Raw genomic sequence first — 70,719 nt, 5'->3', positions numbered from 1 at the left:
CAAAGAAGAAGAAGAAGAAGATATTGGATTTATATCTTGCCCTCCACTCCGAAGAATCTCAGAGCGGCTCACAATCTCCTTTATCTCCCTCCCCCACAACAGACACCCTGTGAGGTAGATGAAAATATTGGATTTATATCCCGCCCTCCACTCCGAAGAGTCTCAGAGCGGCTCACAATCTCCTTTACCTTCCTCCCCCACAACAGACACCCTGTGAGGTGGGTGGGGCTGGAGAGGGCTCTCACAGCAGCTGTCCTTTCAAGGACAACCCCTGCCAGAGCTATGGCTGACCCAAGGCCATGCTAGCAGGTGCAAGTGGAGGAGTGGGGAATCAAACCCCGTTCTCCCAGATAAGAGTCTGCACACTTAACCACTACACCAAACTGGCTCTGGAAATGACAATCTCATTTATGGCCTCATGCAGGCCCCGCTCTGAATTCTCTTTCTACAGAGACTTATTTCTTCGCTTTAAAAGCCTCGCCTGTCACAATTCCAGGTTCCTAATGCTGGGTGAATCATCCATCCGTAGCAGAGTGCCGCTTTTCAGCTATCTGGAGCGTAAACCAGTCTTGAAACAGGTGGCTCTCGAGGAGGAGGGCGCAAAGTTCCTCGCAGCTGTGCCAGTCAGGAAGTCATAAATCTGAGCAAACAGTTTTGCCTTTGAAAAGAAAGAGGGGAGTGGGGGGGGCTTGGACAACGAAGGCAGGCCCTCCACACAAAGAAGCATTCACCGATGGGAACCCAGCAAGAAAATCCAACGGACGTCGCGTCTCAAAAACATATTGGAAGCAAACTGGGGACAAGCGCGGAGACCAAGGTTTTGCAAACGCTCTCGGATACACTTAACAATGGAGTTGTAGATAGGGTTGCCAACCTCCAGGTGGGGCCTGGAGATCTCCTGGAATCACTACTAATCTCCCTGGAGAAAATGGCTGCTTTGGAGGGCAGACTATGGCATTATGCTATGCAGAGGTCTCTCTCCTCTCCGAACCCCACCCTCCTCAGGCTTCACCACCAATTCAAGAAATATCTGGGGACATTAAGGGTGGAGCCAGGAGACTTTGGGGGTGGAGCCAGGAGACATTGGGGGTGGAGCCAGGAGCAAGGGTGTGACAAGCATAACTGAACTCCAAAGGGAGTTCTGGCTGTCACATTTAAAGGGACCGCACATCTTTTAAATGCCTTCTCTCCGTTTCATGAAGGAAAGGGGCACCTTCTTTGATAGCATTGCAGGCTCATTTGAAACCGGGAGGGTTTTTGAGGAGAGGCATCGGATGTTCTGCTGCAAATTTGGCGCCTCTACCTCAAAAAAACAGCTCCCCCAGAATCCCAAATACCCATGGATCAATTCTCCATTATGGGCATCTCCTATGGGAATCAGTCTCTATAGGGAATCATGGAATGCCCAACAGATATTTCTCTCCCCCACCACTTTTGATGAACCTGAAACAAGGGGGGGAGGGCTTCCAAATCAGGGGATCCCCTGTCCCCACATTGGGATTTATGCAAACAACAAAAACATTATCATACCCGCCTGAACAGAGAAGCTATTGAGATTTACAAACACCAGCACAATTTTAACAGAAAGGAAGAAGGCATTTCCATCCACCAATCTTGGTACCCAGCTCTGCAAAACACCCTGCAGACTATAAATTGCAGAAAGTCTCAGAACAACCAGCACATTCCACAGAACAATCAGCACAGTCAACAACCATCTTGCTTATCTTCACACCCCTTCCAACCCTCCCAGCAATTAACACAGAACAATGGTCACATTCAACAGCCAGTTTCCTTATCACTACCCTTCCAGGAAGCCCCACCAAACAATGGGCACATCCACAAACCAATTGCCCTTTCACCACACCCCCTCCAGCCTAGAAATAGCAGCTCTCCAGCAGCCCTGGCCCCACTCAATGCACAGCAGCCAAGAAGGTCAGAGCGCCTGCTCCGGCTGCAACGCCACTGAGGATGTTCTCCGCAGCCGAGAACGAAACGTCTGGAAGGAAAACTTTCTCCAGTAGAAAACGGCACTTGAGCCAGAAAGATTCTACAAACCCTAATGATGTTACCAGCCGTGAAAACCTGAAATCTTTGATAACAAAAACAATCTCTGTGATATGAATAAACTACCACACTTTTTAATACGTTTATCTACTTTTTAAATACAAAACTGCTCCATACTTAATACGTTTAACACAAAAGTTCACATTGACGACCATAAGAAACAATTCAATCCTTATAAACGGAGCCCTTGCTGGGTGGGTCTTCAGAAGCAAGACCCCCGGCGAGAAGCATTTTGTCCTATTTATGCGCCGCTGAATCTAGACCCAGTGGGCGAGTGACACAAAAGTGAGATGACAGAACAGGATGTTTCTTTTCAATAATCTTCTTTTGGATGCCGGGGCCTCTCATAAAACAAAATTAGTTTTCCAAGAGATCTGAACGCTGACCTAATTGCTTGTTTACTGAAGCCAGAGAGTCTTCGAACTGCCATGAATATCAATGGAAAGAGAGCCGGGTCAACAGAGAGCGCTTTGGAAAATTCCAGAGAGCTCGCCCAGATGTTCTCGGTGGGCCTGTTAATATCTGAATTACCCAAGAAACATGAGCACTGCAGCTGCTCGACCATAAACTGAGAAAGCTCTGAAGATCCAGGCCCCGTCTGGGACTGACCCATCTCAAAGAGATGAGACGTCCCACCCAAAGCATTTGCAGATGCTAATTTGGACATATAACAGGCAAGCCTAAAGAGAAAGCGTTGATTAAACACTGGCCATTATATTTGCAATTGGAGTCTTACTCCTAGAATGCCCAAAGTAGAACCAGATACCACCAGAGGGTTTATGGGTGCTGGTCTTCTAGCAGACTGCGGCATAGAAGAAGAAGAAGAAGAAGAAGAAGAAGAAGAAGAAGAAGAAGAAGAAGAAGAAGAAGAAGAAGAAGAAGATGATGATGATGATGATGATGATGATGATGATGATGATGATGATGATGATGATGATGATGATGATGATGATATTGGATTTATATCCCGCCCTCCACTCCGAAGAGTCTCAGAGCAGCTCACAATCTCCTTTACCTTCCTCCCCCACAACAGACACCCTGTGAGGTGGGTGGGGCTGGAGAGGGCTCTCACAGCAGCTGCCCTTTCAAGGACAACCTCTGCCAGAGCTATGGCTGACCCAAGGCCATGCTAGCAGGTGCAAGTGGAGGAGTTGGGAATCAAACCCGGTTCTCCCAGATAAGAGTCCGCACACTTAACCACTACACCAAACCGGCTCTCCTAGGTCTCCTTTAAGAGATCCTAGGGTACAGATTTTCCACATTTTCTGAGAGCTCTTGTACTCCAATCTTTTAATGGAAGCCAGTTTTAAAATTGCCTTTTCCCCTCTGTTTTTGTCATTTCATCTCAGTTTCTGTTATAGTTTCTATCAGTTTTCTTTGTCCCACCCACTCCCACCGATCTCCATTCCCCTTTTCCATGAGTGGACTGTGGTGGTGAAACCACTCGCTCTCCACCCCACTATCTTGAAGATAAGTGATTTCATTTGTTTAAAGGAACTAAAATATCAATATATCACTAGAGCACCGTAACAATTGCCTTAGCAGTTTCTCTGAATTCCGAATTTTATTTTTTTAAATGTAAGTCTCAAGCCCATTCCCTCATAGAGAGCTGCCTTCCCCCCCACCTCATTTTCCTAGCTCCCTTTAGAAGGGTGGGGAAATGACAGATCATAACCAGGGGTGTCCTTCACCCCCACACTCCCTTTGGATATTAAAATTAGTCACCCACTTTTCGTATGGCTATAGCAGGCGTATTCACAAACAAATATGGCTGCCAGTGCCACCAGGCCCAGTTTGGCCCTGAGATATTTAAACGGTGGATCAAGCCATTATGGATTACATAAGGGAGCTTACAAAGTTAGCTGTGTTCTGTGAACCTGACATTTGATGGATGGCATCCTGAGAGTCCCTGAAAAATTCAACCCAGTTGGGCCGAACACACAAATGTCACAGCCAGATATGTGTCTCTCCTGCTGAAACAGAACCATGGATCTGAACACATGTAATGTAACATTTTAAAAGGGGGGATGAATAAAACCATTGCTAAATGAAACAGATTGATTCTGAATCCACTTTCTGTGGATACCCTGATTTTGTGAACGAGGACTGCAAACTAGAGATGCCAACTGTGGGTTTGAAGTTTCCTGGAGAGCTGGGTGGTGGGTAGGGTTTGCCAATCCCCAGGTGGGATATAGGCAACTTTTTTAAATATGTTTGTATACCTTTTAAATATAAAACTGCTTCATACTTAATATGTTTAACACAAAAGTTCACGTTGAAAACCATAAAAAACAATGTAATCCTTATAAACAGAGTCCATAGTGAGTAACTGTCTCTCTCGGCTTGGCTTCGCGAACGAAGATTCAAGAAGGGCGCAATAGTCCACGTCTGCTGCAGGCTCGCTGGTGGCTGACAAGACCAATGCGGGACAGCCACAGTGGCTGCAGGGAAAAGTCTGACCTAGGGACGGTGCTGTAGCAGTGCGATTCTTCCTCAATCTCTTTTTGTCCTCAAGACCAGCTATGCGTGCGTTCTCAAAAGAAGAGACAGCCTGGTGGATGGTGTGCCTCCATGCTTTGCGATCTGAGGCTAGGTCAGACCACTGGTGATGGTTGATGCGACAGGTGCCAAGGGATTTCTTCAAGGAGTCCTTGTACCTCTTCTTTGGTGCCCCTCTATTTCGATGGCCGGTGGAGAGTTCGCCATACAGGGCAATCTTGGGAAGGCGGTGGTTTTCCATCCTAGAAATATGCCCTGCCCAGCGCAGCTGCGTCTTCAACAGCAGTGCCTCGATGCTTGTAACCTCCGCCCTCTTGAGGACTTCAGTGTTGGTCACAAAGTCACTCCAGTGGATGTTGAGGATGGTGCGAAGGCAGCGCTGATGAAAGCGCTCGAGGAGTCGCAGGTGATGACGGTATAAAACCCACGATTCGGAGCTGTAGATGAGGGTTGTCATCACAACCGCTTTGTAAACATTGATCTTTGTGCCTTTTTTCAGATGCTTGTTGCTCCACACATAACTGACACAGCATACAAATAACTAGTTAATAACAGATGCGTTTCGGTTCCCCACTTCATCAGTATTATGATATCTTCCACTTGTGCTGTGTATTACAAGGGAGTAAGTCAGTCCCTTTCAATAGACGCAACTCCATTGCTGGCCCCGAACTCTTCATGCAGATTGCATACAAACACTGAGGCTTTGTAAAGTCACCACCTTGGAAATACAAGTAACAAAACTCTAATACAGGTTGTTTATGAACTAATATGATACATTTCAAAGACCCAGGGGTGAAACCAAAACTTGATCTCCAAACAATTTAGCTGTTACAGGGAGCGTGACACTCTTAACACTCACCCATTGTTGCAATATATTTATTTTCATTCGAAGCAAGCCACATACTGAATTTTTCGGTCCATACGACGCTCCGGACCATAGGACGCACCTTCCTCCTGGGGGGCGATTCGCTGCCTCCGCCTCCGATCCCGGCACTTCCCCCGCGCCTGCCTGCCTGGCTCCAGCTCTGCTTCCAGCAAGCGCTGGGAACGCTCCACGCTGCCCCCACCGCAAACCCCACCGCTTCGCGAGCGCCGGCTGCAGAGGGGGCAGTGTGCTTCCTCCGTGCCTGTCCGCCTGGCTCCAGCTCTGACGCTTACAGCAAGCGCCAGGATCACTCCCTCCGCCCTCCGATCCCGGCGCTTGCTTTAAGCATCAGAGCTGGAGCCAGGCAGGCAGGCGCAGGGGAAGCGCCGGGATCAGAGGCAGAGGCAGCGGATCACACACACACACACACACCCCCGGAGGAAGGTACGTCCTATCGTCCCTTCGCTCCATAAGACGCACACACTTTCCCCCCCACTTTTTCTTTGGGCGGGAAGTGCGTCTTATGGTCCAAAAATACGGTATATATGGTTCCAAACCTGTAAGGCAGAATGCTCTCCAAAAAATTAAGTTATGCAGCAATGACACCAAGTATGTATAAGGAGTAAGTTATTTTTCATTTAGAGCAGGACCAGTCTGTCTTTATTGCTGGCAAAAAGGCTCTAAAGATGCTGCCTACTGTTGGTCCTTTTCAAGTGAATGTACCCCATAATTGCCAACAGCTGGGTATGCAGTCTCCTGGCCCCAAAGGTCTCAGGGCCCCAAAGGTGCACAGATCTTAATCAGGGGTGCCAACAGTTATAACACTTTAATATGATTTCTTTAGTTCTTTAAGGCAACCTAATGTTTCCTACAAAACCAGCTGACATAAACAGTTTGTTTCACATTTGTGTCTCCTTTACAATTAAATTTATTATCTTATGTAGGAGTCAACCCATGGGTCAATATATATACTATAACTTTCCATATCAATCTATTACTTTTTAAATCATTTTTAATCCCCAAACTAGGCATAGTAAGAACAATGGGCTCCACCCAGTTTCCATTAGACACAAATCCCCAAACTAGGCATAGTAAGAACACCCCTGATGCAGCCAATCCTCCAAGAGCTTACAAAAAAAGAGCCTTGTAAGCTCTTGGAGGATTGGCTACATCGGGGGGGTGGCCTAATATGCAAAGGAGCTCCTGCTAGAATTCTAACCCTGCGAAGTAGTACAAAGTTAGAATCCAATGGCAAAACAGTGAAATTAACAAACTGAAAGCACATTCTGGATAAAACTTAGTTGGGTGCTACTGAACTCCGACTTTGTCCTGTTACTTCAGACCAACACGGCTGCCCACCTGAATCTAATTATTTAGTTGATATAGGGTTACCTTATTTTAAAAAGCAAAAAAGAGGACATGTTTCCCAACTTTAGTTACCACTATAACATCTTTTATAAATCCCTCCTATTTAAGCTGTGATAATTGCTACTAGCTAAGCATATGCCTATGTTCCAACCAAAAATGAGGACATCAATATTTTAAAAAGAGCCCAAAAGCAGACGGACACACACGTAAAAAGAAGACGTCTTCTAAAAAGAGGACATCTGAACAGAAGAGAAGCCATGTGGGATCATGCCAATGGCCCATCCAGTCCAACACTCTGTGTCACACAGTGGCCAAAACCCAGGTGCCATCAGGAGGTCCATCAGTGGGGCCAGGAAACTAGAAGCCCTCCCACTGTTGCCCCCCAAGCACCAAGAATACAGAGCATCACTGCCCCAGACAGAGAGCTCCAACAATACGCTGTGGCTAATAGCCCCTGATGAGCCTTTGGTTGTTAACCCTTCTTTAAAATAACTAATTAAACTGATGGACCTCTGGTGGTAACCCTAATTAAGCCCTAATTAATGACCTTAATTAATTAACCCTAATTAATTAATCTAGTGGTAATCCTAAGTAATGACAACTCCCAGTTCACAGAATGTGGTTTCCCTTTTTGCAAAATACAGATTTGTATTGGACCCAAACTCCAAGACCCCTGGTTGCAAGAAAGAACGCTATTATTTATCTCTATTATTAGTATACGCACCAGTGGCTGGAACTCCCCTCTGTAATGGAGTATTCTGGAAGTAGTTTGCTCGGGGATTCTAAGGCTAGATAAGGATGCTTTTAACAATAACAAAACTTTTAAAAATGGTTAAAATTTAATTTTTTTAAAAAAAATATTAGAAGCAGGAAACCAGCCAGGGAGGCAGTGGGGCCCTTGGATGACCAAGGGGTAAAAGGATTACTGAAGGAGGATAGGGAAATGGCTGAGAAGCTGAATGCATTTTTTGCCTCTGTCTTCACTATGGAAGAAGAGAAGTGTTTGCCCACTCCAGAACCACTAATTTTGGAAGGGGTGTTTGAACATCTGAGTCAGATTGAGGTGACAAGAGAGGAGGTCCTACAACTAATTGATGATTTAAAAACTAATGTCACCAGGTCCAGATGGCATACATCCAAGAGTTCTGAAAGAACTCAAAGTTGAACTTGTGGATCTCCTGACAAAAATATGTAATCTTTCATTGAAATCTGCCTCTGTTCCTGAGGACTGGAAGGTAGCAAATGTCACCCCCATCTTTAAAAAGGGTTCCATAGGAGATCTGGGAAATTATAGGCCAGTCAGTCTGACTTCAATACTGGGAAAGTTGGTAGAAACCATTATCAAGGACAGAATGAGTAGGCACATGGATGAACACAAGTTATTGAGGAAGACTCAGCATGAGTTCTGTAAGGGAAGATCTTGCCTCACTAACCTGTTACAGTTCTTTGAGGGGGTGAACAAGCATGTGGACAAAGGGGACCCTATGTTGTTTACCTTGACTTCCAGAAACCTTTTGATAAAGTTCCTCATCAAAGGCTCCTTAGTTAGCTCGAGTGTCATGGAGTAAAAGGATCCTCTTGTGGATCAAAAACTGGCTAACTAATAGGAAGCAGAGAGTGAGTAACTTGTTCATTAATGATTTGAAGTTGGGAGTAAGCAGTGAAGTGGCCAAGTTTGCAGATGACACTAAATTGTTCAGGGTGGTGAGAACCAGAGAGGATTGTGAGGAACTCCAAAGGGATCTGTTGAGGCTGGGTGAGTGGGTGTCAACGTGGCAGGTGAGGTTCAGTGTGGCCAAGTGCAAAGTAATGCACATTGGGGCCAAAAACCAAAAGCTACAAATACAAGTTGATGGGTTGTGAACTGGCAGAGACTGACCAAGAGAGAGATCTCGGGGTTGTGGTAGATAACTCACTGAAAATGTCAAGTGTGTGCGACTGCAATAAAAAAGACCAATGCCGTGCTGGGAATTATTAGGAAGGGAATTGAAAACAAATCAGCCAGTATCATAATGCCCCTGTATAAATCGATGCTGCGGTCTCATTTGGAATGCTGTGTACAATTCTGGTCACTGCACCTCAAAAAGGATATTATAGCATTGGAGAAAGTCCAGAAAAGGGCAACTAGAATGATTAAAGGTTTGGAACACTTTCCCTATGAAGAAAGGTTAAAACGCTTGGGGCTGTTTAGCTTGGAGAAACGTCGACTGCGGGGTGACACGATAGAGGTTTACAAGATTATGCATGGAAGGGAGACACAGAGTGTTGGACTGGATGGACCATTGGCCTGATCCAACATGGCTTCTCTTATGTGACACAGAGTGTTGGACTGGATGGGTCACTGGCCTGATCCAACATGGCTTCTCTTATGTTCTTATGTGACACAGAGTGTTGGACTGGATGGGCCACTGGCCTGATCCAACATGGCTTCTCTTATGTTCTTATGTGACACAGAGTGTTGGACTGGATGGCCTGATCCAACATGGCTTATCTTATGTGACACAGAGTGTTGGACTGGATGGGCCACTGGCCTGATCCAACAGGGCGTCTCTTATGTTCTTATGAGACACAGAGTGTTGGACTGGATGGGCCACTGGCCTGATCCAACAGGGCGTCTCTTATGTTCTTATGAGACACAGAGTGTTGGACTGGATGGGCCACTGGCCTGATCCAACAGGGCTTCTCTTGTGTTCTTATGTGACACAGAGTGTTGAACTGGAGGGGCCATTGGCCTGATCCAACAGGGCTTCTCTTGTGTTCTTATGTGACACAGAGTGTTGAACTGGAGGGGCCATTGGCCTGATCCAACAGGGCTTCTCTTATGTTCTTATGTAACGAGTGTAATTTTTTTTAAATGCCTCCTCTTTCTGGCAGCTGCGAAGGATTTGGTGTGAACATGAGCTCATATCTCTCCCATTCCTAGGAAATGATTTCTAAGATGGGGAAACATTTCCTTGGCCTTGCCCCTTTGACGAGCCTTTCGAGCAACATGCTAGAGAGGAAAGGATGGTCGTCGTGTCGGGTAAGTCAAAAGTAGCCCTTGAAACGCAAAACCTTTTTCCAATAGAGAATTTTGGGCTTTTTGGAGCACCATTTGTGTTGACGTGTTTATTTCAAAAGATTTACACTCTGCCTTTCTGCCCTCACAAGGCAGCTAGAAATTGAATCATATATAATAAAAGCACATTTTAAAACTATTAAAACCAGGGCTTTTTTTGAGCAGGAATGCACAGGAACGCAATTCCAACTGGCTTTCATCAGGGGGTGTGGCCTAATATGCAGATGCGCTCCTGCCAGACTTTTCCTACAAAAAAGCCCTGCGTGGAACAATGGTGATGTCAGGGGGTGTGGCCTAATGCAAACGAGTTCCTGCTCGGTTTTTTTTTCAACAAAAAAGGCCCTGATTAAAACCAACCAAAACACCATGTCTAGCTTGCTGGAATTAGGACCGTGCTATGGAATGTAGTGTAATGACTGGGGAAAGCAATGGTAAACCAGGCCATAACAAAAAATCTGCCAAGAAAACATTGTGATGTGCTAACATCGTGCTGAGAGGTGATAGGATCACCATCTTCAGGTTCCTGAAGGACTGTCATATAGAGGATGGTGTGGAATTGTTTTCTGTGGCCCCAGAAGAACAGAACCAGTGGGTTGAAATTAAATCAGAAGAGTTTCCGGCTCAACATTAGGAAGAACTTCCTGACAGAGCGGTTCCTCAATGGAGAAGGTTTCCTCAGGAGGTGGTGGGCTCTCCTTCCTTGGAGGTTTTCAAACTGAGGCTAATGGCCATCTGGCAGCAATGAAGATCCTGTGAATTTAGAGGGAGGTCTTTGTGAGTTTCCTGCATTGTGTAGGGGGTTGGATGAGATGACCTTGGAGGTCCCTTCCAACTCTATGATTCTATGATATTCCCATGGATCATAATGACTCGGTGCTTGCACAGGGGACTATCTTTTAAAAATTGTGAATATTTATGGCTTTAGTTCAGTCCCGTTCCTGGACTTCTGCATAATCCATCTTGAGTCCAAGTGAGGAAAGATGGGCGATAAATACTGCAAATCAAATAAATAACCTAAATAAATAAAGCCACTTAAGTATGCGGTGCTACCAAATTTTTCAGACTTCCTACCATTGTGGGTCGGGGAGCAGCTTCCCCTGTTGTCTTACATACTGTCCCTACATACAAAAAGATGTTCTCTGAGAACCGCAAAACAAACCTAAAAATAGACACCACCTATGGAGTTGAACACACTTTTGGATCCTAGCAGTGCCGCAGAAACCTTTGCGTGTCCTTCAGAGCTGTTTCCAGATATTGGCACTTACACACCCCAGTCTTCCTGCGAGCTCAGTTAGGAGAGCGAAAGATGCGTATGTCAAGCTTTTGGTCTGTTTTTCACGCCGTGTCACAGATTCCGGTAAACAGAGATTGTGGGTTCCCACACAGCCTGTCTCTAAATCGCAGCAGAAAGATCTTTGTTGTTCCCATACTTAACGATCCTTACACTTCTGGCGTCCTGCGTTGCCTTTGCGTGCAGAAGCCGGTCACGCCTGTATCTCTGGTGCTGGCTTCTGCAGTGATTCACCCCACGCAGTTCCTCTTCTCCTCTCCTGGGTTAACTGAAGAGTTGCCAGTTCCCCCGTCAGTGGAAAGGGCTGTTGAGTTCGAGCCAACTTACGGCGACTGTTGCGTCTTGCATTTCAGTCCTGAAATTACAACGCAGCAGGACGCTACGGAGGTGACCAGTGGAAGTCCACTGGTCCCCGGATGTAGCTCCTAAACACGCTGCGCCAATCAAGATCTGTGGCGGGAATTTAACTGGCCAGGATTGGACCTGGCCAGACTGAGGGCCATTCGATGAAATTGCTGAGCAGACAGGTTAAAACGGATAAAAGGAAGTACTTCTTCACCCAAAGGGTGATTAACATGTGGAATTCACTGCCACAGGAGGTGGTGGCGGCCACAAGCATAGCCACCTTCAAGAGGGGGTTAGATAAAAATATGGAGCAGAGGTCCATCGGTGGCTATTAGCCACAGTGTGTGTGTGTGTGTGTGTGTATTTATATATATATTTAGCCGCTGTGTGACACAGAATAATAATAATAATAATAATAAATTTTATTTGTACCCCGCCCTCCCCCGCCGAAGCAGGCTCAGGGCGGCTAACAATACGGTGACCAATGGTGCACCAACATGACCAATGGTGCACCAACAGAATGTTGAACTGGATGGGCCATTGGCCTGATCTAACATGGCTTCTCTTATGTTCTTATGAGGGTTGTTCCGGGGTATGTATATAAATCGGGACCCGGCCCGCGTTGCCTTGTTGTACTCGCTAATAAAGCATGTTGCCTTCAACATGTCTCGTCACTCAGTACATTACAGCGACCCTGTCGGTTTTCCCGAGTGAGAGACGTTCAGAGGTGGTTTTGCCGTTACTTGCCTCTGCACGACCACGCTGGGCTTCCGCGGTGGTCTCCCATCACACCTCCCGCCTAGGGTTGCCACGTCCAATTTAAGAAAGATCTGGGGACTTTGGGGGTGGAGCCGGGAGACATTAGGGGTGGAGCCAAGATCAAGGCTGTGACAAGCATCATTGAACTCCAAAGGGAGTTCTGGCCATCACATTTAAAGGGACAGAAATAATGAAGGATAGGGGCACCTTCTTTGGGGGCTCATAGAATTGGACCCCCTGGTCCAATCGTTTTGAAACTTGGGGGATATTTTGGGGAGAGGCACTAGATGCTGTACTGAAAATTGGGTGCCTCTACCTTAAAAAACAGCCCCCCCAGAGCCCCAGATACCCGTGGATCAATTCTCCATTATTTTCTATGGGAATAAATCTCTATAGGGAATAATAGAGTTCCCAGCAGACATTTCCCTCCCCTCCCCCCGCTTTCTGACGACCCTGAAGCAGGGGGGAGGGACCAAACCGGGGGATCCCCTGCCCCCACCTGGGGATTGGCAACTCTACTCCCTCCTGGTCTTTTTCACTGGAGATGCGTTCAGAGATTGAACCTGGGACCTTCTGCATGCCAAGCAGATGTTCTCATAATGAGCCATGGCCTCTCCCCTAATAATGAGCACACATGAAGCAGCCATATACTGAGCTCAAATACTGCTTGGACCTTCCTGCTGGAGATGCTGGGGGTTGAATCTGAGACCTTCTGCATGCCAAGCAGATGCCCTCCCACTGAGCCAGGGCCTTTCCCCTAATAATGAATAAATGTGAAGCTGCCTTATACTGCGTTACATCACATACTGCTTGGACCTTCCTGCTGGAGATGCCGGGGATTGAACCTGGGACATTCTGCATGCCAAGCGGATGCTCTCCCACTGAGCCACAGACCCATCCATCCCGCATTCTGTATTTTGTGACTTTCCAGCTTAAAGCTAACTCCTTCTTCCAGCAAGGATTTCCACTCCATCGTTTGCCTGTCTTCTAGCACAGGAGAACCAGCGCAGATTACGTTTGAAACATGAGAAACCCCAATGATTCGACAAAAGGAAATCATTTGCATATTAGGCCGCACCCTCTGACATCAAGCCAGACGGAACTGCGTTCCTGTGTGTTCTTGCTCAAAAAAGGCCCTGGATTCTACACTGGAAAGCTCAGGAGCTCCAAGCTCCACTCCTGGGGCCCAGACTCCTCCCACTGGGGGCTCCAGGCTCCCCCCTTGATTCCCCCAAGCTCCACTCTTTAAGCTCAAGGTCTGAGTTTCAGGAAACTTGAGAACCTTGATGCCGGTGCGAACTGGCTGTCCTGTTTCGACAAACGCACACTGAGAGTCCCTGCAATAAGGGCTGCCAACTTTGGGTTTGGGAATTCCTGGAGATTTGGGCGTGGAGCTTGAGGAGGGCAGAGTTGGGGGAGGGACCTCAGCAGAGTATAATACTATAGAACCCACCCTCTAAAGGAGAGATGTCAAACATGCAGCTCGAGAGCCAGATCGGGCCTCAGAGGGGTCCTATCATGTCCTTGAACAACTAGCTATCATCTGTTTCTTTCTCCCTCTCTCTTGCGTCCTTCTGCATCACAGCTTGCTTTGCCAGGCTTGCTCAATCGCACAGCAGGGCTACAGAGCAAAACCTCTATTTTCTCCATTGGCTGAAGAAATCCCCTTGTTGTCAGTCTTGGAACTTCAAAGTAAAACGGACCATCATTTGTAGCAGATCAATCCATTTATTCGAGAGCTAGTTGTCTAGGACAGGGACGAGTTGAGATTGATACAATTCAAAGCAAAGCATGCCATTTTAACCTCTGACATCAAAAGCTAAACAATAAAACCATTCTCACACTTTCGGGAGGCAATAGCCGGTTCTCAGGCCTCCTTATCTCTTTCTCAAGGAAGGAACCCTGCTGGTTACCTTGAGGCTCACTATCTTCAAAGCCCTGTTACATTTGTTAGTGCTATGCAAGGAATTCCCATGAGAGTTAGTAACTGTTGCAAAAGTGTTTGAAATGCAAACATTTCAAAATGTGTTTGAAATGCAGGGTTAGTAGAATCATTCAAAATGGAGTTAGTTAGGGCAAGGGGACATGAACAGTTTAAGGCACGTTTAAACAGGTAAGTTCCAATGTCCGACACTTGTAGAGCAAGGCGGGGAGGGAGAGCTTGCTTTGCCAGGCTCTCTCAATCGCACAGCAGAGCTACTGAGCCAAATCTCTCTTCTCTTGGCTGAGGCTCCTCAGAGCAAGAATGGTCAGATCAGAGACTGTTAAATAAACAAAATATTGCAAGGGTGCTAATGTTTCAGGCATGTTTTAAGTTTTAAAAAGATGTAATTGTGTTTGTGTCCTTTTGAAAGTTTACATCACTACCTGGCATTACATTTTAGACGCACATGGCCTGGCCTGACAAGATCTCAATGATGTCAGATCCAGCCCTCCGAGCAAATGAGTTTGACACCCCTGCTCTAAAGCTATGATTTTCTCTCGGGGAACTGATGTCTGTAGCCCAAATATCAGTTGTGATTCTGCTAGGGTTGCCAATCCCCAGGTGGGGGCAGGGGATCCCCCGGTTTGGAGACCCTCCCCCCGCTTCAGGGTCGTCAGAAAGCGGGGGGAGGGGAGGGAAATGTCTGCTGGGAACTCTGTTATTCCCTATGGAGATTTATTCCCATAGAAAATCATGGAGAATTGATCTGCAGGTATCTGGGGCTCTGGGGGGGGGGCTGTTTTTTGGGGTAGAGGCACCAAAGTTTCAGTATAGCATCTAGTGCCTCTCCCCAAAATATCCCCCAAGTTTCAAAAAGATTGGACTAGGGGGTCCAATTCTATGAGCCCCAAAAGAAGGTGCCCCTATCCTTCATTATTTCCTATGGAAGGAAGGAATTGAAAAGGCGTGTTGTCCCTTTAAATGTGATGGCCAGAACTCCCTTTGGAGTTCAATTATGCTTGTCACAACCTTGATCTTGGCTCCACCCCCAAAGTCTCCTGGCTCCACCCCCAAAGTCCCCAGATATTTCTTGAATTGGACTTGGCAACCCTAGATTCTGCATCCCACCTGCCCTTGTGATGCAATATCAGCCAGTGATTGGATAAATTCTCCCGCCATGTCTGCAAAGGATTCTGGGGGAGGCACACCCTCGTTGACGCCTTCCTGCCTGTTTGGTTTGCTTGCAAAGTCCGGCCACCCCTGCGGTTATGTCAGCTTTCGACTGTAACCTTCTGAGGAAATTATTGTGGAATTATTTCAATCTAACTGTGTTGCGTTGGCAGTGGAGAGGGATTTTTCCAGCGTGGGTTACCTCGCATCCTAGGGGACAAAAGAGTTATTATAACAAGAGCCTAATCTCAAAAACAGGACCAAATGGGGAAAATAAGCCCTGGAATTTCGAGGAAGAGGTTTAACATCTCACGGGCAAAGGGAAGGGGGGGGGGGGAATGTTGATTTTTTTTCTACCCACCCGTCATATTGCTTTCAGCCTGTCTTGGGGATTTCACACCGAGAACATCATGTTTTTTTTCGCTGGCGCATGGGCAGCGCTTGGAAAGGCAGTTTAAAAGGTTTTGGGCCCTTTTTACACTTGAATTCCTGTTTACGTTTCCAGCTTACCCAAGCGACTGCTAAAATAACTTCAGTAGTAATATTAGTTAATCCTCTGCCACTTGTATTTCCTTAGCAATGAAATGGCTGTTTATTGCAAACAGAGAGCTGGGTGTACAGTAGGGCTTGCTCCTGGTGTTTTATCAGACATTAAAAGCTATCTGCGGTCAGGTCCATCTGCGTCTCTCAACAAAAGGGAGAATGACAGCGAACTTCGTACCTGATGACATTTAAAGTTTCAGCTTAGGAACATTAGACTGTGTTTTGCTTTTAGAGACATTCAGAGACTGTTTAAAAGTATTGCGTGAGTAAAAGAGTGTTTGTGCACTTATACTACAACATATAGGTACACGGTGTTTTTCTTGTATTACTAGGGTTGCCAAGTACAATTCAAGAAATATCTGGGGACTTTGGGGGTGGAGTCAGGAGACTTTGGGGTGGAGCCAAGATCAAGGCTGTGACAAGCATAATTGAACTCCAAAGGGAGTTCTGGGCATCACATTGAAAGACACAGCGCGCCTTTTCAATTCCTTCCTTGCATAGGAAATAATGAAGGATAGGGACACCTTCTTTTGAGGCTCATAGAATTGGACCCCCTGGTCCAATCTTTTTGAAACTTGGGGGATATTTTGGGGAGCGGCACTAGATGCTATAGTGAAAATTTGGTGCCTCTATCCCAAAAAACAGCCCCCCCCCAGCCTCAGATACCCGCAGATCAATTCTCCGTGATTTTCTATGGGAATAAATCTCCATAGGGAATAATAGAGTTCCCAGCAGACATTTCCCTCCCCTCCCCCCCCGCTTTCTGACGACCCTGAAGCGGGGGGAGGGCCTCCCAACTGGGGGAACCGCTGCCCCCACCTGGGATTGGCAACCCTATGAAGAGTTCCATCTGTCTGTTTCATTTGGTTTGGTTATTTTTTGTGCTGGAAAAACAGAAGGTTTGTAAAATCTGAGTTCAGCAACACACTCTCCCAGAGGGGTTGAGCAATGGATCCCAGAAGCAAGTATTTGGGGAGGGGGGGGAGGAAAGAAAGAAAGAAAGAAAGAAAGAAAGAAAGAAAGAAAGAAAGAAAGAAAGAAAGAAAGAAAGAAAGAAAGAAAGAAAGAAAGAAAGAAAGAAAGAAAGAAAGAAAGAAAGAAAGAAAGAAAGAAAGAAAGAAAGAAAGAAAGAAAGAAAGAAAGAAAGAAAGAAATGGAGAGCTTCCAGGGCTCTGCTCCTGTTAGGGTTGCCAAGTCCAATTCAAGAAATATCTGGGGACTTTGGGGGTGGAGCCTGGAGACTTTGGGGTGGAGCCAGGAGACATTGGGGGCGGAGCCAGGAACAAGGCTGTGACAAGCATCATTGAACTCCAAAAGGCCTTCACATTTAAAGGGATGGCACACCTTTTCAATTCCTTCCTTCTATAGGAAATAATGAAGGATAGGGGCACCTTCTTTGGGGGCTCATAGAATTGGACCCCCTAGTCCAATCGTTTTGAAACTTAGGGGATATTTTTGGGAGAGGCACTAGATGCTGTACTGAAAATTTGGTGCCTCTACCTCAAAAAAACAGCCCCCCCAGAGCCCCAGATACCTGCGGATCAATTCTCCATTATTTTCTATGGGAATAAATCTCTATAAGGAATAATAGAGTTCCCAGCAGACATTTCCCTCCCCTCCCCCTGCTTTCTGACAACCCTGAAGTGGGGGGAGGGTTTCCAAACCGGGGGATCCTCTGCCTCCACCTGGGGATTGGCAACCTTACTCAAGGAAGGAAGGAAGGAAGGAAGGAAGGAAGGAAGGATTTAGAAGTTCTGAAACTCTGTTTCTGTGAACTCCTGCCCAAAATGAGGCACAGAACAATTCCAGGGCTTAACCCCAGTTCAGCTTTCCTTCCAGATTTCTCACTCCCCAAGAACATTTACTGCGGGTGCATTTCAAATAAAGCTGCGGCGGAAATCTTGGCTGGTTGCTGAGAGAGTTAAAAGCAAGCCTTCCCTGAGTTCCGCACGGTGCATCGCCTGCACTCGCCTGTGATCTGATAAAAATGGGTTTTTTTCCTGCTTTGCATTTTGAGCAAACCACTGAGCTAAGTAGAGGAGAAGGGGGTGGAGGAGGGAGTGTTACCGTTAGCAGCGACCTTGAGGCAGGCATTCTTGAGATGGCATCCCTCTCGCCTCCAAACAAAGTCCTGGAACAGTGCCACTAGCTGCCCAACTCACCTTTCGCATCTTGGGTACCAGAGCAGAGACACAGCGCTGAAGACGGCGGAAGGATTGAGCACCTGCTGAGAAGCCAAGTCCTCCCACGAGCATCCTTTTCCTGCAAAGGGCATGTGGAAACCAGGTACGGTAGGACGGAATCGTTTTGCTTATCTCTCCTTGCTTGGCTTCATTTTCTAGACAGACAGTGGCATGAGATGCATGCTGCTGGACTGGCTTCGACGTGAACACATAGGGGCAGAAGGGTGAACACGCACGAAGCTACCCTCTCCCGAATAAGAGCATGCTCCATCAAGTTCAGCATCGTCTACTCAGACCGGCAGCAGCTCTCCAAAGTCTCAGGTAGATCAGCTGTTCAAAGCAAACAGCTTGAGAGTTGCAATTTTTCGGTTTCCGTGTGGCAGGGGCGGGGGGGGGTGATAGTGGAAACCAGAGCAAATGTGGAACTGCTCATGGAATGGTTGCAAACTTGCGATCTCTTGCTCCTGTTGCATCTGAAGAAGTGAGTTGTGTCTCAGGAAACCTCAAACTGGAATATATATATATATATTACTGAATAGCCCTACTGGTCTGCAGTAGGACAGATTTGAGTCCCAAAGCACCTTAGAGACCAAGAAGGTTTTTTTGGCATAAATGACAAAGGGAGCTTGGACTCTCGAAAGCTTATCGCTCACATATGTTGTTGGGCTCTAAGGCGCTGCTGGAATTCAACTGGAATAAATCATAGAACAAAGGAGCACGAGTCAGCAGCGCTACATATAGCTGGTGAGCGGTGGTGAAGACTGCAAAGTGGTACAAAGTCAGCATCTAATGGCAAAATAGGGAAATTAACAAAGAACATTTGGTCTGGAAAGCATTTGCGTGGGAAAGTAAGAAAGCAGTGACTTGTCAGACATGGGAGAATGATGTAGAACAAAGCAGGAGTCAAGTGTCACCTTTAAGACGAAGCAATTTTTATTCCGAACGTAAGCTTTCGTGTGCTCTCTAAGCACACTTCATCAGACGAGGGGATCGGGTATTGTGAGTGAGAGCGGGTTTAGCATATGTAATGAGATTAAAAAAAAACAATATTCCAGTCATGGGGAGGTGATTGTTCCAAATTTCATAATAATTTGTAATTCAGCAATTTCTCTCTTCTGTTCTTGTTCCTTTGCAGTAAAACATCTACCTTGAGGTCATCCATTGAATGCTTTGGGTTAAAGTCTCCCACAGATTTCTCAGTTCTGCAATTCCTAATGTCAGATTTGTGTCCATTTGTCATAGGGTTTGTCCTGTTTGCCCTATGTAGAGAACTAAAGGGCGTTGTTGGCATTTAATGGCATGAACAAGTGAATGAGCCTGAGATCGCGTCGTTAATGCTGTTAGGCCCAGTGATTGTGTTGTCTGGGTGTATGTGGCAGCAAAGTTGGCTCTAGTACCGATGCCCATGCTCAGATGAGATGCTGTATTGTTGTGGGTGAGGAGTTGTTTGAGATTAGGGGACTGTGTGCAAGAAAAGGTTTACTCCCCCAGTACCTTTGAAAGAGAGTTGCCACTATCCAATAGAGGTTGTAAGTTGTTGATAGGGTTGCCAATCCCCAGGTGGGGGCAGCGGATCCCCCGGTTTGGAGGCCCTCCCCCCGCTTCAGGGTCGTCAGAAAGCGGGGGAGGGGAGGGAAATGTCTGCTGGGAACTCTGTTATTCCCTATGGAGATTTATTCCCATAGAAAATCATGGAGAATTGATCCATGGGTATCTGGGGCTCTGGGGGGGCTGTTGTTTGAGGTAGAGGCACCAGATTTTCAGTACAGCATCTAGTGCCTCTCCCCAAAATATCCCCCAAGTTTCAAAACGATTGGACCAGGGGGTCCAATTCTATGAGCCCCAAAAGAAGATGCCCCTATCCTTCATTATTTCCTATGGAAGAAAGGCATTGAAAAGGTGTGCCGTCGCTTTAAATGTGATAGCCAGAACTCCCTTTGGAGTTCAATTATGCTTGCCACAGCCTTGATCTTGGCTCCACCCCTGATGTCTCCTGGCTTCACCCCCCAAAGTCTCCTGGCTCCACCCCCCAAAGTCTCCTGGCTCCACCCTTAAAGTCCCCAGATATTTCTTAAATTGGACTTGACAACCCTAGTTGTTGATGATACATTGAACTGTTTTAAGGAGAGTTGTGGGTGACCACGTGGTGTTCTGTTGTGATCACTTTTGGGTCTGTAGTAACATGTTTTCTCTGGGTATCATTCTGGCTTTGTTAATCTGTGTCCTGACTTCATCAGGTGGGTACTTCCAAAAAGGTTTGTGGTAGATCCCTCAGGTCTCTTGTCAGCAGAATTGGAGCAAATACGGCTGTAGCCTAGAGCCTGGCTGGATACAATGGATGGGAGAATGAGGGTGAGATTGTCGTATTGCTTGCAAGTCTAGGTTAAGGTGAGACCATGCCTTTCCCAGAGGTGTTCCTGCCCACCTAATTTAGTTTTTAACATGCAACATACATTATAAACATCATTCTAGTTTGCCATTAGGAAAAAGAAAGAATATAGGGGAAGATGGGTTTAGTGTATGTAATTTGTTCTATTGCTTCAGACCAACACGGCTACCCGCCTGGATCCATCTTCATAGAACAAATCATGTTAGCCTTGAATGTGCTCCTGAACATATGAACATATGAAGCTGCCTTATACTGAATCAGACCTTTGGTCCATCAAAGTCAGTCTTGTCTTCTCAGACTGGCAGCGGCTCTCCAGGGTCTCAAGCTGAGGTTTTTCACACCTATTTGCCTGGACCCTTTTTTGGAGATGCCAGGGATTGAACCTGGGACCTTCTGCTTCCCAAGCAGATGCTCTACCACTGAGCCACCGTCCTTCCTGGGCTTCTGTTGTTTTGCAACCCTACAGATGCTTAGGAGAGGGTGGAAGCTACAGAAAAGGGTGGATTGACATGTTTAGGACTGCACGACGTATGTAATGTTGTTTTATGGATCTTGACTTGGTTATTGTATCAGATTGCTGGCTATTGCCCTGAATAAACATCTGTCTAGTGCTGGGGAGGCCAAACTGTGACTCGGGAGCCACATGTGGCTCTTTCACACATATTGTGTGGCCCTTGAAGCCCCCCCCCCCCCACCGTCCTGTCAGCCAGCTTGGAGGAGGCATTTCTCTCTTTAAATCACTTCTCCAAGCTAAGGCAGCTGGCAGCTTAGAGAATGCATTTAAAGTTGCTTTCTTTCCACATCTCCCTCCCTCCTTCCTTCCTGCTCCTCAAACATCTGAGAGTCACGTCTTGTGTCTCTCAGACATCTGATTTTTATTCTATGTGGTTCTCACGTTAAGCAAGCTTGGCCACCCCTGATAGTGCCAAGGGTGCTTGCCATTTTATTTTGCTGCCCGCTGCCTGCAAAAGAACGTATTGTGAGGAATCTGTAAGTGCTTTGGCAGGCTTTTAATTTTAACTTTGAGCATGCGATATAAGGGCTTGAGATAAGGTACATATTCCTGCTGTTCTCAGTTTCTGATGCCTCCCTTGGGGTCAGAGGGGAAGTGAAGAGCCCTAGTGTGCACTTTTAAACGTTTTATTCGTATTTACTTATTCCCTGCTTTCCTCCCCTGGGGGGACCCAAAACACCATCCATTATTTTCCTCTCTTCCATTTTATCGTCACAACAATCTTGTAAGGGAGATTAGGTTGCCTGTGTGTGGGAGAGAGAGAAACAGACAGACAGACAGACAGATCCAAGTTCATCCAGCAAGTTTCCATGGCAGAGGGGAGATTTGAACCCAGGTCTCCTGACTAATCATTACCTCACATCAGCTGCTACTGCAGAGCTCGCTTTTTTGAATTGGGGCACCTAACTTCATGATCTGCGTTGTATGCAAGAAGGATGTGTGTGCACGCCTGTGTGTTGTGTATGTGCGTACGCACACCCACACACACCTGCTGTACCCGTCTGTGGGTGGTTATGCAATGATGAAATCATTCCAAGCAGAAGGAAAGACAAAACCGGTGATATATTTTTGAAAGAAAGAAAGAACAAACCCTCAAACATACCCTTCGGTTTTTCAATTCTCCATTATTTTTTATGGAAATAAATCTCCCTAGGGAATATCAGAGTTCCCAGCAGATATTTCCCTCCCCTCTCCCCGCTTTCTGATGACCCTGAAGCGGGGGGAGGGCCTCCTAACCGGGGGTTCCCCTGCCCCCACCTGGGGATTTACAACCCTACCCCCCCACACTTAGATTCCAAGATTTCAAGGCAAAAGACATTCAGAATTGGGTGACCATTGCCTTCCTCTGCACAGAGACCTTGGGATTCCTTGGTACGGCCTCCGGCAGGGAGCAGGCTACTGGGGGATCCCTGCCCCCAAAGAACCCCACTGCTGCATGACGTGCCTGAGTCATGATGTCATCAACAAGAAGAAGATTTACGGATTTATACCCCGCCCTTCTCTCTGAATCAGAGACTCAGAGCGGCTTACAATCTCCTTTACCTCTCGCCCCCGCAAAAGACACCCTGTGAGGTGGGTGGGGCTGAGAGACCTCTTACAGCAGTCGCCCTTTCAAGGACAACTCCTGCAAGTGCTATGGCTGACCCAAGGCCATAAAAGCAGGTGCAAGTGGAGGAGTGGGGAATCAAACCCGGTTCTCCCAGATAAGAGAGCTATGGCTGACCCAAGGCCATTCCAGCAGCTGCAAGTGGAGGAGTGGGGAATCAAACCCGGTTCTCCCAGATAATCCACGCACTTAACCACTACACCAAACTGGCTCTCTAGTGACATCATCACGCCAGGCACGTCATGCCAGGATGCTCTAGAATTCACGATAAAGCTCTATGGTACCATAGAGTTTTATTGCGAATCCTAGAGCATCCTGGAGAAGAGTCTCCCACCGCAGCAGCGGAGGGACTTGGCAAGCCCACTGACCCTGTGTCAAGCATGGCTAATTATGATTGATAATTAATTGTTTTAGGATCCTGCCAGAGTCTGGTCTGGGAATTGTCATGGAGGACCAAATGTTATTAGTTTGTTATTCTTTCCTGGCTTTCATCCCCGCTTTATGGCTGGTAATTTAGAAGTAGTGAGAAGGGAACAAAGTAATCAGCACCTTCCCATGTATTCTTCTAAGGAGGATGAGACATCTGGGCATAGCAAGGACGAATGTCTGATAACGCCTTGGGAATGTAAACAGTTTTGATATTTTATGTGTGAACGCTCTCTCGCGTCCCCCCACCTTTGGAATCCTTTTGAAGTAAGCCTTGAAAGTTTTGTATCAATGTATCAGTTTCATTCTTCTCAAGAAATGGCTTCGGCCAAAGTATCGGCCTATCAATAAACGTAGTCTTTGTATCAACTTCGACTCGTCATTGAACCCGCATGCTTGACCCCCTGCTTTGCTTCCAAGATCTAACGAGAATGGGCTAGACGGGGACCCTCGAAAGATAGAAGTTGTTCAAGATGGTGCTTTGAACTATGTGTAACCCAGAAGCAATTCTTTAGGCCTCAGCCAAGACTGGTATTTGAACCACCACCAAAAAGCAGGATTTCCTTTTCTTAAAAAATAATATTTTCCCCCCCCCCTCCCCCAGGTAATGATTGAAGCAGAACCCCTGATGAATCCTCCGCACCGATGCAACGTCGTGGATGAGAACAGTTCAGTTTCTGCCTGCCCGAAGGCCTGGGTCGAACCGACGTTCACACTTGCCGCCAAGGTCCGGGTGGTCATCACCAGCTGCTTCTTCGTGTTTGCTACGTGCAGCAACGCCGTCGTCTTCGCCAGCGTCGCGAGGAAGCGGCGCAAATCCCACGTCCAGCTGCTCATTCTGAGCTTAACTGTGGCAGACTTGCTGGTCACGGTGGCCGTCATGCCCTTGGACGCCGTGTGGAACGTCACCGTGCAGTGGTATGCGGGAGACGGCCTGTGCAAAATCCTGAACTTCCTGAAGCTCTTTGCCATGTACTCGGCCGCGCTGGTGCTGGTGGTGATCAGCCTAGACCGTCATGCTGCCATCCTGCACCCCTTCTCCTTCGCTAATTCCAACCACCGGAACCGCATCATGCTCTGCATCGCGTGGGTTCTGAGCGTCTTGCTGGCTTCTCCCCAGGTAAAGGAGTAGGGTTGCCAAGTCCAATTTAAGAAATATCTGGGGACTTTGGGGGTGGAGCCAGGAGACTTTGGGGGTGGAGCCAGGAGACATTAGGGGTGGAGCCAGGAGACTTTGGGGGTGGGGCCAGGAGACTTTGGGTGTGAAGCCGGGAGACATTAGGGGTGGGGCCAGGAGACTTTGGGGGTGGAGCCAGGAGACTTTGGGGGTGGGGCCAGGAGACATTAGGGGCGGAGCCAGGAGACTTTGGGGGTGGGGCCAGGAGACATGAGGGGTGGAGCCAGGAGACATTAGGGGTGGAGCCAGGAGACTTTGGGGGTGGAGCCAGGAGACATGAGAGGTGGAGCCAAGATCGAGGCTGTAACAAGCATCATTGAACTCCAAAGGGAGTTCTGGCCATCACATTGAAAGGGACGGCACACCTTTTCAGTGCCTTCCTTCTACAGGAAATTATGAAGGATCGGGGCACCTTCTTTTGGGGCTCATAGAATTGGACGCCCTGGTCCAATCTTTTTGAAACTTGGGGGGTATTTTGGGGAGAGGCACTTGATGCTATGCTGAAAATTTGGTGTCTCTACCCCAAAAGACAGCCCCCCCCCAGAACCCCAGATACCCGCAGATCAATTCTCCATGATTTTCTATGGGAATAAATCTCCATAAGGAATAATAAGAGTTCCCAGCAGACATTTCCCTGATGACCCTGAAGTGGGGGGAGGGTCTCCAAACCGGGGGATCCCCTGGCCCCACCTGGGGATTGGCAACCCTATAAAGGAGGACAAATGGCAGGCCTGATTGTGGAGTGGTTAGAGCAGGGGTCCTCTGTCCTTTTGAGCTTGCTGGTCCCTTTGGAATACTTGCACAGAGTGGTGGGTGCAGCTTCAAAATGACTGCCACAAAATGGCTGCCACATGACTTACCTTCAGTCACACAGTGAAGAGCAGGGTTGCTAGGTCCCACTTGGGAAATATCTGAGAATTTTGGGGGTGGAGCCAGAGACTTTGGGGGTAAAGCCAGGAGATTTTCCCATTCCCTAAATTAAAAATATATATACAGCAGTGCAGTTCCCCAAATACAGTCTTCCTCCTCCTATTTTTTTTTTGCCTACCCTAGCAACTGCACTTCCACTAAATGAAAGTGAAATTTGTCACACCACCACAAGTCCCCTTGTCAGGCTTTGGAAGCATTTTCAAGCATGGCTTTCTAAAGGAACACACACGCACACTCACAAAGCAGACAAAATAGAGTTTGCAAGCCCAGACTGGTGATCTCACTGGGGCAATTTACTCATTGGAGTTGCTGAATGTAACCATCTGCTGTATTTCAACCAGTTTCTTCAGACAGGAACAGGAAAGGAGAGCAGCCTAGGGGGTGGAGTTTTCCTCCATCCAATAATCAGGTTCTAGCTAACTCTTTCCTATCCGTTTTACTATAGAAACAACTTCTGAAATGAATGCAAAACAGAGGGGCTCTGCCTTTCTCACAGCTTCAGCCACTGGTAGCTCTGCTTGCCCCGCCCTTTGCTTTCCTGCTGCTGAGAGTTAAAGGCACACACACACACACATATTCCAAAACACAAATAATTGTAAGCCTCTTCTAAGCCCGCTGAGGTTTAAAGGCACATGATGGCTGTTGGGGCCGGGCTGCCCCCCCAGTCAGCTGGCTGGCTGGCAGAGGGGGGGAGCATGCAAAATTGGGGGATCCTCCAGTGGGACCCGGGGACTGGCAAGCCTAGTGAAGAGCCGCGCTCTATGGCAGCAGCTGCTGTCAAAGGAACGATTTTAAAAATCTGTACAGCCTCTCGAATCTGTAATGGCCAATCAGAAGCCTTGCCAAGCAAAAGGTCCACCTTTCTAAAAAAAAATTTCAAAGGCACCAGGAAAGGTGTTGGGGGGTACCATGGTGACCCAAGGACACCATGTTGTTGGGGACCCATGAGTTATAGAGTCAAGATCTGGGAGACCCAGGTTCAAATCCCTGCTCTGCCTACAGAAATTCAGGTGGTGATCTTTCACACGGACATCTGAGCTCTTTCCCCGTTGTCCGTTTCAGCTCTTCATCTTCCACCTTCACACCATCCCAGGAGTCAACTTCACCCAGTGTGTGACGCACGGGAGCTTTCGGGAGCACTGGCAAGAGACCACCTACAATATGTTCACCTTCGCGACCCTCTACGTCACCCCGCTGAGCGTGATGATCATTTGCTACGTCCGCATCTTGTTTGAGATCAGCAAGCAGCTGAAAATCAATAAAAGTGAGCCCGCTAGACTTCTGTGTCTGGAGTGAGACAGGTGCTTTTTGGCAGGAAACAGGAGTGGAGTTTCACAGGAGTGGAGGAATTTAGGGGGAGGGGTTTGTGAGTTTCCTGCATTGCGCAAGGGGTTGGACTAGACGACCCTGGAGGTCGCTTCCAACTTTATGATTCTGTGGAGCTTTGGAACCGATAAATCAGAGGTGTCAAACTCAGTCATGAGGGCTGGATCTGACATAAATGAGACGTTGGGCAAAGCCATGTCAGGTTGGGACGGGCCATGTTGGGCCAGGCCATGTGTATACCTATTTAAGATAAGGTAGCAGACATATAAACTTAATAAAGTATACAGACAAACACAAATATATATTTTTTTAAAAAAATGTAAAATATGCTTAAAACTTTGGCACTCAGTCTTAAAGGTGCTTTCTTTGTATCTCTCCCATGGGATCAAGAGAATGGGGCAAAGGAAACTCTGGCTCTTTCCTTCCTTCCCTAGGGGGACTGGAAGGGAGCCTCAGCCAATAGAAGGAAGAGAGACTTGGCTCAGTAGGTCTGCTGTGCGATTGAGAGAGCCTGGCAAAGCAAGCTCTGCCTCCCCACCTTCCTCCCCAAGGGAGGGGTCTCAGTCAATGGAGAAAATAGAGGCTTTGCTCTGAAACTCCTGTGTGATTGAGCAAGCCTTCCAAAGCAAGCTGTTCTGCAGAAGGAAGCAAGAGAGAGGGAGAAGGAAGCTGATGACAGCCAGTTGCTCGGGGGGGGGGGGGCTGATAGGAGCTCTCCGGGACCTGATTCGGCCCCAAGGCTGCATGTTTGACACCCCTGCTCTAAATTTTATTGCGCTCTTTCTTCCTTACACCCCCCCACAAACACTTGCTTCTGGGCTCCATTGTTCAAACCCCCCGGGGAGAATTTTGCTGAACTCTAAGATTTGACAAACTTTCCAATATTTCCCCCCCTTAAAAAATGGGAACATAACCATCCAAAACATATAAAGTAGAGAGATGGAAATCTTCATCATGCCACTGTTGACACATAGGAGAAAGTTTGGTGTAGTGGTTAAGTGTGCGGACTCTTATCTGGGAGAACTGGGTTTGATTCCCCACTCCTCCACTTGCACCAGCTGGAATGGCCTTGGGTCAGCCAGAGCTCTCTTATCTGGGAGAACTGGGTTTGATTCCCCACTCCTCCACTTGCACCTGCTGGAATGGCCTTGGGTCAGCCAGAGCTCTCTTATCTGGGAGAACTGGGTTTGATTCCCCACTCCTCCACTTGCACCTGCTGGAATGGCCTTGGGTCAGCCAGAGCTCTCTTATCTGGGAGAACCGGGTTTGATTCCCCACTCCTCCACTTGCAGCTGCCGGAATGGCCTTGGGTCAGCCAGAGCTCTCTTATCTGGGAGAACCGGGTTGGATTCCCCACTCCTCCTGCTAGCATGGCCTTGGGTCAGCCATAGCTCTGGCAGAGGTTGTCCTTGAAAGGGCAGCTGCTGTGAGAGCCCTCTCCAGCCCCACCCACCTCACAGGGTGTCTGTTGTGGGGGAGGAAGGTAAAGGAGATTGTGAGCCGCTCTGAGACTCTTCGGAGTGGGGGGCGGGATATAAATCCAATATCTTCATCTAGCTCACAGGGTGTCTGTTGTGGGGGAGGAAGGGAAAGGAGATTGTGAGCCGCTCTGAGACTCTTCGGAGTGGAGGGCGGGATATAAATCCAATATCTTCATCTACCTCACAGGGTGTCTGTTGTGGGGGAGGAAGGGAAAGGAGATTGTGAGCCGCTCTGAGACCCTTCAGAGTGGAGGGCGGGATATAAATCCAATATCTTCGTCTACCTCACAAGGTGTCTGTTGTGGGGGAGGAAGGGAAAGGAGATTGTGAGCCGCTCTGAGACTCTTCGGAGTGGAGGGCGGGATGTAAATCCAATATCTTCTTCATCTTCATCTTCTTCTTAAAAGTATGATGGGAGTAAGGTTTTGTGGTGACAATTATCAATCAAGAAGCATTTTAAGGGAGATGCTGAGCTGATATAATTGAGTACACCTTCCAGTGCTGTCGGGGGTGGGTAGCATAGGCAAATGAGTTACGCGAATGAATTGTGCCAATGAGCTCTAGCACCTCTTTTTCTACAAAATGACCTCCGATTCTAAAGTGATGCAGAATTTCCATGGTGGAGAGAGAAAATCGATAGTATGCATGTTAACCCTGTGACCTATTTGTATCTGTGAGCAGCGACTCACAAACGTTCCGACCCTGCCACAAATGTTGTTAGCCTTTAAGGAACTACTGGATTCTTGCTCTTTTCTACCCACTGTTAAACACTGTCAAAATCTGTATTTACTTACTCATTTATACGCTGTCATTCTCCCCAGAGCAGCTTATGCTTTTCTCCTCTCCTCCGTTTCAGCCTTAAAATGAGAGCCAGGTTGGTGTAGTGGTTAAGCGTGTGGACTCTTATCAGGGAGAACCGGGTTTGATTCCCACTCCTCCACTTGTACCTGCTGGAATGGCCTTGGGTCAGCCATAGCTCTGGCACAGCTGTCCTTGAAAGGGCAGCTTCTGGAAGAGCTGTCTCAGCCCCACCTACCTCCCAGGGTGTCTGTTGTTGGGAGAGGAAGGGAAAGGAGATTGTAAGCTGCTTTCCTTTGGGTAGTGAAGGGTGGGGTATAAATCCAACATACCTGCGGGACTGTCTCTTCCCATATATGCATTGGAGGTCGCTTCATTTGGCCTCCCAAGATCTTTTGACCATCCCCAGCCCAAGAGATGCCCGTCTTGCCTCTGCCAGGCCCCGACCTGGTGGAATCAGCTTCCTGTGGAGATCTGGGCCCTACCTGGCTTATTAGCCTTTCGTAGGGCCTGTAAAATGGAGCTGTTCTGCAGCTGGTATCTATCTATTAGATCGGTTGGCCTTGTCAGACTTTGGAACATCAAACAAGAACGAATCATTTTGTTTCAAAATTAATCCATTTATTTGAGAACAAACGGTCTGGGATAGAAGCAGATTGAGTTTGATACATTCCAAGGCTACTCGGGCCTTTTTGTAAGATACACGTAGCATAACAATAAAACCATTCTCACACTCAGGGAGACAGTTGTCTGTTCCCATACTCCCTTATCTCATTCCCAGGAAGGCTCCCTGCTGGTTACCTTGAGGCATGCCATCTTCAAAGGCTTAAAGCGCCTGTGAATGCCAAGTGAGAAATTCCTCCCATGGGTTTTACAACGGTCCCTCTCTGTTTGAAATGCGCATCTTTAATTCCAGGGTTAGTAATAGCAAACAAAATGGTGTTAGTCAGGTCAAGAGAACATATCTAAATACTATACCGTCTAAGCAGTTAGAATGTCTGACAGGCCTCCCCTACTGTGTTGTCTTGCTGTACCATCCTGCTGTATCATCTTCTTATGCCATCTTGCTGGACCATCCAGTTGTACTTTTGCTAAATACTGTAGCTGGTTTTTATTATGATGCTGCCGTGATTTTACTGTGATCTGATTTTATTATGATGTGCTCTGCTCTGAGCCCCCACGGGGGAATGGGCAGATAATAATAATAATTAATACTAATAATAAATCTCATCATCATCTCTTCTCTTCTTCTTAACGCAACCATTAAGTAGATCAGGCTGGGGGGGAAAGGACTAGCCCAAGGTGCAATCTTCCAGGGCAGAGCCAGGATTAGAATCTGGGTCTTCCAAATCCTAGCCTAAAATGCTAACCATGCTTTTCTTTAGAAAATATTAGCAAACAGTTTCAAAGGACAGCTGTAGTGAAATTCTTGTCGGTCTTTAAGGCTACTTGACTCTATTGGTAAACAGCAGGAGAGCCAGTTTGGTGTAGTGGTTAAGTGTGCGGACTCTTATCTGGGAGAACCGGGTTTGATTCCCCACTCCTCCACTTGCACCTGCTGGAATGGGCTTGGGTCAGCCATAGCTCTCTTATCTGGGAGAACCGGGTTTGATTCCCCACTCCTCCACTTGCACATGCTGGAATGGCCTTGGGTCAGCCAGAGCTCTCTTATCTGGGAGAACCGGGTTTGATTCCCCACTCCTCCACTTGCACCTGCTGGAATGGGCTTGGGTCAGCCATAGCTCTCTTATCTGGGAGAACCGGGTTTGATTCCCCACTCCTCCACTTGCACATGCTGGAATGGCCTTGGGTCAGCCAGAGCTCTCTTATCTGGGAGACCCGGGTTTGATTCCCCACTCCTCCACTTGCAGCTGCTGGAATGGCCTTGGGTCAGCCAGAGCTCTCTTATCTGGGAGAACCGGGTTTGATTCCCCACTCCTCCACTTGCACATGCTGGAATGGCCTTGGGTCAGCCAGAGCTCTCTTATCTGGGAGACCCGGGTTTGATTCCCCACTCATCCACTTGTTAGCCATAGCTCTGGCAGAGGTTGTCCTTGAAAGGGCAGCTGCTGTGAGAGCCCTCTCCAGCCCCACCCACCTCACAGGGTATCTGTTGTGGGGGAGGAAGGTAAAGGAGATTGTGAGCCGCTCTGAGACTCTTCGGAGTGGAGGGCGGGATATAAATCCAATATCTTCATCTACCTCACAGGGTGTCTGTTGTGGGGGAGGAAGGGAAAGGAGATTGTGAGCCGCTCTGAGACTCTTCGGAGTGGAGGGCGGGATATAAATCCAATATCTTCATCTACCTCACAGGGTGTCTGTTGTGGGGGAGGAAGGGAAAGGAGATTGTGAGCCGCTCTGAGACTCTTCGGAGTGGAGGGCGGGATATAAATCCAATATCTTCATCTACCTCACAGGGTGTCTGTTGTGGGGGAGGAAGGGAAAGGAGATTGTGAGCCGCTCTGAGACTCTTCGGAGTGGAGGGCGGGATATAAATCCAATATCTTCTTCTTCTTCTTCTACCTTCAGGGCATTTTTTGCAGAAAAGACCCAGGAGGAACTCATTTGCCTATTAGGCCACACCCCTGACATCACCATTGTTTCACACAGGACTTCTTGTAGAAAAGTCCAGGGGATACTCATTTGCATATTAGGCCACACCCCCTGACACTAAGCCAGCAGGAACTGTGCTCCTGTACGTCCCTGCTCCAAAAAAAAAAAGCCCTGTTAGAAACAGTAAAATGGTTACTAGAGACTTGAGTTTAAAATCATTTTGAAAAGTTAACAAAATAGATTGGTCCTTTAGAAGTTAGCAATCGTGCCTGTTCCATTCCATTTACTCCTTGGCAGGCCTTGAATTCAGCAGGCGCTCACAGGAGCACAGCTCCTGAACCTTTCTGAGGGTTCCCCCTCCTCCTTCCCACCTACCTTGTCCACTGAATAGGAGGTGCAGCTGCATAACAAGCCCTGGATTAGGAGAGCGGGCAGCCAGCCAGACACCAGGGGCAGCCCAGGAGAGCCTCAGGTGAGCAAGGCCTGCTTCGGCTGGATGGATCTCTATGTCACCTTGTGTGCTTTGAAGCAAACTCTGGTGTTTGAAATGTTTATTTACTCTGCTATTGGGAATGTTCATTTATTGCTCACTAACCCCATAATTCTGTACCTGACTAACACTAGTGTCTTATAGGCTTCCCAATCCCCAGGTCCCAGCGGGAGATCCCCTGGTTTTACAGGCTTCCCCCCTCCCCCAGCCAGCTGGCCGGCGGGGGAAGCTCCACCCCCACAGCCATTATGCACCTCCAGGAACGATTCCCATAGGGAATTATGGGGAATTGATCCGCGGGTGTCAGGGGCTCTGGGGGGCTGTTTTTTGAGGTAGAGGTGCCAAATTTTCCATATAGCATCTAGTGCCTCTCCCCAAAATACCTCCCAAGTTTCAAAAGGATTGGACCAGGGGGTCCAATTCTATGAGCCCCAAAAGAAGGTGCCCCTATCCTTCATTATTTTCTATGGAAGGAAGGCATTCTAAAAGGTGTGCTGTCCCTTTAAATGCGATGGCCAGAACTCCCTTGGAGTTCAATTATGCTTGTCAGACTCACAGCCTTGCTCCTGGCTCCGCCCCAATGTCTCCTGGCTCCACCCCCAAAGTCTCCTGGCTCCACCCCCAAAGTCCCCAGATATTTCTTGAATTGGACTTGGCAACCCTAGTGTCTTAGTAGAACGTGAAGGAGGGGGAAAGGGAGAGTAATCTAGGCGCCAGAGGCCAACAAGGTCTTTGAAGTGCAAAACATCCAGCCGTTTCTCAAGCGCCTACAAGGACAGGATGGGAAGGGAGGCTCAGCCTGGCTGTGGGAACGATAAGGAATGTGTGAATGCAACTTTATTATGAGAACTGATTTAAAGCCCCTCGCTTTGACGTATATCCATAAATAGCTATGCTTTCGCCTTGCCTGTTATCAGTATCATTAGACCTGTGTAGAGAGTAGCATTGTAGTAATCTAATAAAAGGAAACTTAGTTTTGAACAAAGACAAGTCTCTTTATTCTGAAACTTCAATGCCCCCTTCGCTGACACGCTAGCCAGCCCAAGCAGGCCTCACTCGCCCGGGGCTCTCTTTTCTTGCGTAGGGTTGCTTTTGGCTGATGGGAGGGGGCAGCGTATGCTAATGAGCTATGCTAATGAGCTCCACCACCTATTTTTCTACAAATTGACCCCTGCTCCTTGGTCACTCTCCCTGCAGGTCTTTCCAGAGGCAAAGACGACCACATTTCCAAGGCCCGCATGAAGACTCTCAAAATGACTATTGTGATCGTGGCGTCTTTCATCGTCTGCTGGACCCCGTATTACCTCCTGGGCTTGTGGTACTGGTTCCAGCCAGACATGATCCGTCAGATGCCCGAATACATCAACCACTTCCTGTTTCTTTTCGGCTTGCTGCACACCTGCACAGACCCCATCATTTACGGGCTCTACACCCCCTCCTTCCGAGAGGACGTGAAGACCTGCCTCCGGAGCCTCGAGCTGGCAGTGAGCCGGCAGAGGAGAAGGAAACTCGCGCCCGTTTCTCAGAAGAAGAGAGATTACCATGACAGCGGGGTGCTGCCTTCGAGCGCTTCCAATGGAGGAACTCTGAACACAGTGTGTTGAAGGCAATACTTGCCATTCCAGGACAGATTAGCACACAATTGTTTGGGCTACGTGTTGACTTGAAAACTTGCAGCTGAGGGTATGAACGAGCACCATTAAAAAGGTGTAAGCCCCTTGTTAGATGCTTCCTTTTGCACATGGCAAGCCGTCACTTCTTCCCCCAAAGAATCGTTAACGCTTGGAACTCATTGCTGCAGGAAGTGGCGACAGCCACAAACATAAACGGCTTCGAGAGGGGATTGGATGGATATATGGAGCAGAGGTCCGTGAGTGGCTATTAGCCACGAGGTATAGATGGAGCTCTCGTGTCGGGGCAGTGATGCTCTGTCTTCTTGGTGCTGGAGGGGTGGGGGGGCAACAGTGGGAGGGCTTCTGGAGTTCTGGCCCCACTGGTGGACTTCCTGATGGCACCTGGGTTTTGACCACTGTGTAGGGTTGCCAAATCCAATTTAAGAAATATCTAGGGACTTTGGGGGTGGAGCCAGGAGAGTTTGGGGGTGGAGCCAGGAGACATTGTGGTGGAGCCAAGATCAAGGCTGTGACAAGCATAATTGAACTCCAAAGGGAGTTCTGGCCATCACATTTAAAGGGACTGCACACATTTTCAATGCCTTCTTTCCATAGGAAATAATGAAGGGTAGGGGCACCTTCTTTTGGGGCTCATAGAATTGGACCCCCTGGTCCAATATTTTTGAAACTTGGCTTGTATTTTGGGGAGAGGCACTAGATGCTATACTGAAAATTTGGTGCCTCTAGCTCAAAAAATAACCCCCCCCCAGAGCCCCAGATACCCGCGGATCAATTCTCCATGATTTTCTATGGGAATAAATCTCCCTAGGGAATAATAGCGTTCCCAGCAGACATTTCCCTCCCCTCCCCCTGCTTTCTGACGACCCTGAAATGGGGGGAGGGTCTCCAAACCGGGGGATCCCCTGCCCCCACCTGGGGATTGGCAACCCTACCACTGTGTGACACAGAGTGTTGGACTGGATGGGCCACTGGCCTGATCCAACATGGCTTTTCTGAAAAGCTTTGCAGAACACAAGAGAAGAACTTGCGACCACCACAGCGCTCATGGGCAAAATGTAGAGGACTGTTGGTCTAAAGTCTGTTTCTATCAGCACCTCTAGAGGAACAGAAGGCTCTTAGGCTCAGAGGTAAATTCCGCTATTAGGCTTAAGGGGTGTCAAACTGTGGCTCTCAGAGGCCAAGTACATTTCAAAATATTGGCCTTGATGAACCTATCTCATGCGCCAGCTTTGTTCTAACCGTGCGCGTCGCTGTTGTTTTGGAGAGGCAGGGCTGTTCCGGCTGGTTTGGATTTTGTTAGCACATCAAACTCATAGGTGAGCATCAGGCAACAAGAACCCTTGGAGTGCTGCAATTCGGGAAGGGCGGGTTTGTTTCCATCGCTGCACAGGACATGGGATTGGCACGTGACAACCGCTGGCAGGTAGACGAGAGCCAAGAAAGGAAAGGATTTAACCAGGCCCCGCCGAGCCCTTTATACTCGAACGTGTTAACAGCGGCACCGTAATAAATGCAACTTATGAGATTTAGTAACAATTGCTTGTGTCATGAGTGCAGCTGTAAGCAGGCCATGGGCAAGTACAAGCATGCCCAGAGGTCTTTGGGCCAGAACAGAATATTCTACCCTCCTCGTGCAGGCAGGAGCTGGAATTACAGCTCTCCAACCTCTAAGGGGAGAGCAGGACCAGACTCTGACTTTGAATTAGGGTTGCCAAGTCCAATTCAAGAAATATCTGGGGACTTTGGGGACGGGGCCAGGAGAGTTTGGGGGTGGAGCCAGGAGACATTGGGGTGGAGCCAAGATCAAGGCTGTGACAAGCATCATTGAACTCCAAAGGGAGTTCTGGCCATCACGTTTAAAGGGACGGCACACCTTTTCAATGCCTTCCTTCCATAGGAAATAATGAAGGATAGGGGCACCTTCTTTTGGGGCTCATAGAATTGGACCCCCAATTTTGAAACTTGGGGGTTATTTTGGGAAGAGGCATTAGATGCCATACTGAAAATTTGGTGCCTCTACCCCAAAAAACAGCCCCTCGAGAGCCCCAGATACCCACGGATCAATTCTCCATGATTTTCTATGGGAATAAATCTCCATAGAGAATAAGAGAGTTCCCAGCAGACATTTCCCTCCCCCCTCCCCTGCTTTCTGATGACCCTGAAGTGGGGGGAGGGCCTCCAAACCGGGGGATCCCCTGCCCCCACCTGGGGATTGGCAACCCTACTTTGAATACACACCTGCATTGATTGCCTCTTAAGCCTGCCTGGAGTTTTTTAGGAGAGCATTGCCTTCTCTTCTAGGAATAATACAAAGCATCAACTGGCAGCGGGAGCCAACTATCCACCGTACAGGCAATATTTTCTGTAAACAAACACTGTGGTTGGGAGGGACGATGGCTCAGTGGTAGAGCATCTGCTTGGTAAGCAGAAGGTCCCAGGTTCAATCCCCAGCATCTCCAACTAAAAAGGGTTCAGGTAAATAGGTGTGGAAAACCTCAGCTTAAGACCCTGGAGAGCCATGAATGGGGCTGTGGCTCAGTGGTCGAGCATCTGCTTGGTAAGCAGAAGGCCCCAGGTTCAATCCCCGGTATCTCCAACTAAAAAGGGTCCAGGCAAATAGGCGTGAAAAACCTCCACTTGAGACCCTGGAGAGCAGGGGAGGGAGGGTGGCTCAGTGGTAGAGCATCTGCTTGGTAAGCAGAAGGTTGCAGGTTCAATCCCCAGCATCTCCAACTAAAAAGGGTCCAGGCAAATAGGCATAAAAAACCTCAGCAAGAGACCCTGGAGAGCCATGAATGGGGCTGTGACTCAGGGGTAGAGCATCTGCTCAGTAAGCAGAAGGCCCCAGGGTCAATCCCCGGCATCTCCAACTAAAAAGAGTCCAGGCAAGTAGGCATGAAAAAACCTCAGCTTGAGACCCTGGAGAGCCGCTGCCAGTCTGAGTAGACAGTTCTGACTTTGATGGACCCAGGCCCTGATTCAGTAGAAGGCAGCTTCAGAGGTTGCTATCCTCAATTGGAGGAAGGACAAGATGGCCTGAAATAGCTCCAAAAACTGGGTAGCGGGCCAAACTTGCCTTAGCACTGGTTGATGGAGCTGACCCTCTAGCAACATCAAGGGTTGCCCCTGCAAAGCTACTCAGCTGGGTCTCAGTCAAACAGCCCTGAAGGGGCCACCAGAGGTCCTGGGGTTCAGAGTGGGATGGTTCCTGGCCACAATGGGCCTTGTTGTGGGAACTCCTTTGCATATTAGGCCACACCGCCCTAATATAGTCAATCCTCCAAGAGCTAATAGTACGGGGCCGACTGTAAGCTCCAGGAGGATTGGCTACATCAGGGGTGTGGCCTAATATGCAAAGGAGCCCCTGCTAGAATTCCAAGCTCTCGGAGGATTGGCTACATCAGGGGTGTGTGGCCTAATATGCAAAGGAGCCCCTGCTAGAATTCCAAGCTCTCGGAGGATTGGCTACATCAGGGCTGTGTGGCCTAATATGCAAAGGAGCCCCTGCTAGAATTCCAAGCTCTCGGAGGATTGGCTACATCAGGGGTGTGTGGCCTAATATGCAAAGGAGCCCCTGCTAGAATTCCAAGCTCTCGGAGGATTGGCTACATCAGGGCTGTGTGGCCTAATATGCAAAGGAGCTTTGCTCAAACCTCCTGAGAATTTTGAACTCTTAAGATTTGAGAAATAGAGCCCTGCGGTGTAGACTGGTAACGCTGCAGTGCTGTAGTCAAAGCTTTGCCTACGACCTGAGTTCGATCCCGGCGGAAGCTGGGTTCAGGTAGCCGGCTCAAAGCTGACTCAGCCTTCCAGCCTTTTGAGGTCGGTAAAATGAGCCCCCAGCTTGCTGGGGAGAAAGTGGAGATGACTGGAGAAGGCAGTGACAAACCACCCTGTAACAAAGTCTGCCGTGAAAACGTCACGATGCGACGTCACCGCATAGTCGTAGTGTACCAATGAGTTATGGAAATGTTGTGCTAATGAGCTCCAGCTATGGTTGCCAGGTCTGTTGGAGAATACCTGGAGGCTTTGGGGGTGGAGCCAGGAGAGGTGGGGTTTGAGGAGGGGAGGGGCCTCAGCATGGTCCAATGCCACAGAGCCCCGCCCTTCAAAGCAGCCATTTTCCTCCAGGGGAGCTGATCTCCGGCAGCTGGAGATCACTTGGAAAAGTGGGAGATCTCCAGGCCTCACCTGGAGGCTGGCAGAGCTACCTCCAGCACCTCTTTTTCTACTAAATGTACACCCCACATTCCTATTGCAAGGAGAAAAACAGATGAGTCGCCAGTGCATTTTTATTTACATCCTTTTTCCCCCAGTTGGGTCTTAGCTCATCCTCCTCCTCTCCTCCTCCACTCACAGCTACCTCCCTGCAAGGGAGCCCAGATCATCCAGAGCTTCCATGGCAGAAGTGGGGTCTCAAACCCGGGTCCCTTCAGATCTTAGTTCAGCACTCTGTCCACACCACGGCAGGTCTCGCTGGAGGTCTTCCTGTGAGCCGCCTCATATGCACACACACTGTTTTTTGGAAATGACATTGGGGAGCGTTTTTATTTGGCAGGGGGAATCGATGCTTTTGGGGTAGGAAGCCCAGAGAAATAGCCTTTGTGGCTTAGAAGAAGCCCTTGAGTGCTGGCTGCAATGACAACAAAGGCCAGTGCACAAGCAGAACAGAAAAACAACCGTGCAATATCAATGCACTGATAAAGCAGTATATACCAAAAACTCGTCTATTGTCTCAATAAACATACATCGTGAACTACTTAGGAAAAGGTCCAGCGATACCCGATGATTAGTATAACTGTCCAAAACGTGGAAGGACCACAAGTCCTCAAAAAGGTGTGCTTAGCAATGCTTTGTTTCTATATCATTGCTTCTTCCGGCTAGCTTCCAGCTAGCCTTCCAAGATGGAGCCTGAAATAAACATCACGCCATCATTAACATTAATATAACTGAGATAGCAATGAGAAGAGACTATTTTAGACCCATTTTAGACTGTTTTAGATTATATAAAAATTTAATGGTAAATTGTATTGAATTGTATAATTGTTTTATCGTTCAACATGGCTTTTGCCATACCTTGCAAGCCGCCCTGAGCCTGCCTCGGCGGGGAGGGCAGGGTATAAATAAAAATTTTATTATTATTATTATTCTGTATCTTCTACAAGGCGATCATGTAGAAGAGCATTTTTAGGACCAACTTACGTGGCGCAGAGCGGTAAAGCTGCAGTACTTCAGTTCAAACTCTCTGTTCACGACTCAAGTTCAATCCCGGCGGAAGCTGGGTTCAGATCGCCGGCTCGAGGTTGACTCAGCCTTCCATCCTTCCGAAATCAATACTCAGCTTGCGGGGGGGGGACGGAGTGGAGATGACCGAGGAAGCCAATGGCAAACCACCCTGTAAAAAGTTTGCTGTGAAAACGTCGTGATGCGACATCACCCGAGAGTCGGAAACGACTGCTGCTTGCACAGGGAACTGACTACCTTTGCCTTTTTACACTTGAGGACTCCACCTTATTTTTACTTTGAACACCGGGCGCAAAGCATTGCTGAGCACATCTGTTCGAGGACTGTTGGGGTCCTGCCATTATTTGGACACTTACACTATTGCTGGAGCTTTTGCTTTTTGGTATGCATTGCTTTATCCGTGGATTGATATTGCGCAGTTGTTGAATGACGAAGCATCTCACTCACAGTGGAGAGGGGTGGGGGACAGAGGGGAATGGGAAAGGAAACACACAGCTGGAGAACCAGACGAAGAGGGTCAGCATGGAACTGAGGGTTTGCGCAGATAGCGCTGTCTAGTTCACAGGTAGCTTTGAAGTGCTCTTTCAAGCGGGTGCAGAAACTAGGATCAGAACCCCCTGGCCTGGGCAGTTAATTCATGCTTTTTTGGGGAGGGGGGGGCTGTGGCCTTGGTTTCCAAGTGCAGCTTCCCACCCCTATTCCACAGCGTGAAACAGGAACAATGTTACTTTGTGCAGGAAGAATAGACTTTTAATGGCCGGAGTGCTTTCTGGTGTATCTACTGAAATAGCTTTCACTAATCAGCTTGTGAGGCACGGCTAACGTCACCTGCGTTTCACAAAATGGTGCAACTGCAGTAGACAGCGGCGCAGGCAGGATTCAAACTCACGTCCTTCGGTATGTATGTTTCAAGGAACTTGATTCCCATGTGTATACAAAAGACAAACGAGAAACTGCTTCCGCAATCAGCCCTCGACCTCTGCTAGGCAAACCAAAGTGACGTTTTTATTGTCCTCCCTTCTCCAAACGCCTGTTCCTATCCTTTACCACCACCCCCCCCCCAAAAAAATCTTAGAAAATAGACAGGAACACAGAATTATGCTTCATATATTGTACTTTTAAAAAGGTTAGCTGCCCTGGGGGCGGCCAATCACACACTAGCACTTATTTAGCTCAGAGGACCTTGCTTAGGTAACCCCGCCCTCTTTTGATATGAGGTCATTTCTGCTTCCTGTACAGAAGCCGGGGCTTACCCAGCCAGAGGCACAGTTCTTTGTGAGAGAGCCAAAGCAGCCTGCAGCGCTCGCCTATTACAGATCTGGTTCAAGAACGTGGAAGAGGCGGAGGGGAGCGTCTGTATAGAACCAAGAAATGAATGCAAAGCAGCCTGCTGGACCCAGAATGGGCTCCCAAGACAGCTGGAAGATGGAAAAGCCAAGAAAGTTATTCTGTCTGGCAGACAAAAGTCTTTGGTGATCCTATTCTGCTTCAGAAAGGCCCGTCTCAAAATGGAGGGTGGAGAAGAGGTATTGGACATATATATGGACATATGAAGCTGCCTTATACTGCATCAGACCCTCGGTCCATCAAAGTCAGTCTTGTCTACTCAGACTGGCAGCGGCTCTCCAGGGTCTCAAGCGGAGGTTTTTCACACCTATTTGCCTGGACCCTTTTTAGTTGGAGATGCCAGAGATTGAACCTGGGACCTTCTGCTTACCAAGCAGATGCTTTGTCACTGAGCCACAGCCCCATTCATGGCTCTCCAGGGTCTCCAGCTGAGGTTTTTCACGCCTATTTGCCTGGACCCTTTTTTGGAGATGCCAGGGATTGAACCTGGGACCTTCTGCTTACCAAGCAGATGCTCTACCACTGAGCCACCGTCCCTCCCCTATTGTTCTTTTCTTTCTTTTTTTGCAGGGTTGTGCAGAAAGGCTTTGAGAGTTAATAGCAGCCTCGAAGAAAAACCAGGCAGCTCAGCCATGCAGACCCACTCTTGAGCGTACTCAAGAGGCCAGTGCGAACAGCCTCTTCCAAATGCTTGCCTACGCACCTTTACCTGAACCCCCACGCCTGCTGCGTTTTTAAATGTAGAAGATATTGAATTTAGACCCCACCCTTCACTCTGAATCTCAGAGCAGCTTACAATCTTCTTTATCTTCCTCCCCCACAACAGACACCCTGTGAGGTGGGTGGGGCTGAGAGAGCTCTCCCAGCAGCTGCCCTTTCAAGTACAACTCCTACGAGAGCTCTGGCTGGCCCGAGGCCATTCCGGCAGGTGCAAATGGAGGAGTGGGGAATCAAACTCCGTTGTCCCAGATAAGAGAGCTCTGGCTGACCCAAGGCCATTCCAGCAGCTGCAAGTGGAGGAGTGGGGAATCAAACCCGGTTCTCCCAGATAAGAGAGCTCTGGCTGACCCAAGGCCATTCCAGCAGCTGCAAGTGGAGGAGTGGGGAATCCAACCCGGTTCTCCCAGATAAGAGAGCTCTGGCTGACCCAAGGCCATTCCAGCAGCTGCAAGTGGAGGAGTGGGGAATCAAACCCGGTTCTCCCAGATAAGAGAGCTCTGGCTGACCCAAGGCCATTCCAGCAGCTGCAAATGGAGGAGTGGGGAATCAAACCCGGTTCTCCCAGATAAGAGAGCTCTGGCTGACCCAAGGCCATTCCAGCAGCTGCAAATGGAGGAGTGGGGAATCAAACCCCGTTGTCCCAGATAAGAGTCTGCACACTTAACCCCTACACCAAACTGGCTCTCTTTTACATTATTTACTTCATTCGCATCCTGTCTTTCTCCCCAAGGGGTACCAAGGCAGCTTACATCGTTCGCCTTCATTTTCTCCTCGCAACAGCCCTGCACACGAACCATCCAATGGCGGGGGGAGGCGGGGGGGGGGGGGAGAGAACCTTTCTTTTATCTGACCAACTTGTGAGTTAGCAATTGCTGGGAGGACCAAAAGCCAGCTAATGGGGGCAGAGGCACTGTGATCTGTTTTGTGCAGGTTGACATTGCTGGGAGGAGAGGCGTTCCTATCTTTTGAGGAAGATGGTTGGACTCAAAGCCTTTCAGAACAACGACCTGGCTGCAAGCAGCTAAGCGAGGCGGGCTGTTGGGAGCAGTGTCCCCTCTAAGCTGAGTTAGTGTGAGCTAGCTAGCTTGCAGTTTTTTAGCCTCCGGCTCACACATTTTTGCCTTAGCTCAGGAAGGATGATCCCAGGGCAAACCCATTCATGCAGCAGCTCACGAAGTCGAAATTTTTGCTCACCAGACTGCATGACCCATTGAGGAGGTGGAAACACTGGAACATATTCTCATTCGTTGTCCCTTCTATAAGGAAGTCGGGGACAAGACAATTATCCCTATTCTGAATCAATCTAAGGCGCTAACAGATCAAATGTCTCTGGGGAAATAGTTGATGAAATACTGGCAATTACTAGATCAGGGCTCTTTCACACATATTTTGTGTCTCTTGAAGCCTCCACCACCCCATTGGCCAGCTTGGAGAAGGCATTTCTCTCTTTAAATCACTTCGCCAAGCCAGCTGGCAGCTTGGAGAATGCATGTAAAGTTAAAGTTGCTTTCTTTCCACCTCCTTCTCCCTCTCCCGTCTATTTGCCTGCCTGCCTTCCTTCCTCAAGACATCTGACATTGTCTGGCAGCTCTCAAACATCTGACGTTTATTCTATGTGGCTCTTGCATTAAGCAAGTTTGGCCGCCCCTGGTTTAGAGTGACAGCTAGTTTTTGCGCCCAAGCGATCAAACGGAAGAATAGTTTTCAATAACAGGAGCTTTCCCTTTTGGTGTAGACTTTGTGGAGCTATGACAAATAACTACCGCTACGTACTAAAATTTCATCCACATTTTAATGCTGCTATGTTATATACGGACATGTATTTTAGTAGTATACCTCTGACAGATTTGTAGATTTTACCTTTTTATCTCTGATGGCTTTGTGCTTTTCACCTGGTCCATGACTGTAATAATAAAACTTAACTCAACTTAGCTCAAAAGACTCCACAGCTTAGAGGGAGTATTGGTCGGGAGGGGGGGAGAAGGCACAACAGTACTACACCCAAACGCCTCATTTTGGACTGTGTGAATGTTTCCCGGGAGCATCTGACATGGGCTAGCCGAAACCCTTTTCGAAAAAGCCAAATATGCTTTCACCTTCGTGGCCACACGCTCCTCCCGCTTGCTCTCAAAAGGCTTTTCAGCAAGGCCTGCGTTGGGAAGAGCGCTTGACCAATTCGAGCGAAGCTCTGTGAAAAGACACACGGCAGAGAACAACCCACCAAGAAGCCCACTTTGGACGCCCTGCGATTCTTCAGAGGCAGATACGCCCCAAGCAATGTTCCCTCTAAGCTGTGGGAGTCTTGTGACCAAAAATTCTCCTTTGTGAGCTACTGGCATCAAAGTTGTGAGCTCCTGCATAAGTCAGTTTGCTCCGAGGCCATTTTTACTGAGCTAAGACAAGAAGGTGTGAGCTGGAGGCTAAAAAATTGTGAGCTAGCTCATACCAACTCAGCTTAGAGGGAACACTGACCCCAAGCCTGCCTGTTTCCACACTATGGCTTGGCCAACTGCTTTTCAAGAAGACGATGACACTGGATTTGTATCCTGCCTTCCACTCTGAATCTCAGAGCCTCAAGAGCAGCTCACAATCTCCTTTGCCCTCCTCCCCCACAACAGACACCTGGTGAGGTGGGCGGGGCTGAGAGAGTTCTCCCAGCAGCTGCCCTTTCAAGGACAACTCTGCGAGAGCTCTGGCATTCCACGGCCATTCCAGCAGCTGCAAGCGGAGGAGTGGGGAAATCAAACCCGGTTCTCCCAGATAAGCGTCCGCACGTTTAACCGCTTCACCGAACTGGCTCTACGGCGTTTCCTTCCCCCAGTGCACCTTTCCCTTCAGACCAGCCGCGACGCACCATTCCACCTTTCCCAGGGCCAGAAAGAGAAGACTCCATCTTGGTGTTTCTTTTTTTGTGGAAAACAGACAAAGCTCAAGCTCCGGTCTGACATCGTCTTGCTGGAAGTTTAAGACAGCGGAAACTGCTCCCTCACCCCCCCCCCCCCCCCACGGCCCTCTCTGGTGCTTCAGAGCCACGAGTCTCGCAAAAGCTTGACCGCTCTTGCGTTAAGGCACGTAGTGTAAAGTCAGTGCCCCCACAGGGACTAGAAGTTCATTGTTCTATGTCGAAAATCTTGTTCCAGTAGTAGGCGAAAGTTGGAGAGTTGCAGGCTCCGATGGCAACCAACAGGAGCAGGTAGAAAGTCATTGCGATGGCAAAGCAATGTTTTGAAAACCAAGACTGGCTGGCAGGCCTGCGAAAAGGGGGGGGAAATCCAATACGTTTGTTACTGAGCCCGCACACAAAGCAGAGAAGAAAGAAAAGCTGGATTTATATCTTGCCTTTCACCTGGGAGTCTCAGCGCGGCCTACAATTTCCTTTCCCCTCTTCTCCCTACAACAGACACCTTGGGAGGTTGGTGGGGCTGAGAGAGCGCTGAGAAAACGGCTCTTTCGAGAACAGCTCCGTCAAGAGCTGTGACTGGCCCGAGGTCACCCAGCTGGCTGCATGTGGAGGAAGAGCGGGGAATCAAACCCCGTTCTCCAGATTAGAGCCCACCACTCTTAACCACTATGCCAAACTGGCTCTTTCCAGCCCTTGTGACCTTTCCCAACCCTTGGGCAAGTTTTTGCAGATGGCAACAATACGGAAAGGGTGTTTTTTATGACCCACCATGCATTGGTTTTATGGGGGGGGGGAGGTGTTGCTAAAATGCGGTTTCGCTGACCGCTGCTTAATTGTAGGCTTAACTACCGCAAGATTTGTCTGTAAGCCCTCCTGAAGGAATCTTGCCTTAGAAGCCAAGCCCCCCACCCACAAAAAAAAAATACAATCAAGGTGGAGAAATCTCCTAAATCTGAAGTTAGAGAAAACTGGGGTTTTCGCCTAGGGATTTAATGGATTTAGGAAACCAAAGTTTCATCTGTGATCAGTCAAAGAATTCACAGCAGCATCTGAACATTCCTAGAAGACGCTATGATACAGGATATAAGTAATTTCCCCCAGCAAACTATCGGGGGGATCTTATCGCTCCAAAGACAAAATTAGCTTTATCTCAGGCGTGATTTCATGTTCTCCCTTCTAGGTTGTTAAATGGGAGATATCAAAAACCCCTGTATGAGGAACAGAATTGCCCCTGAGGCAGTTAAGACGTGGAAATTATAGAGGCACATTTTTTTATATTGTCTTCCTCATAAAGATCTTCATGATGAACTGCTTCTTCCGCTTCCTAGGAAGAACAGAGAAATCGTATCTCATTGTTCCCCCTAGGAGATAAATATCATCAGATTACAGAGGAGGTAGGAAAATTCTGCTCAACAGCAAAATCTATCTGCAGTTCACTGGGGGAAGTGTACTCTATTGAACGCTGCTATTTTACAGATGGGGTTTTACACAGGGGTCGTTCTGTAGAAAAATTGGTAGTGGAGCTCATTAGCAAAATTCATTAGCATGTGCCGCCCCCCGCCATAGCCAAAAGCAACCCGACATAAGAAAGGAAAGCCCCAGGCGAGCGAGGCCTGCTTGGGCTGGCCAGAGATCCAGCCAACCCAAGCGGGCCTCGTTCACCTGGGGCTCACCTTGGCCATCCACCCCACCCCACCCCCACAGTCAAAAGGCCAGCAAGCCACCCACCACCCAAAATCACATAAGAAGTGGAGAAAGGGTGGCGTGGCCTCCTCCAGGGGTTCGTGACGGGTGCTGGGGGTGTTACAAAGCCCCTGTGGCTGGCTGGCTGCCAGCTCTCCTAATCCAGAAATTGTTATGCAGCTGCACCTCCTATTCAACGGACAAGGTAGGTGGGGAGGAGGGGGGGGAACCCTCAGAAAGGTTCAGGAGCTGCGCTCCTGTGAGCTCCTGCTGAATTCAAGGCCTGTTTTTACAATTTGAAAATGTATATGCATTTTTCCCTTTTCGGTTTACTGATTTTTTTTATGGGATCATAAATGATTGTACAACCGAAATACTGTAAATCATTTTGTTGTTTTAACTACATTGGTCACTGACCGTAGCGATAAATATCTATCAGCAAAGAGACATTCATAAGGATTCAGGGTTTTTGTATGCACGTGGTACAAAACAAAAATAAAAATATTTCTACAAGTGCTTTCTTTGAGGACACAATCTAGCTTCTACACTAAGGGCGGAAAACAGGGAGACACAAATTTTCAGACTCTCTGAGGGACATTCTTATTCTTTATTTTACTTTACTGATACCCCACCTTTCAACTCAACAGGGACCTGAACTGGCTTACATTGAATCTCAGAATGGTCACAATCTCCTTTATGAACATATGAAGCTGCCTTATACTGAATCAGACCCTCGGTCCATCAAAGTCAGTATTGTCTTCTCAGACTGGCAGCGGCTCTCCAGGGTCTCAAGCTGAGGTTTTTCACACCTATTTGCCTGGACCCTTTTTTGGAGATGCCAAGGATTGAACCTGGGACCTTCTGCTTCCCAAGCAGATGCTCTACCACTGAGCCACCGTCCCTCCCTTATCTTCCCCCCCACACACACACACAACAGACACTCTGTGAGGTGGGTGGGGCTGAGAGAGCTCTTACAGCAGCTGCCCTTTCAAGGACAACCTCTGCCAGAGCTATGGCTGACCCAAGGCCATTCCAAGTGGATGAGTGGAGAATCAACTCCCAGAGAAGAGACCACACACTTAACCACTATACCAAACTGGCTCTCAAACTGGTTAGGCTGAGAGTGTGATTTACCCAAGGACGCCCAACAAGCTTCCACAGCAGAGCGGGCGATTTGAACCTAGGTCTCCCAGGTCGTCCCTCTAATACTCTAACTACTACACTGCACTGACCCTCTTTGCCCTCAGGGGTAGCTACAGCAAACATTCACCTCCGGTGCTGTTTCTGAGAATACACCAGCAAGTATTTCACCCGTATGAGCTGGTTGTTTGTAACCACGAAGTATTTCTGGGGGACATCGCCTCCTTCGCTGTTTTTCACTCTGGCTCTCTTCTTGTCTATTTCTTTAGAATCTGCGCAGGAAGAAAAAGAGACCTTTTTAGAGATTAAGCAGAGCAAAGGCAGGGAAGGGGGCATGAGAACACTGCAGACTGCGCATTAGAAATGCTCACGTTACGCTTTTTAGCATATCCTTCCTCCGAGGAAGACACGCAAAGCCGCGGTCAGACAAAGTGGGCCACCCTTTTGGGCTACATTGGGATGTCGAACTCACTTGTTATGAGGGCTGGATCTGAATCAATGAGACCTTGTCGGACCGGGCCGTGTGTGTCACAAAATGTAATGCCAGGGAGCAGAGATACAAACTTTATAAAAGTCGCACACAAACTTAAAACTTAAAATAAAACATGCTTAAAACGTTAGCACTCATTGGTCTCAAAGGTGCTTTCTTTGCATCTCCCCTGTGGGATGGAGGGAACTGGGCAAAGGAAGCTCTGGCTCTTTCCCTCCCTCCCCAGGGGACGAGAAGAGGGAGGCGCCTCAGCTAACAGAAGGAAGAGAAGTTTGGCTCAGTAGCTCTGCTGTGTGATTGAGAGAGCCTGGCAAAGCATGCTATCCCTTCCCGCCCCCTTCCTCCCCAAGGGAGGAGCCTCAGCCAATGGAGAAAATAGAAGCTTTACTCTTTAGCTCCTGTGCAATTCGGCAAGCCTGGCGGAGCAAGCTGTGATGCAGAAGGAAACAAGAGAGAGGGAGAAGGAAGCAGACCACAGTCAGTTGCTCGGGGGCCTGATAAGAAGCCCTCTGGGAGAAAATACAGGTTTTGCTCTGTTGCTCCTGTGTGATTGAGCAAGCCTGGCGAAGCAAGCTGTGATGCAGAAGGAAACAAGAGAGAAGGAGAAGGAAGCAGATGACAGCCAGTTGCTTAGGGGCCTGATAAGCCCTCTGGGAGAAAATACAGGTTTTGCTCTGTTGCTCCTGTGCGATTGAGCAAGCCTAGCGAAGCAAGCTGTGATGCAGAAGGAAACAAGAGAGAGGGAGAAGGAAGCAGAGGACAGCTAGTTGCTTGGGGGCCTGATAGGACCCATCCGGGGGCCTGATTCGGCCCCCAGGCCACACATTTGACACCCCCGGGGCTAGATGGACCAACAGACTAGCCGGGTATAAGGCAGTGCGTGAGGTCTTTGCGACTCACCTTTCTTCTGCACCTGGCATTTTACATCTGGGTGATCGATGATCTGGCAGACGGCCACGCAGCTCAGGACGGGGCCCATGGTGCTGTGCTGCCAACCGAGTCCGTGGGGGCTGTAGAGGAGAGCAAGGCCCAGGTCACTGGTCAGGTAGGTGCCTTCCCCAAACAAGGAGGTCTGGAAAAGCAGAAAAGGGGGGTTGTGCACGGACCTGAATTTCATTCCCCTCCCACAACAGATACCCGGGGAGGTCGGCGGGGCTGAGAGACCTCTGAGAGAACTGCTCTTGAGAGAACAGCTCTGCTGAGAACTTGTGGCTGACTCAAGGTCACACCAGCAGCTGCATGTGGAGGAGGAGTGGGGAATCATACCCGGTTCTCCCAGAGTCCGGGTGCTTAACTGCTACACTGAACTGCTCTTCAGTTTCAGGTGAGGGGGGAAACAATTTGGAAATCCATCCGCCAAATCTCCCCCCTGCTGGATTCGGTAAACTCTCAGGGTCGTTTCCCTTTCTCCCCTTTACCCGAATCTCCCCTTTATCCGAATCTCCCCTTTACCCGAACCTCCCCTTTACCCGAATCTCAACTGCTCTCAGCATTTCTGGCTTCCTGGATCACACCCAGTCTACAAGAGGCCACATCCAGCGGACTCCCCACCATTTTTCTTTTGGTTCATTTTCCAAATCACATTCTTCTGTACGCCTAAGGGTCTTGCGCTCCCCTGCAAGTCTGTACAGATGCCAACTTTCTCTGTGGGTGAGCCCATTAGGGTGTTCCCGTATTTCCACACTGGAAGCCAGCCAATTTACAGTTTGATATTGCAGTACCAAACTACGTTGCATGCCAAGCTGATATAACGAATTTTAGGTTCTAAAAACGGTTAAGCAGACGCAGACGGCATAAGAAAGCAGGGACTGTTAATGTCGTGAACCGTTTATAAAGACCTAAATGAGAGGCAGAGAATAAAGACAAGAAATATTCCTTGAACAACGGCAACCATTTATAATTTATTGGATTTGGAGTAAATGACCAGCCAACGTAACAGCGAGAGGTTTCACAGCATCACTGAGTGGGGTAACACGCACGTATGTGCCGCTCTGAGTCCCTGATTCAGAGAGAAGGGCGGGGTATAAATTTGCAATTCTTCTTCTTCTATGTGTTTTGTTATCGGTAGATTTTTTTATTTGTGAAAATACGAAGAAAAAGGGTCTTGTACCGCTTTGGTCTCCTCCTGATTTCCACATGTCTAGACGCCTTTACATTTCCAGCTTGCCCCCTCAGAGAGGCGCCTTTTCAAAAGAAGTCGGGCCAAGAAATTCCTTCCTGTCCCTCTCCCCCCAAATATTCCGCAGAAGCAGTTAGGAGGGAAACAGGACAGCATTTTTAATGCAAAACTTTTAAACGGTTCTGGAAGTTACTCAAAGCCTTTGGGAATGGAGTGGGACAGAAAGCTCATAAGCAAGAAGATGTCGGATAGATGTTGGAAATGTAGAAAACACGAAGGTTCTTTCTTTCACATGTGGTGGACTTGTGAGAAAGCGAAAGAATTTTGGAAGATGATACAACAACAAATCTCCAAAATTTTGGGTTATGACTTTTTTGTTTGGATTACAATTAGAAAAATTTCCAAAGGAAGACAGGACTTTAATTTGGTACTTGCTCTCAGCTGCAAGGACATTGTATGCGCAGCTGTGGAAACAAGAAAAAATACCAGAGAAATGGGACTGGATTAAGAAAGTTTTATCGTGGAGTGAGATGGACAAACTAACTAGAACTCTAAGAGACTATGATTTAGATATATTCAAAAAGGAGTGGAAGAATTTAAAGGATATATGGAGAAAGAATGGAATGTAAAAAGTCATTGGACAATTTTTTAGTATTAATGAGAGAAGAAAAATATTTAACTTTGATTGGTTAGCGGTACCTTTATAACTGAATTTAAATTTATAACTTCGGGGAAGTCAAATATTGGAGGGAGGGGGGGGTTGAAATATCATATGGGTTAGCATAGAAAAGAGGCAATTAATTATTGTAACCATATGTTATTAATAAATTGTTAAAACTCAGAAAGCTCATAAGCAAGCACATCGGCGGGCACAGGAACTGTATGTATTGGCTGATCCCAAAGCACTGCAAGCAGAAACAACCTGTTGAGGTAGGTTAGGCTGAGAGGAACTGACCAGTCGAAGACAGATTCAGGGAGGGCAGCCGTGTTGGTCTGAAGCAATGGAACAAAGTTAGAGTCCAGTGGCCCCTTTAACACCAACAAAGTTTTATTCTGGGTATGAAGAAACACGTGGGCACTCAATGAAATTGCTGAGCAGTCAGTTTAGAACAGATAAAAGGAAGTCCTTTTTCACCCAGAGGGTGATTAACATGTGGAATTCACTGCTGCAGGAGATGGTGGCGGCTGCAAGCATAGATGGTTTCAAGAGGGGACTGGATAAAGATTTGGAGCAGAGATCAATGTGGCTTTTAGCCACAAGGTATAGATGGAGCTCTCTGTCTGAGGCAAGTGATGCTCTGTATTCTTGGTGCTTGGGGGAGGGCAACAGTGGGAGGGCTTCTAGAGTCCTGGCCCCACTGATGGACCTCCTGATTGCACCTGGTTTTTTGGCCACTGTGTGACAGAGTGTTGGACTGGATGGGCCACTGGCCTGATCCAGCATGGCTTCTCTTAAGTTCTTATTTTTTCTTTGAAGAAGAGTTGCATTTATACCCCACCCTCCACTCCGAGATTGGGCTGAGAGAGCTCTGAGAAAACTGTCTCATGCAGCAAGCCACTGGCACTGAACATGGGAAAGGGAATTACGATTAGCTTTGAGAACGTGTGTGTAGTGTGTGTTATGCCCTGCAGCCCCAATGGAAAAATACATAGCAAGATACATATTGTGTGTCAAGACCATGAAAAGAAGGGTGCAAACACCCTGAGGAGCAACAGCCAGCCAAGGCATCTACAACCAAGACCAAGACTCTCACCTTGTTTAAATGGCACTGCAGCCCGTTGTGCACGATGGAATGGAAGTTCTCCAGGCGGCTCCCGTGGAAGGCGTAGATGAGGTCTCTGTCGCCCCGGGTCTCCTCAAACTTGGCATCCATCTGACCGCAGTAGGTGATCTCAAACAGGAAGTCCGGTGCAGGGACCGCAACGCTGGGCACTCCCGTCAGCTCCTGGATCTTCTTGTACTTAAAGGCAAGCAAGGTCTCTCTCCGTTATTGGTTTTGGGAGGGGGGGGACCCAACTCCTTGGCCTCCAAAATTTAAAACTGTTATTGTGCTGGTCTATGACCATAACATCACTGAGTCCCATGGCGCAGAGCGGTAAAGCTGCAGGACTGCAGTCCGAACTCTCTGCTCACGACCTGAGTTCAATCCCGGCGGAAGCTGGGTTCAGGTAGCTGGCTCCAGGTTGACTCAGCCTTCTATCCTTCCGAGGTCGGTGAAATGAGTCCCCAGCTTGCTGGGGGGGGGGGAGTTTAGATGACTGGGGAAGGCAACGGCAAACCACCCCGTAAAAAGTCTGCCGTGAAAATGTGAAAGAAGAAGAACTGCAGATTTATACCCCGCCCTTCTCTCTGAATCAGAGACTCAGAGCGGCTTACAATCTCCTATATCTTCTCCCCCCACAAAAGACACCCTCTGAGGTGGGTGGGACTGAGAGGGCTCTCACAGCAGCTGCCCTTTCAAGGACGACCTCTGCCAGGGCTCTGGCTGACCCAAGGCCATTCCAGCTGGTGCAAGTGGAGGAGTGGGGAATCAAACCCGGTTCTCCCAGATAAGAGAGCTACGGCTGACTCAAGGCCATTCCAGCAGCTGCAAGTGGAGGAGTGGGGAATCAAACCCAGTTCTCCCAGATAAGAGAGCTCTGGCTGACCCAAGGCCATTCCAGCAGCTGCAAGTGGAGGAGTGGGGAATCAAACCCGGTTCTCCCAGATAAGAGAGCTCTGGCTGACCCAAGGCCATTCCAGCAGCTGCAAGCAGAGGAGTGGGGAATCAAACCCGGTTCTCCCAGATAAGAGAGCTCTGGCTGACCCAAGGCCATTCCAGCAGCTGCAAGTGGAGGAGTGGGGAATCAAACCCGGTTCTCCCAGATAAGAGAGCTCTGGCTGACCCAAGGCCATTCCAGCAGCTGCAAGCGGAGGAGTGGGGAATCAAACCTGGTTCTCCCAGATAAGAGAGCTCTGGCTGACCCAAGGCCATTCCAGCGGCTGCAAGTGGAGGAGTGGGGAATCAAACCCAGTTCTCCCAGATAAGAGAGCTCTGGCTGACCCAAGGCCATTCCAGCAGCTGCAAGCGGAGGAGTGGGGAATCAAACCTGGTTCTCCCAGATAAGAGAGCTCTGGCTGACCCAAGGCCATTCCAGCAGCTGCAAGTGGAGGAGTGGGGAATCAAACCCGGTTCTCCCAAATAAGAGTCCTCACACTTCACCACTACACCAAACTGGCTCTCAGCAACGTCATCCCAGAGTCGGAAATGACTGGCGCTTGCACAGGGGACTACCTTCACCGTTTTTATGGCCATAACAAACAATTCATTTATCTGGCCCAGAGTCCCAGATGTAGCTGCTTCCCCTGGAATCGCCTTGAGCCGAAGATCTGATCGACACCTCCGCAACACCCCCTCTTACCTCATTTTTGTTGGCACTGTGGATGGTCAAGGCCCTAGAAGACAGAATCCAGCCCAGCAGCTCCCAGGTCCCTCGGGCTGCATTCTGCGGAGTCGCAAGGAGCTCTTTCAAGCTCACCAATGCATTGGTGTCTGCAAGCTGAGAGAGAGAGAGAGGAAAAAACACTTGTATGGAGATTTATTTTTGTACATTTCTAGTCCGCCCTATCCCACAAGTGGGCTCAGGGTGGATTACAACCGATTTAAACACTAACAACAAGCAATAAAATTTGAAATAAACTATTAAAACAATAAAAAACAATAAAATTCCTCAATTTCAGGTGGAAGACAACTAATCAGGCCATAGCTCTACTGACTTCTAGCTCCAGGTTTGCACAGAGCCTTTCCCTTGGCCAGATTCAATGCCCTTCTGTCAGCCATTTTATTTGGCAGATTCCAAGGGACTCCCTATTCAAGTAGGTACTGTCCCTGTAAAATGGATTGTGTTGAGACTGTCGCCCACGTTCTTCTCCAGTGTCCGCTCTATTTGGCGTCCCACCGGGATCTTTTATACCCCATATTGGCCCAAATTTTAGAGACCTCTGATGATTTTAAGGTGCTAGATAATTCTGATCCGGAAATAACAGAATTAGTAGCAAAGTTTTTTTTATAGAGCCATGGTTACTCGTCCTGATAAGTAGTACTATGTATCAGGTTTTACGATGTTGCTACTTTGTTTTTATCTTGTACTCCTGATTTTATTCTGTATGTTATTTATTTATTACTTTAAATTTCTTTTTTTTTAAATACATAACACTTTTATTTGTCGATTGCATGTACACTACTGAATTATACATAAACAAACATAAACATACAAGACCCACCACCCAACACTCCACCCAAGGAGCTTACAAGGCTTCACCATAGCACAATTCCGATTTCCTCATGGTAAGTCCGATACTTTTTATCCAAGCATATAAATAGTCCCATGTCTTCCTACAATCTTGTATATTGCCTCCTCTTAATCATACAGTTAAAATGTCCATCTTAGCTGCGTCAAATAACTTTTGTAAAAACTCTCCTCTGTCTGGCAGTTTAGAGACTTTCCAGTATTTCGCGTACATAATTCTCGCGACCGTTATTATATGCAGCAACAGTTTCTTCTCTTGTCTGGGTAGGTTCCCTTTATACACATTTAGTAGGTATAGCTCTGGGGTATGTTGAAGCCTAGTTTTTAATATTTTTGAGCCCATAAATTAATCTGGGCCCAATATTTTTTGGCAAATTCACACTGCCACCAGATATGAAAGAGAGACCCTTTTACTTTCCTGCATTTCCAACATTTGTTGGAATACGTTGGGTATATTTTGTTGGAATACGTTGGGTATATTTTACTCATTCTTTCAGGTGTTAAATACTTTAAATTTCTATCCCGCCCTCTCCGCAAGCGGACTCAGGGCTGCTGACAACATTCATCTTCTCAAGTTAAAACCAATAAAAACCAATAAAACATAATTACAATTTAAGCCTTTAAAAACCATTTCGTGGTGCTGTGTCGCTACAATATTAGCGAGTTCTTATTTCCTGACGGTGATCTCCTAGAACTCTATGTGATGTTGGGTGGCAGTTCTCTCCTGGTTAGATATCAAAGGCATGTCGAAACAATTCGGTCTTACAGGCCCTGCGGAAAGTGGAGAGATCCCGCAGGGCCCTTATGGCCTCCGGGAGAGCATTCCACAATTCTGGTGCTGCCACCGAGAAGGCCTCCTTTGGTCCAGAGGTAGACAATAGATTTTTTGTCCATGAACGCAGTGCTCTCTGGGGAAAATGTGGAGAAAGGCGGTCCCGCAGATATACAGGTTCCTGACCATAATGGGCTTTAAAGGTTAATATCAACACCTTGAAACGGACTCAGAACACAATAGGTAAACAGTGCAGCTCTTTCAGCACTGGCCAAATGTGCTCCCATCGGGGGAGCCCCATTAACAGCCGTGCCGCAGCGTTCTGCACTAGCTGTAGTTTCCGAGTCAGCGTCAAGGGTAGCCCCGTGTAGAGAGCATTACAGTGATCTATTCTTGAGGTGACCGTAGCATGGATTCACCACTGCTAAGTCGTCATGCTCCAGGAAAGGAGCCAACTGCCGCACTCGCCGAAGATGGAAAAAGGTGGATCTAGTAGTGGCTGCTACCTGGGCCTCCATTGTAAGAGAGGACTCCAGGAGCACACCCAAGCTCTTGACCTTGGGGGCCAGTATTAGTGACACCCCGTCAAGAGCTGGCAGAAGGATCTCCCCTCCCGAACCACCCCGGCTCAGGTAGAGAACCTCCGTCTTCATCGGATTCAGCTTCAGCCAAGATGCTACAGCTTGAAGAGCCGGGTCTAGGTTTTCTGGGGTACAGTCGGACTGGCCACCCCTCAACAGACAGAGCTATGATTAAGAGACTTTGATTTGGAAGTGTATAAAAGGGAGTGGAAAAAGTTTAGATGTTATGTAGAAGAAGAATGGAATATAAAAGGATATTGGACAATTTTTTAATGATCAAGTACTAAAAAAAAAGTAGAATATGAATATAGGTTCTTATGGTTTAAGGGTACCTTTAAATGTCAGTATTTTAAGTATATAACTTCGGCGGGAGTCAAGGAACGGGGGGAGGGGGGACTAGAAAATAGCATACGGGATAGATAATAAGAAGGTATTAATGGATATTGTTACCACATGTTATCAATAAAATTGTGTTTTAGATATTGAAGAAGATATTGGATTTATATCCCGCACTCCACTCCGAAGAGTCTCAGAGCGGCTCACAATCTCCTTTCCCTTCCTCCCCCATGACAGACACCCTGTGAGGTAGATGAAGATATTGGATTTATCTCCCGCCCTCCACTCCGAAGAGTCTCAGAGCAGCTCACAATCTCCTTTCCCTTCCTCCCCCCACAACAGACACACTGTGAGGTAGATGAAGATATTGGATTTATATCCCGTCCTCCTCTCCGAAGAGTCTCAGAGCGGCTCACAATCTCCTTTCCCTTCCTCCCCCACAACAGACACCCTGTGAGGTAGATGAAGATATTGGATTTATATCCCGCCCTCCACTCCGAAGAGTCTCAGGGCGGCTCACAATCTCCTTTCCCTTCCTCCCCCACAACAGACACCCTGTGAGGTGGGTGGGGCTGGAGAGGGCTCTCACAGCAGCTGCCCTTTCAAGGACAACCTCTGCCAGAGCTATGGCTGACCCAAGGCCATGCTAGCAGGTGCAAGTGGAGGAGCGGGGAATCAAACCCGGTTCTCCCAGATAAGAGTCCGCACACTTAACCACTACACCAAACCGGCTCTCCATAAATTTTACATAAATAGATAGAGCTGGGTGTCATCTGCATATTGGTGACAGCCCAGCCCATACCTCCTGACAATCTGGGCAAGGGGGCGCATATAGATATGGAATAACATCGGGGACAGAACCGCACCCTGTGGCACACCACATATAAGCGGGTGCCTTTGGGATGATTCCTCCCCTATCACCACCCTTTGTCCCTGATCTTGGAGAGAAGAGGCCAACCACTGCAAGGTGGACCCCTGAATCCATACACGGATTATGTATTCTTTTAACATGTAACCCGGCTGACCCTCTATTTTATATTCTTAAATATGCCAATAGAGGCTGTCTTGTCTCGTCTCATAGCGCAAAGAGAGCTGGAACCGATGATATTTAAAGCCCTATATGGCCTAGGACCTGCCTACCTGAAGGACCGTCTCTCCCCACATGTTCCCCAGAGAGTACTGAGATCGGGAACTCAAAACCTCCTCGTTATCCTCGGGCCAAAAGAAGCCCGTTTAAAATCTACCAGGGACTGGGCCTTCTCTGTTATGGCCCCTTCCTGGTGGAACCAGCTGCCAGAAGAGGTGAGGGCCCTGCGGGACCTTGCTCAGTTCCGCAGGGCCTGTAAGACAACCCTCTTCCGGCTGGCCTATAACTAACCGGCACAAGAAACTAAGTGTGGTTTTAGTAGATTTCTGCTGCTCTTAATGTTTTAAATGTTTTAATTATTTTAACTGTTTAAATGCCTAAACCTAATTTATATGAGATTCTATGTTGTAAGCCGCCCTGAGCCACTTGGTGGAAAGGGCGGGATATAAATTATAAAATAAATAAATAAATATCTCAATAGGCCCGATGGACGATCGAACGCTGCGGCAGCGAGACCAGACTCAATGTACTGCCTCGCTCGAAGATCAGGCAGAAGAGCTCCATTTTACAGCCCCTACGAAAAGGTAATGAATCAGGCAGGGCCCTAATCTCCAACCGAAGCGTGTTCCGCCAGGCCGGAGCCAAGGCAGAAAAAGCTCTGGCTCGAGTCGAGGCAAGACGGGACGTCTTTCAGGTCAGAGACAACCAGTAGATGGTGATTAGCTGAACTGAAAGATTTCTGGCTTCTCTTGGCCTTCTCTCACGGTTCAACAGAGACCCCTCGTGGGTATGCAAAAGAAACATCTGGAAAGATGCCCAACTTGAGTTCCATAAGGCTTATCTGCGGGGAAGGATATGAAAGAAGGCACACACGCACGCATGCACACACGGAGAAAAACATTACGACCGGGTTTAAGGAGCAAGGAACCACAGCTTTGTTGCAGCGTTCATTCCCATCTTGGGATCAAAGAGCGAAGTTGTGCAGAATCTGTCACCAAAGACAATATCCCAGAAGCCCCAGAAGAGCGATGCGAACAAGGGGACGCCCCAGTGTGGTGGCGGCGGTGGTGGAGGAGGAGGAGGAGGAGGATTTATACCCTGCCGTTCACTTGGAGTCTCAAAGTGGCTTCCAATCTCCTTCTCTTTCTCCCCCCACCACAGACACCCTGGGATAGTGGTGTCAAACACGCAGCTTGGGGGCCAAATCAGGTCCCTGGAGGGCTCCTATCAGGCCCCCGAGCAACTGGCTGTCATCTGCTTCCTTCTCCCTCTCTTGCTTTTTTCTGCATCACAGCTTGCTTTGCCAGGCTTGCTCAATCGCACAGGAGCTACAGAGCAAAGCCTCTGTTTTCTCCATTGGCTGAGGTTCCTCCCTTGGGGAGAAAGCGGGGGGGGGGGGGAGAGGCAGAACTTGCTTTGCCAGGTTCTTTCAATCGCACAGCAGAACTACTGAGTCAAGCCTCTCTTCCTTCTATTGGCTGAGGCTCCTCCCCCTCCTGGTCCCCTGGGGAAGGAAGGAACGAGCCAGAGCTTCCTTTGTCCAGTTCTTTCAATCCCGCGGGAGCGATATAAAGAAAGCACTCTTAAAACCAACAATAACGTTTTAAGCATGTTTTAAGGGTTTTTTTTTAAAAAAAATCTTTAATTGCGTTTGTCTGTCCTTAATAAAGTTTATATCTCTGCTACCTCATCACAAATAGGTGCGCACATGGCCCGGCCCAACCTGACACGGCCAGACAAGGTCTCATTTATGTCAGATCTGGCCCTCATAACAAATGACTAAGGAGTAAATAGCTGCTCCCATGTGACTGATGCCAGGGAAGTCGGGTAATCCTAAACATGCCCTGACGTGGATGGCCCAGGCTGGCCCAACCTGTCAGATCTTAGAAGCTAAGCAAGCCACAGTGTGGTCCTGATTTGCACATGGATGAGAGGCCACCGAGGAAATCCAGGGATGCTGTGTGGAGGAGGAGGAGGAGGAAAAGATGAGGATGATACTGGATTTATATCCCTCCCTATACGCCGAGTCTCAGAGCGGTCACAGTTTTCTTTACCTTCCCCCCACCCCCCACAACAGACACCCTGTGAGGTGGGTGGGGCTGAGAGAGCTCTGGCAGCAGCTGCCCTTTCAAGGACAACTCTTACGAGAGCTATGGCTGACCGAAGGCCATGCCAGCAGCTGCAAGTGGAGGAGTGGGGCGTCAAGCCCGGATAAGAGTCTACACACCTAACGACTACAACAAACTGGCTCTCGGAAAAAGCCCAGCAGGAGCTCATTTGCATATTAGGCCACACCCCCTGACACCAAGAAGACGACCGCAGATTTATACCCCGCCCTTCTCTCTGAATCAGAGACTCAGAGCAGCTTACAATCGCCTACATCTTCTCCCCCCACAACAGACACCCTGTGAGGTGGGTGGGGCTGAGAGAGCTCTGGCAGCAGCTGCCCTTTCAAGGACAACTCCTACAAGAGCTATGGCTGACCCAAGGCCATTCCAGCAGTCTTCTTCTCACAGCTTCTGGGAAAGCCCTTTCAGCCCCACCCACCTCACAGGGTATCTGTTGTGGGGGAGAAGATATAGGAGATTGTAAGCCACTCTGAGACTCTGATTCAGAGAGAAGGGCGGGGTATAAATCTACAGTCTTCTTCTTCTAATGGGCCATGTATCTTATCTAATCTGGTTGAGACACCTCAAGAGATCCTTTCCCTGAAATGGCTAGCCTGAAATGCAGGAACACCATGCAGGAAGAAAGTCACTTCTCTCTTCTGCAAAGTCGACAGCCAGCAGCTACTTGGTGACGAACTCCCGCTCGCCTCCAGGATGTGCTCAGAGTCCATTCCGACTCAAGGACGCTTACAGCTTGCCCTCGAGGAAGCCTATGTGACTGACGGGGCAGCTCTCCCTGCAACCTGGCACAAAAAAGAAACTGGCAGCAACTCTCACACCTGCGTTTATAAGAACATAAGAGAAGCCATGTTGGTATCAATTTTTCATTATCACCAAGCAGGACCCTTTCCAATTCTGTTTGTTCTCGTCTAATTCCTTCCAATTTTATATCATTTTCCAACAAGCTTTTAATTTGTTGCATTTGAAACCAATCATATTTATTGTCTAGCTCTTCCGAAGACTGAGTCACATAAGAACATAAGAAAAGCCATGTTGGATCAGGCCAGTGGCCCCTCCAGTCCAACACTGTGTCACACAGTGGCCAAAAAAACCCAGGTACCATCAGGAGGTCCATCAGTGAGGCAAGGACACTAGAAGCCCTCCCCAAGCACCAAGAATACAGAGCATCACTTGCCCCAGACATAAGAACATAAGAGAAGCCATGTTGGATCAGGCCAGTGGCCCATCCAGTCCAACACTCTGTGTCACACAGTGGCCAAGAAACCCAGGTGCCATCAGGAGGTCCACTCTAGGACACTAAAAGCCCTCCCACTATTGCCCTCCCCAAGCACCAAGAATACAGAGCATCACTTGCCCCAGACATAAGAACATAAGAGAATCCATGTTGGATCAGACCAGTGGCCCACCCAGTCCAACACTCTGTGTCACACAGTGGCCAAGAAACCCAGGTGCCATCAGGAGGTCCATTCTAGGACACTGGAAGTCCTCCCACTGTTGCCCCTCCCAAGCACCAAGAATACAGAGCATCACTGCCTCAGACGGAGAGTTGCGCTGTGGCTAATACATCTGATACATTCCTGAGAAGGTCCGGAAGGCCCCGCTCTCGTGTCTTCCCACAAACTTTAGAAGAAGAAGAAGATATTGGATTTATATCCCGCCCTCCACTCCGAAGAGTCTCAGAGCGGCTCACAATCTCCTTTCCCTTCCTCCCCCACAACAGACACCCTGTGAGGTGGGTGGGGCTGAGAGGGCTCTCACAGCAGCTGCCCTTTCAAGGACAACTTCTGCCAGAGCTATGGCTGACCCAAGGCCATTCCAGCAGGTGCAAGCGGAGGAGTGGGGAATCAAACCCGGTTCTCCCAGATAAGAGCCCACACACTTCACCACTACTCCAAACTGGCTCTCCAGTTTGCAAAACTGGATTATTCAAGATGGCTTTTCTATGCAGGACACAGACTTGCACTGTATTAACACGTTTCAGAACAGGGGGTAGCCAACCTGTGGCTCTTTCACACATATTGTGCGGCTCTCAAAGTCCCCGCTGCCCGGCTGGCAGACTTGGAAAAGGCATTTCTGTCTTTAAATTACTTCTAGCCAACCAGCCGGCAGCTTGGAGAATGCATTCAAAATTAAAGTTGTTTTCTTTCCATCTCCCCCCTCCATTTGCCTGCCTGCCTTTCTGACTCGCGGCTCTCAAGCATCTAACATTTATTCTATGTGGCTCTTACATTAAATACGTTTGGCCACCCCTGATCTAGAAGAAACAGCCTGCAGCCTCAAACTGGGGGTCACCCCAACCACTGCCACTACAGAGGCCGGAAGGAGGGGGTGGGAGACGGATTCCAGTCCAGATGAAATCCCCCTCCTCCTAGAATCTGCCATCCTAGAATCTGAAATCCCCCTCCTTCTAGAATCTGAAGTCATCCAGCATATTTCCAACGCCGTTGATTGGGTCTTTGGGTAGTGGGCAGGAAGCAGATTCCCGTACATCTTGAACCCAAACCACAATTGGGCAGCACAATTTAAGAAGGATATAGACAAGCTGGAACGGGTCCAGAGGAGGGCGACGAAGATGGTGAGGGGTCTGGAGACCAAGTCCTATGAGGAAAGGTTGAAGAAGCTGGGGATGTTTAGCCTGGAGAGGAGGCGGCTGAGAGGTGATAGGATCACCATCTTCAAGTACTTGAAGGGCTGTCATACAGAGGATGGTGTGGAATTGTTTTCTGTGGCGCCACAAGGAAGGACCAGAACCAATGGGTTGAAATTAAATCAGAAGAGTTTCCAGCTCAACATTAGGAAGAACTTCCTGACCGTTAGAGCGATTCCTCAGTGGAACAGGCTTCCTCGGGAGGTGGTGGGCTCTCCTTCCTTGGAGGTTTTTAAACAGAGGCTAGATGGCCATCTGACAGCAATGAAGATCCTGTGAATTTAGGGGGAGGTGTTTTTGAGTTTCCTGCATTGTGCAGGGGGTTGGACTAGAAGACCATAGAGGTCCCTTCCAGCTCTATGATTCTATGAAACCTTATTGCAAACTCCTTTTCAAATCACCAACTGTAGCTGTTTCACAATCGCAAGCTGTTCTGGGGACATTTTTTTGGCTACAACCGGAGTAAAACTGCAAAAGAGATTAATGAAAAAATACTAAAATAAATCAAATTCTGCACGCAGGGGATTCTGTTCAGGGACATGTAGTGGTTAGAGACCAGGGTTCAAATCCCTCCTCTGCCAGAGAAGCTTGCTGGGTATCCTTGGGCCAATCACACCCAAACATCGTCTCAGCTACCTTGTTGTGAAGAAAGGGGGATGCTGGTAGAAGAAAAAGATTTGCAGATTTATACCCCGCCCTTCTCTCTGAATCAGAGTCTCAGAGTGGCTCACAATCTCCTATATCTTCTCCCCCCTCAACAGACACCCTGTGAGGTGGGTGGGGCTGAGAGGACTCTCACAGCAGCTGCCCTTTCAAGGACAACCTCTGCCAGAGCTATGGCTGACCCAAGGCCATTCCAGTAGGTGCAAGTGGAGGAGTGGAGAATCAAACCCAGTTCTCCCAGATAAGAATCCACACAGTTAACCACTACACCAAACTGGCTCTCTGGTAGCTGGTTTGGGTCCTCTTAGGGAGAAAAAGAGACTATAAATGAAGCAAACACAATAAATTCTGCCCCTTCTACCAAATTCTACAGCCTAAATTATTACTGAATAAGAATTTACAACCTAAATTTTACAGCATAAATTATTTGGTTTAATAATTTTAATTTTACAAATAATTTTACAACCTAAATTCTAATGAATTATTACTGAATTAGAATTTACAGCCTAAATTATTTGGCTTGTCAATACCAATTTGCTCACAGTAAGATCTGTATTATAGACTTTACATATATGAATACACAAAAATGGCAAAATTAACATCTTGTATAAACAACAAACCAGATTAGAATTCTAAGAAAAATGAAAAAGTATTCTTTTATATACAGCTGAGAATCAGAAATAAATTTTAAGACAGAAACTGAGAAAGTAGAACACTCAAGCAATCAATATCTGCTATAATAAACAATAAGATATGAAGATGATTGGGAAAGATAAAAATATATATAAATAGAGATGAAAAATCAAGAGCATATATAAATTCTAAATAAGTATAATTATATGATACAGATTATTCCAGTTTATGTAGTTTATGTTTAAGATATGAGATGGGTATAGCAAATGATGGTAGATTATTATCTGTTTTATGTGTTATTTAGATATTTGTTGCAGATTATAGTTTATGTTTTGTTTCCGTGTTGTAAATTGAAGTAACAGAAATTATTATTTTAAAAACTTTACATAAGCAAGCACTTCTAAAGGGATAAACATGTAGCAATGAGTTGGCAGACCCTTTTTATGTAGTTATTTGCAAGAGATGGGAGAGCCAGTTTGGTGTAGTGGTTAAGTGTGCGGACTCTTATCTGGGAGAACCAGGTTTGATTCCCCACTCCTCCACTTGCACCTGCTAGCATGGCCTTGGGTCAGCCATAGCTCTGGCAGAGGTTGTCCTTGAAAGGGCAGCTGCTGTGGGAGCCCTCTCCAGCCCCACCCACCTCACAGGGTGTCTGTTGTGGGGGAGGAAGGGAAAGGAGATTGTGAGCCGCTCTGAGACTCTTCGGAGTGGAGGGCGGGATATAAATCCAATATCTTCATCTACCTCACAGGGTGTCTGTTGTGGGGGAGGAAGGTAAAGGAGATTGTGAGCCGCTCTGAGACTCTTCGGAGTGGAGGGCGGGATATAAATCCAATATCTTCTTCAATATCTTCTTCAATATGCACAGATGGGCATATTTTGGGCACATTGTTCTGGCGCTGGTGGTGGGAGCTACAAAGGCCACCACGGCTCTCACCCTGACCCCCACCAACCTCACTAGGCTTCTAAGACTTCAGCCAGCTTTGCATACCAAACTTCCACAGCCTAGAGCAGGGATGGCCAAACTTGCTTAGCCGCAAAGAAGGAAGGTGGGTGGATGAGAAGAAAGGAAATAGATGGGGAGAGAGAGGTGGAAAGAAAGCAACTTTAACTTTAAATGCATTATCCAAACCAGACAACAGAGTGATGGGGGGCTTTGAGAGCTACAGTTTGCCACATTTACAAAAATTATAAAAGCAAGATGCTCAAGAAGCACAGGGAAAGCAAGGAAAATATCCCGGGGTGGAGTGTGGGGTACATGGATTGCCTCCCTGGACTTCCTCCTCTAGCCCTATCCTGTTTTATTCTGACAGGCCAGCTGGTGATGTCCAGCCTCAGAGCGAATGAGATGCCCCTCCCCTTTAATTTAAGTCACAGTCAAGTGTGAAAACCGGGCTTCGAGCAAAGACAGCCTTCCACGGTCTGCAGGAATCCTGCTTTCTTTAGCATGGCTCTTCCTCCCTCCACCCTCCGCCCCAAATTGCCAACTCACCAAAGCCTCAAAGTCCTTGGCTTCTTCAGTGGCGTAAAAGCTGGGGAAAGGCCGGAGGGCGGAATCCCGCTTGTAGCTCTGCAGCGCGGAGACAAAGAAGCTGCACTTGAGGTCAGCAGCCAAGAGGTCTGTCTGCAGAGCCTCCTCGGTCCTGTCGGCGAGCGCAGCATCCTCACCCGCACTCGGGGCCGGCATCCCCGGCAGGGCCTGTCAAGGGAAAACAGGGCAGGGTCAGAGCGGGGAGTCCAGGTATCCCCCTGGGGACATTTCCCAGCCCCAAATGTGGAAAAGCCCCCCCATACACACACACCCAGATTTAAAACCATCCTCAGTGGTGTAACCCAAGTAGGGTTGCCAAGTCCAATTCAAGAAATATCTGGGGATATTGGGGGTGGAGCCAGGAGACTTTGGGGGTGGAGCCAGGAGACACTATGTATGGTGCCAGGAGCAAGGTTGCAACAAGCATGACTGAACTCCAAAGGGAGTGCTGGCCATCACATTTAAAGGGACTGCACGCCTTTTAAACACCTTCCCTCCATTAGAAATAATGAAGGATAGGGGCATCTTCTTTGGGGGCTCACAGAATCGGACCCCCTGGCCCAATCGTTTTGAAACTGGACGGTATTTTGGGGAGAGGCACCAGATGCTGTGCTGAAAATTTGGTGCCTCTACCTCAACAAACAGCCCCCCCACCCTGAGCTTCAGATACCCGCGGATCAATTCTCCATTATACCCTATGGGAAGCAGTCTCCATAGGGAATCATGGAGTGCCCAGCAGACATTTCCCTCCCCGCGCTTTCTGAAGCAGGAGGAGGACCTCCAAACAGGGGAATCCCCTGCCCTCTCCTGGCAACCCTAAACCCAAGAGAAGCTCCCCCCCTGCGCAGGCAGCCATCCAACCGGTCAAGCCTCTCCTCCTCCACCCCAGAAAGCTCTTCCTTCCAGACTCACGCGTAAGAAAGCCTCCCCAACCCCCTCTAGCCACGCCAGGCGGGACCCTGGCGCGACAGGCTGCAGCCCCACAGGTCGAGCTCACCCCGTCTCTTTCCCGGTTGAACTTCTACCTGTGCTGCGGCCGGCAAAGGAGCCCAGGCTGCCCCTTTGTCAGAGAAACTGACTACGCGACAAGCAGCTCCAAGGCCAACTGGGGAGGCCCCGCCCCACGCCGCCGGATGCGGCGCCCACGGAGCATGCTCGCAGCGGCACCTTGTAGCCACCGACTGCCCGCACTTCTTTCCCGCATGCGCCGTAACGACTGGTGAAGCCACCGCCTCCCTTACCGCGCCCACTTTTCTCCCGGAGCGTGCGCATGAGCGAGGGTTGAAGCCGTGCCAGTGGTCTCCCGGAGCCCTGAGTTTCGCTTGGCGCATGCTCCGTAGCAGCTGATGAAGCCTAGATAGAGAGATGGCATTTGGCCTTTAGATGATGATGATGAGAGAGATTTCAGCAGGAGCTCACAGGAGGACAGCTCCTGAGCCTCCAATCCGGGGTGTGCATGCAATGGCTGGGGCTGATGGGAGTTGTAGGCAGAAAGCATCTGGAGAGCTACCCTTGGCCGCCCTATGCTACTGAGCTCCTGCACCATTCCCCCCCCCCCTACAAAATGACCCATGGATGGACGGCTTTTAAGTAATCGAGTACTGACTTTTCAGAAGGACTAGACGCGTTGCAAAAGAGGACAGGCGAAAGATCGTGCAATGGAGCCTCCATGGCAAAAGGCAGTTGACCCTTGAATACCTGCTGCTGCCACGACCCCTGGCACTCCCCCCCGGGGGTGGGCGTTTTCCCAAACAGCAGCTTCCAAACCTCGAGGAAAGCTCGGTCTGAATGCTAGGGTTGCCAATCCCCAGGCGGGGGCAGGGGATCCCCCGGTTTGGAGACCCTCCGCCTGCTTCAGGGTCGTCAGAAAGCGGGGGGAGGGGAGGGAAATGTCTGCTGGGAACTCTATTCCCTATGGAGATTTATTCCAATAGAAAATCATGGAGAATTGATTCGTGGGTATCTGAGGCTCTGGGGGGGGGCTTTTTGGGGGGGGGGGGTAGAGGCACCAAATTTTCAGTATGGCATCTAGTGCCTCTTCCCAAAATACCCCCCAAGTTTCAAAAGATTGGATCAGGGGGTCCAATTCTATGAGCCCCAAAAGAAGGTGCCCCTATCCTTCATAATTTCCTATGGAAGGAAGGCATTTAAAAGGTGTGCCGTCCCTTTAAATGTGATGGCCAGAACTCCCTTTGGAGTTCAATTATGCTTGTCACAGCCTTGATCTTGGCTCCACCCAATGTCTCCTGGCTCCACCCCCAAACTCTCCTGGCTCCACCCCCAAAAGTCCCCAGATATTTATTAGGTCCCACAAATAGCTGGGAAACAGTAGGGGGGGGAATCCTTTCCACCTACAGCCTTTCCACCTACAGCTGCCCGCAGCCTGCAGATGTGGTTACAGTAGTGAGGTTAGCTGAGGCCGCTGTCTGATAACTAGTTGTCACTCTTGAAGACAACTATTTGAAACTGCTTTTAAAATGCCATGAATGTGAGGAAATGTTCTCTCACTTTCTCTTTTACTCTGTTTTAAAATAATTCTTAAGGTTACTGGGAAGCAGCCAAAAAGATTCTTAAAAAAAAAAATGTTGTTACTTTCTCTGGTGGGAACCAGAGTGTAATATCTACGATGTCTATGCAGTCTTGGAGGGAATTAAATCTCACTTCTGCCATGGAAGAGTGGGTAGGCTGTGATCTTAGATACCCCAATCTTAGTTCTTGGAAGCAAAGGGTTTGGTACGTGGAGGGGAGGTCACTGAGGAAGACTCTGCAGATGAAGGCAGTGGCAGACCAGCTCTGTTTCCCACTTGCTCTGAACACCCGTTGCTGTAGTTACCACAAGTCAGGTGTGCCTTGACTGCCCCCTTACATTCGTATGTTTGCCATGCTGTCAGCAGGCGGCTCAGGTAAGGCACTTTCTCTCAGTGCCCACCCCCCATTGGGGGTGGAGCCAGGAACAAGGGTGTGACAAGCACAATGGAACTCCAAACGAGTTCTGGCCATCACATGTAAAGGGACTGCACACCTTTTAAATGCCTTCCTTCCATAGGAAATTATGAAGGATAGGGGCACCTTCTTTGGGGGCTCATAGAATTGGACCTCCTGGTCCAATCTTTTTGAAACTTGGGGGGTATTTTGGGAAGAGGCACTAGATGCCATACTGAAAATTTGGTGCCTCTACCCCCCCAAAAAAGCCCCCCCCCGAGCCTCAGATACCCACGAATCAATTCTCAATGATTTTCTATTGGAATAAATCTCCATAGGGAATAGAGGAGGGTCTTTTGAGGAGGAAGAAGAAGGTATTGGATTTATACCCCACCCTATACTTTGAATCACAGAGTCTCAGAGCGGTCACTATCTCCTTTATCTCCCCCCACACACACACACACAACAGACACCCTGTGAGGTAGGTGGGGCTGAGTGAGATCTTCCAGCAGCTGCCCTTTCAAGAACAACTCCTATGAAAGCTATGGCTGGCCCAAGGCAACCCATCTTTCAAGGACATTATTGTAATATTAAATACACAATACACAGATCAAAAGTCATTTATTTCAAAGTATTCCTTCCTGGGGAGATGTCCAGTTCAAATGCGGAAACCATTTAAAACCATCCTGTGTGGTTTTAAGAGAAGCCCCCCCCACCTGTGCAGGCAGCCATCCAACTGGTCAAGCCTCTCCTCTCACTGAAAACAGGCGTCTCAGTAGCTCTAGACACGACGATTGTACAAGGGAACCTCCATGGCAAAGGGGCAGTTTACCCCTGGATACCAGATGCTCCTGCTGGCTTCACACAAACACTCCACCTGGGGGGCGGTCCCAAACAGCAGACCCTTCTGCTGCTGGATTAACCCGGCTGGCTTCTTCCGCTCGACTTGTGCTCGCAAGGCTGAGGACGCTTTTGTCTTTTGGTTTTGGTTTTTTTAATCAGCAGCCCAAACATCCAAGCATCATCCGTGGCTCTGGAAAGGAGCACTTTTAATCTGAGGGAAGGAAGATGCAAGGACAGTGTATTGATGAGGCAGCCGGTTGGTTGCAGCCTGAAAACGGACCCAGGGTTGGTGTCCTCTCAGATCCTGCAAAATGCTGAGCGGTGTGGCATTTGCAGACGCCCTCCTCCTGAGAACAGAAGAACAGAAGAGAAGCCATTTTTGGATCAGACCAAAGGCCCATCCAGCCCAACACTCTGTGTCACGCAGTGGCCAAAAAAAACCCCAAAGTGCCATCAGGAGGTCCATCAGTGGGGCCAGGACACTAGAAGCCCTCCCACTGTGTCCCCCCCCCCCAACACCAAGAATACAGAGCATCCTGCCCAGACATAAGAGAAGCCATGTGGGATCAGGGCAATGGCCCATCCAGTCAAACACTCTGTGTCACACAGTGCCCAAAAAACCCAGCTGCCATCAGGAGATCCATCAGTGGGGGCCAGGATACTGGAAGCCCTCCCACTGTGCCCCCTCCAGCACCAAGAATACAGAGCATCACTTGCCCCAGACATAAGAGAAAGCCATGTTGGATCAGGCCAAAGGCCCATCTAGTCCAACACTCTGTTTTCACACAGTGGCCAAAAAAAACCCCCAAGTGCCATCAGGAGGTCCATCAGTGGGGCCAGGACACTAGAAGCCCTCCACTGTGCCCCCCCAAGCACCAAGAATACAGAGCATCACTTGCCTCAAACATAAGAACATAACAGAAACCATGTTGGATCAGGCCGAAGGCCCATCCAGTCCAACACTGTGTCACACAGTGGCCAAAAAAAACCCCAAGTGCCATCAGGAGGTCCATCAGTGACACTAGAAGCCCTCCCACTGTGCCCCCCCCAAAGCACCAAAAAAACCTGAAGTGCCATCAGAGGTCCATCAGTGGGGCCAGGACACTAGAAGCCCTCCCACTGTGCCTTCTCCCACAAGCACCAAGAATACAGAGCATCACTTGCCCCAGACATAAGTACATAAGAGAAGCCATGTTAGATCAGGCCAAAGGCCCATCCAGTCCAACACTCTGTTTTCACACAGTGGCCAAACCCCCCCCCCAAGTGCAATCAGGAGGTCCATCAGTGGGGCCAGGATACTAGAAGCCCTCCCACTGTGCCCCCCCCCCAAACACCAGGAATACAGAGCATCACTTGCCCCAGACATAAGAAACATAAGAGAAAGCCAAGTTGGATCAGGCCAATGGCCCATCCAGTCCAACACTCTGGGCCACACAGTGGCCAAAAAACCCCGGTGCCATCAGGAGGTCCATCAGTGGGGCCAGGACACCAGAAGCCCTCCCACTGTGCCCTCCCCCAAACGCCAGGAATACAGAGCATCACTTGACCCAGACATAAGAACATAAGAGAAAGCCAGGTCCAACACTCTGGGTCGCACAGTGGCCAAAGAAACCAGGTGCCAAAATAAAAAAAGTCACGCAAAGTCAAAGGGTGATTAACATGTGGAATTCACTGCCACAGGAGGTGGTGGTGGTTACAAGCATAGGCACCTTCAAGAGGGGGTTAGACAAAAATATGGAGCAGAGGTCCATCAGTGGCTATTAGCCACAGTGTGTGTGTGTGTGTGTGTGTGTGTGTGTGTATATATATATATATATATATATATATATATATATATATATATATATATATATACGTATATATATATTTGGCAGCTGTGTGACACAGAATGTTGGACTGGATGGGCCATTGGCCTGATCTAACATGGCTTCTCTTATGTTCTTATGTGACACAGAGTGTTGGACTGGAGGGGCCATTTCTTCTGATCTAACATTTCTTCTCTTATGTTCTTATGTGACACAGAGTGTTGGACTGGATGGGCCACTGGCCTGATCCAACAGGGCTTCTCTTATGTTTCTTATGTGACACAGAGTGTGGACTGGATGGGCCATTGGCCTGATCCAACATGGCTTCTCTTATGTTCTTATGTGACACAGAGTGTTGGACTGGAGGGGCCATTGCCTGATCCAACATGGCTTCTCTTATGTTCTTATGTGACACAGAGTGTTGGACTGGAGGGGCCACTGGCCTGATCCAACAGGGCTTCTCTTATGTTCTTATGTGACACAGAGTGTTGGACTGGATGGGCCACTGGCCTGATCTAACATGGCTTCTCTGCTGTTCTTCTGTGACACAGAGTGTTGGACTGGAGGGGCCACTGGCCTGATCCAACATGGCTTCTCTTATGTTCTTATGTGACACAGAGTGTTGGACTGGATGGGCCACTGGCCTGATCCAACATGGCTTCTCTTATGTTCTTATGTGACACAGAGTGTTGGACTGGATGGGCCACTGGCCTGATCCAGCAGGGCTTCTCTTATGTTCTTATGTGACACAGAGTGTTGGACTGGATGGGCCACTGGCCTGATCCAGCAGGGCTTCTCTTATGTTCTTATGTGACACAGAGTGTTGGACTGGATGGGCCACTGGCCTGATCCAACAGGGCTTCTCTTATGTTCTTATGTGACACAGAGTGTTGGACTGGAGGGGCCACTGGCCTGATCCAGCAGGGCTTCTCTTATGTTCTTATGTGACACAGAGTGTTGGACTGGATGGGCCACTGGCCTGATCCCACAGGGCTTCTCTTATGTTCTTATGTGACACAGAGTGCTGACTGGAGGGGCCACTGGCCTGATCCAACACGGCTTCTCTTATGTTCTTATGTGACACAGAGTGTTGGACTGGAGGGGCCACTGGCCTGATCTAACATGGCTTCTCTTATGTTCTTATGTCATGCAACAGACAGGACAAAAAGCAGGTGAAACCACAGTCCAGAATAGGGCTGCCATATCCTTCTTGGCCTTCCACAGGGGACAGGGGGATGGGTTGCCAGCTCCAGTCTGGGGAACTCCTGGAGATTGGAGATGGAGCCTGGGGAGGACAAGGACCTCTGTGGGCACTACGCCATACCATCCACCTTCTGTAGCATCTGTTTTCTCCAGGGGAACTGATCTTGGTTGTCTGAGATGAGCTTTGCGTCTAGCAAGCTGGGGTTCTGCCTGCAGGGGCAGCAGAGCATTTGGGAAAG

The 70,719-nt window shown here is 48.5% G+C and overlaps 2 protein-coding genes across 3 annotated transcripts; one reads left to right on the top strand and one right to left on the bottom strand.

The window, feature by feature from the left end:
* The first annotated feature begins 23,610 nt into the window (after window positions 1-23,610).
* LOC132587749 (gonadotropin-releasing hormone II receptor-like) lies at window positions 23,611-33,363 on the top strand. The gene is made up of 3 exons (XM_060260107.1): window positions 23,611-24,124; window positions 26,174-26,375; window positions 32,957-33,363. The coding sequence occupies exons 1-3, from the start codon at window positions 23,612-23,614 to the stop codon at window positions 33,361-33,363; spliced, it is 1,122 nt and encodes a 373-aa protein (XP_060116090.1). The 5' UTR covers window position 23,611.
* Window positions 33,364-43,596: 10,233 nt separating this feature from the next.
* Window positions 43,597-64,847, bottom strand: PARP16 (poly(ADP-ribose) polymerase family member 16). Of its 2 annotated transcripts, none has more exons than XM_060260253.1 (7): window positions 64,705-64,847; window positions 63,669-63,875; window positions 52,441-52,578; window positions 50,793-50,999; window positions 47,820-47,991; window positions 46,560-46,701; window positions 43,597-43,955 (listed from the first exon to the last, which is right to left on the bottom strand). In XM_060260253.1, the coding sequence occupies exons 2-7, from the start codon at window positions 63,861-63,863 to the stop codon at window positions 43,814-43,816; spliced, it is 996 nt and encodes a 331-aa protein (XP_060116236.1). In that variant the 5' UTR covers window positions 63,864-63,875; window positions 64,705-64,847; the 3' UTR covers window positions 43,597-43,813. The 2 variants fall into 2 exon arrangements, with proteins under 2 accessions (XP_060116236.1, XP_060116235.1); XM_060260252.1 differs by having other exon boundaries at window positions 64,733-64,847.
* Between the last annotated feature and the right edge of the window lie 5,872 nt (window positions 64,848-70,719).

This window comes from Heteronotia binoei, chromosome 19 (assembly GCF_032191835.1).
Source record: "Heteronotia binoei isolate CCM8104 ecotype False Entrance Well chromosome 19, APGP_CSIRO_Hbin_v1, whole genome shotgun sequence".
Classification (NCBI taxonomy): Eukaryota; Metazoa; Chordata; class Lepidosauria; order Squamata; family Gekkonidae; genus Heteronotia; species Heteronotia binoei.
The sequence above is the reverse complement of the archived record's forward strand: the minus strand, read 5'-3'. Positions and strand labels throughout refer to the sequence as shown.

Bases quoted from the DNA above. Each gene is read 5' to 3' on its own strand.
- LOC132587749 (XM_060260107.1), top strand. From the start codon at position 23,612: ATGATTGAAGCAGAACCCCTGATGAATCCTCCGCACCGATGCAACGTC. The intron at 24,125-26,173 runs GTAAAGGAGTAG...TGTCCGTTTCAG, and splicing joins TCTTGCTGGCTTCTCCCCAG to CTCTTCATCTTCCACCTTCA. The intron at 26,376-32,956 runs GTGAGCCCGCTA...CTCTCCCTGCAG, and splicing joins GCAGCTGAAAATCAATAAAA to GTCTTTCCAGAGGCAAAGAC.
- PARP16 (XM_060260253.1), bottom strand. From the start codon at position 63,863: ATGCCGGCCCCGAGTGCGGGTGAGGATGCTGCGCTCGCCGACAGGACC. The intron at 47,992-50,792 runs GTGAGAGTCTTG...CTGCTTTTCCAG, and splicing joins TGCAGTGCCATTTAAACAAG to ACCTCCTTGTTTGGGGAAGG. The intron at 43,956-46,559 runs GTGAATGTTTGC...CCCTTTTCGCAG, and splicing joins TCTCAGAAACAGCACCGGAG to GCCTGCCAGCCAGTCTTGGT.